This window comes from Littorina saxatilis, linkage group LG6 (genome assembly GCF_037325665.1).
Source record: "Littorina saxatilis isolate snail1 linkage group LG6, US_GU_Lsax_2.0, whole genome shotgun sequence".
Classification (NCBI taxonomy): Eukaryota; Metazoa; Mollusca; class Gastropoda; order Littorinimorpha; family Littorinidae; genus Littorina; species Littorina saxatilis.
This window is the reverse complement of record NC_090250.1, coordinates 17,404,349-17,470,377: the sequence shown is the minus strand read 5'-3', so window position 1 is coordinate 17,470,377 and position 66,029 is coordinate 17,404,349. Positions and strand designations below refer to the sequence as shown.

General features: G+C 42.9%; 1 protein-coding gene across 1 annotated transcript; it reads left to right on the top strand.

Annotated features, from left to right (window-relative positions):
- The first annotated feature begins 6,320 nt into the window (after positions 1-6,320).
- Positions 6,321-25,920, top strand: LOC138968651 (serine-rich adhesin for platelets-like). The gene is made up of 6 exons (XM_070341242.1): positions 6,321-6,574; positions 9,047-11,695; positions 12,946-14,424; positions 18,512-18,825; positions 21,625-22,281; positions 24,918-25,920. Exons 2-6 carry the CDS (start codon positions 9,077-9,079, stop codon positions 24,979-24,981), a joined length of 5,133 nt encoding a protein of 1,710 aa, XP_070197343.1. The 5' UTR covers positions 6,321-6,574; positions 9,047-9,076; the 3' UTR covers positions 24,982-25,920.
- Positions 25,921-66,029: the final 40,109 nt, after the last annotated feature.

Below are 66,029 nucleotides of genomic sequence, written 5' to 3'. Positions count from 1 at the left end.
TCGGAAATTGACGGTGTTAAAGTCGTCCACTCCCTGGGGTTGGTCGATAGTCGAGCTGGAGTCTCTCCTCCAAAGTCCGTCCATCACCGGGTCGTTCCAGGTTGGTGACGGGTGGTTCCAGGTTGGTGACGGGTGGTTCCAGGTTGGTGACGGGTGGTTCCAGGTTGATGACGGGTGGTTCCAGGTTGGTGACGGGTGGTTCCAGGTTGGTGACGGGTGGGATAGCGTGTATACCTAAACTACTACTACTGTACTACTTTCTATTCTCAAAATATGTGTCCACTTATCTATCCTGTCGGCGACGCCAAAATGTGGTGGAGCGCATGCGGGTGTTGCAATTACAAAAAAGCGAGAGGGAGAGAGTACACAAACAATAAAAAGTTTGAATACATTGAATGATGTTCTCTGTCCTCTTTATTGCATAACACTCACGCACACAATCACCAAGCATTTAAAATAAAAGTTAAACATAAGGTTCGTCAGACTAATGCTACTTTTCAATAAACATTTTCAACACTTAGTCTGAAAAAGGTGGAAACACATACTCGCACTCAACTCAGAAGTAGCTTGAGGCAAATTTCTACTACGAAAAAAGTTCTGTTGCCACAACACTATAAAGTCACTGGTGTAACGTGTGCTCTAAAACACGCTATTAAACACGGTAGTAAAACACTACCTAGAACTAACACGCTATCCCACCAAGAGTCCGCTCGGCTGGGAAAACAAAAAGTAAAAGCAAAGTCAGTAATTACCGAAGCGACAATTCATATCAAAGTATCATCTCACACAGTCATCAACACCACAATTACAATCATTCAAGTTCCAGTATTACATCATGCATGTTTGGTTTTCTCAATCTTATCGTTGGCCTTCTCTTCTGTTGTTAGTTACACATCATTTTATTACAGCTGTCAATTTCCAGACAAAACAACAGACCATTTAGCCAAATCCAATATTGGTCCGAGAGGGGACCAACTTTCTGTGCTTGCTGAGATCTAATTCCACACATTCACATGACTAAAGAACAATCAAATTATTGTGCCAATTCCAAAGAAGATGTACTGATAACAAAAGGTCTATTCTCACCTGGTCTACATCATCTCTGGACACGAAACACTCCCTGGTTCACAACAGCATTCGGTTCCAGGACATACAGCCAACACACACTCCATCACTCCAATTGGTACACACCAACACACACTTTTTCACTTCACAAATGCATCACAAATGCATAATTCATCCAAAGGCCGGCAAGGCTTGACATGTTCTTTCTCTGCCAGTCCAGGCCACAAGTGCGCGTTTGTTTCAACCTTGGCCGAGTTCATTACAACTTTTACTCATTTTAGTCGGGAAAAGGGGAAGGGGGGAGAGGGTCCTACATGACGCTGCTTGATTATGCGTCGCCACCCCAAACATTCTTTTATCAATACGATCTAAACTAATTTAACTTATTACGAACAAAACTAAGCATTCCCCATTCAGGAATATTCAAACAAATGCATAGTCTGTGTGTTTTCATTCAAACCGAACACGCAGACATAACCAATATACACAAGCTAACACCCCTGTCTGTGAAATGACGAAACCCTAAAACCTACGTCATACCTACGATAACAGCCTACGACGAAATACAGGCGCTAGAAATTATAATTCTATTGACACAGTCACACAATGTCAATACAAATTTCTCTCACTCACCACATCTTCAACATATTATGCAATTCATTAGAAAGTTGCGGTGGCGAATAACATCCAAGACGTGAAATTGCGGTGGCGAATTACACCAAGCATCGGTGGCGTATAACATGAAGTCTAATTGTTTGTGTTTTCTTTTGCCGCGTGCGTCACCCAAAGACAAAATTGTGCAACAGCATTCATCAAGAATACAAAGGACATGTTTAGCTCACAGGATATCATCACGGGAATGCATCAACTAGTGCTGTTTCGTTGAAGTTACGAAGGAAGGGACAAATCGTGCAATTTCAGCTACAATTCCAGCAGAAATCGGACTTCTGAACTGCCGAAACCTGACATTTCGACTAAAAAAGCACGTACCTTAGACCTTGAGTATATACTTCTTTAAAATGTACTAATGAAGAATCTAGATGATGCCTGAAAATCCTACAAATTTTCATTTTCTGTGAGAGACCTACCTTGCAGCTTGCCTCTTCGTCGGCGTGAAGCGATAAAAAGTTGCGGTGGCGCAAATGCAGAGTTACACGATCCACGGCGTGCTACTAGACTGCAGTTTGCATTGGCTGTTGCTGACCATATTTCCCGTGACGTCATGGAATCTCCCACGAACGCTCTAAGTAGGTCGACATCGTCGTGTAAATAAGAATTTTTTCTTCTTCTTCTACACTTGCTCTGTAAAATTTAACTTGATGCGGTTTGAAGGTCACACGGTAACCGATGTTAGTGTAGCATCACTCATTTAGAGTCATAATTATATTACTTTTAGTTTTACTGATGTAAACGATTGTGATGGAGCATAGGTATGGCAATCCGAATGGTGCAAAAGTCCCTTTTAGCTCTTGATGTCTAAATAACACATTATTTAGCTAAATAACGCGTTATTTAGCTAAACAATGCTTTATTTAGCTATATCATGCATTATTTAGCTAAATAATGCATTGTTTAAATTAAACAATGCATTATTTACAGATACAGAAAAAAGAGAGCCCAGAGCACTAAATAATGCATTGTTTAGCATAAATAAGAGATTGTGTTTGTAAATAACTCATTATTTATAAATAATTACGCGTTTTCTCTAAACAATATATTATATGTAAATAAAGTGTTATTTAAATAAATAAAATATTATTTAGATAAATAAAATATTATTTATCTAAATAAAATATTATTTAGATAAATAAAATATTATATGTAAATAAAATATTATTTATCTAAATAAAATATTATTTATCTAAATAAAATATTATTTAGATAAATAATTTATTATTTAGATAAATAATTTATTATTTAGATAAATAATTTATTATTTACTGTTTTTGCCTTGAAATAGTATTATTACACTAAATAATGCTTTATATAGCTATATAATAGGTTTCCGCTATATAATTCATGATTTGGTAAATAATACATTATATACCGTAAATAAAATATTATATACCGTAAACAATTCATTGTTTAGCGCATCGCGAAGCCGTTTTTTCTCTTGTTGTTTTTTTCCACGTGTTTCCGTGGATCCACGAGAGCTCTGTTGATTCTCAAACTGACCAATCAGACAGCTAGCATCTGTACACTAATTAAAGTCCCATTGTTGAGTGTGACGAAAACTCGTGGTGACGATTTTAAAACATGTTGGGTCACGCATGGTCCAATCTTACATGGTCCAACCTTACATGGTCCAACCTTACATGGTCCAATCTTACATGGTCCAATCTTACATGGTCCAACCTTACATGGTTCAACCTTACATGGTCCAATCTTACATGGTCCAATCTTGCATGGTCCAATCTTACATGGTCCAACCTTGCATGGTCCAACCTTGCATGGTCCAATCTTACATGGTCCAATCTTACATGGTCCAACCTTACATGGTCCAACCTTACATGGTCCAACCTTACATGGTCCAATCTTACATGGTCCAATCTTGCATGGTCCAATCTTACATGGTCCAACCTTGCATGGTCCAACCTTGCATGGTCCAATCTTACATGGTCCAACCTTACATGGTCCAATCTTACATGGTCCAACCTTACATGGTCCAACCTTACATGGTCCAATCTTACATGGTCCAACCTTACATGGTCCAATCTTACATGGTCCAATCTTACATGGTCCAACCTTACATGGTCCAACCTTACATGGTCCAACCTTACATGGTCCAATCTTACATGGTCCAATCTTACATGGTCCAATCTTGCATGGTCCAATCTTACATGGTCCAACCTTGCATGGTCCAACCTTGCATGGTCCAATCTTACATGGTCCATATATATTATTGGACCATGTAAGATTGGACCATGCAAGGTTGGACCATGTAAGGTTGGACCATGTAAGATTGGACCATGTAAGGTTGGACCATGTAAGGTTGGACCATGTAAGGTTGGACCATGTAAGATTGGACCATGCAAGATTGGACCATGCAAGATTGGACCATGCAAGATTGGACCATGTAAGATTGGACCATGTAAGGTTGGACCATGTAAGGTTGGACCATGTAAGATTGGACCATGTAAGGTTGGACCATGTAAGGTTGGACCATGTAAGGTTGGACCATGTAAGATTGGACCATGCAAGGTTGGACCATGCAAGGTTGGACCATGTAAGATTGGACCATGCAAGATTGGACCATGTAAGATTGGACCATGTAAGGTTGAACCATGTAAGGTTGGACCATGTAAGATTGGACCATGTAAGATTGGACCATGTAAGGTTGGACCATGTAAGGTTGGACCATGTAAGGTTGGACCATGCAAGGTTGGACCATGTAAGATTGGACCATGCAAGATTGGACCATGCAAGATTGGACCATGTAAGATTGGACCATGTAAGGTTGGACCATGTAAGGTTGGACCATGTAAGGTTGGACCATGTAAGGTTGGACCATGTAAGGTTGGACCATGCAAGGTTGGACCATGTAAGGTTGGACCATGTAAGATTGGACCATGTAAGGTTGGACCATGTAAGGTTGGACCATGTAAGATTGGACCATGTAAGATTGGACCATGCAAGGTTGGACCATGCAAGGTTGGACCATGTAAGATTGGACCATGCAAGATTGGACCATGTAAGGTTGGACCATGTAAGGTTGGACCATGTAAGGTTGGACCATGTAAGATTGGACCATGCAAGGTTGGACCATGCAAGATTGGACCATGCAAGATTGGACCATGTAAGATTGGACCATGTAAGGTTGGACCATGTAAGGTTGGACCATGTAAGGTTGGACCATGTAAGATTGGACCATGTAAGGTTGGACCATGTAAGGTTGGACCATGTAAGGTTGGACCATGCAAGGTTGGACCATGCAAGGTTTGACCATGTAAGATTGGACCATGCAAGATTGGACCATGTAAGATTGGACCATGTAAGGTTGAACCATGTAAGGTTGGACCATGTAAGATTGGACCATGTAAGATTGGACCATGTAAGGTTGGACCATGTAAGGTTGGACCATGTAAGATTGGACCATGTAAGGTTGGACCATGCAAGATTGGACCATGCAAGATTGGACCATGTAAGATTGGACCATGTAAGGTTGGACCATGTAAGGTTGGACCATGTAAGATTGGACCATGTAAGGTTGGACCATGTAAGGTTGGACCATGTAAGGTTGGACCATGTAAGATTGGACCATGTAAGATTGGACCATGCGTGACCCAACATGTTTTAAAATCGTCACCACGAGTTTTCGTCACACTCAACAATGGGACTTTAATTAGTGTACAGATGCTAGTTGTCTGATTGGTCAGTTTGAGAATCAACAGAGCTCTCGTGGATCCACGGAAACACGTGGAAAAAAACAACAAGAGAAAAAACGGCTTCGCGATGCGCTAAACAATGAATTGTTTACGGTATATAATATTTTATTTACGGTATATAATGTATTATTTACCAAATCATGAATTATATAGCGGAAACCTATTATATAGCTATATAAAGCATTATTTAGTGTAATAATACTATTTCAAGGCAAAAACAGTAAATAATAAATTATTTATCTAAATAATAAATTATTTATCTAAATAATAAATTATTTATCTAAATAATAAATTATTTATCTAAATAATATTTTATTTAGATAAATAATATTTTATTTAGATAAATAATATTTTATTTACATATAATATTTTATTTATCTAAATAATATTTTATTTAGATAAATAATATTTTATTTATCTAAATAATATTTTATTTATTTAAATAACACTTTATTTACATATAATATATTGTTTAGAGAAAACGCGTAATTATTTATAAATAATGAGTTATTTACAAACACAATCTCTTATTTATGCTAAACAATGCATTATTTAGTGCTCTGGGCTCTCTTTTTTCTGTATCTGTAAATAATGCATTGTTTAATTTAAACAATGCATTATTTAGCTAAATAATGCATGATATAGCTAAATAAAGCATTGTTTAGCTAAATAACGCGTTATTTAGCTAAATAATGTGTTATTTAGACATCAAGAGCTAAAAGGGACTTTTGCACCATTCGGATTGCCATACATAGGGGCCTACTGATTTTACACCCTTTCAGTCTTTGACTTTAAACTCAGTTTTTCATCATGGCCGAAGTTATGGGTTCTCCGACTCATCATCATTTCGCGTAAACAGTTCCCGCACTTATGACGCTTTCAAGTCAAAACTGATGAAGTCATCAAACTGTTGCTTATCTCATTTGCATATCAAGCAGAGACAGTTTCCAAATCGATTTATTCTGGAACCGTGTCGGATAAAAATCACGTCAGCTTGTGACAACATTTTGTAAAAGTGGCCAGAAACAGCATCACAAGTGCATCACAACTGAGTGCGCGCGGCCGTTGCGCTGGTCAAAAGGTTTATACTTCCTCGGTGAAGTCGGACTTGTTCCCTTTGAAAGGTAAGAACTGGACTTGTGCACATGTCATGCAATTCGTATCTTTCACGTGACGACGAAGTGTGGTGTCATTTTCGTAAAACTAAAAGATTAATAGAATATGATAGATCTATACACATCTCTACATGAATAAATCATAAGCTTACAGATCTCACTTTGTCTCCCAAACCTGTGTTTGCGGCCACCAGTGCACCATGAATTTAACACATTAAACATGTACGCAAAACAGAAACGAAACAAAGTTTACCACCCATAGTTAATGTCACTGCAAACTGATGCAAAGCTTACATTTTTAAAGAGGCTCTTACTAAAACTTGTCTTAGCTGGGAAAAATCACTGTGAGAAACATGTTTTACATGCATTGGAATATATATATATTAGCCTATGTATTGTATTTGTACATGATGTTTTGCAAACACACTTTTTTCTATCCTCTTTAAATTGCCCAACTTATTCAGTGAAATATCTTATTTGGGTTATCTTGAACTTTAGCGTGTTAAATTCATAGCTCAGAATCCAGAGGCATTTAAGTCTCCAAATTTGTAGAACCTGCACTTGTAATCATAACAAGTCATTTTAGATCCCTTTGAAGTTACGGAATGAACTCCGATGAACTGTACGAATGCATTTTGTTTACATGGGTCAAAGAAGGAATTATCCATATGATCAGACAAGGGAGACAACTCTTTCGTGTAAATGATGTCCCATGGTTGACAACGTACGCCATTTTCGGTGCATTTTCGTCGATTGAACAACCAAATTAATTAATTATGCTTAAGTTTGAAGCTCAATCCATCAATTAATTTCACGACAAATGTTCTTTGGCTTGCTTACATGGACTTGTATCAAATATAAGTAAAGAATGTCACTGGATTCTGAGCTATGAATTAATCACGCTAAAGTTCAAGATTACCCTTATTTGCATGTCTTATAATATATATATCTATCTTTATTTGTTTTTACTTTTAGCCAGGTATTCTTCTTGATAATAATTTTAAAAGAGCCAGAAGACTAATTTTTCTTTCTTTATTTTTTTCTATTATTATTTTGTTGTTGTTGTTGTTTTAGCACAATAATATATGGCACAAAAATAGTGATGGTTAAATGTGACCAGTTGAGACAAGTATATAGTAAGCCTGCGGCCAGTTTCTTCTTTAGTGTCTGATGGTGTGGGTTTTCTTTGTTTTACTACTTTTAGGTGGGTTTTTGTGTGTTTTTTACATTTAGTCAAGTTTTGACTAAATGTTTTAACATGGAGGGGGAGTCGAGACGAGGGTCGTGGTGTGTGTGTGTGTCTGTGTCTGTCTGTCTGTCTGTGCGTGTGTGTGTGTAGAGCGATTCAGACTAAACTACTGGACCAATCTTTATGAAATTTTACATGAGAGTTCCTGGGAATGATATCCCCAGACATTTTTTTCATTTTTTTGATAAATGTCTTTGATGACGTCATATCCGGCTTTTTGTAAAAGTTGAGGCGGCACTGTCACACCCTCATTTTTCAACCAAATTGATTGAAATTTTGGCCAAGCAATCTTCGACGAAGGCCGGACTTCGGTATTGCATCTCAGCTTGGTGGCTTAAAAATTAATTAATGACTTTGGTCATTAAAAATCTGAAAATTGTTAAAAAAAAATAAAAAAATTATAAAACGATCCAAATTTACGTTCATCTTATTCTTCATCATTTCCTGATTCCAAAAACATATAAATATGTTATATTTGGATTAAAAACAAGCTCTGAAAATTAAAAATATAAAAATTATGATCAAAATAAAATTTTCGAAATCAATTTAAAAACACTTTCATCTTATTCCTTGTCGGTTCCTGATTCCAAAAACATAGATATGATATGTTTGGATGAAAAACACGCTCAGAAAGTTAAAACAAAGAGAGGTACAGTAAAGCGTGCTATGAAGCACAGCGCAACCGCTACCGCGCCAAACAGGCTCGTCACTTTCACTGCCTTTTGCACTAGCGGCGGACAACGTTCAGTTTCATTCTGTGAGTTCCACAGCTTGACTAAATGTAGTAATTTTGCCTTACGCGACTTGTTTCTTTATGTCTACAGGAAAAAATGTTTAAGGGTCAAGAGAGAAAAAAGTAGGGTAGTTCAGGTTATTGTAATGTAATCACACACGATTCTTTTCTTTTTTTTCCTGGGGGGAGAGGGGGCTTATACAGTCAAACTTGCCCTGGCAACCGTGCACCTCTTGATAACAACCACCTGCCATTACTTGATAACAACCACCTGCCATTACTTGATAACAACCACCTGCCATTACCACCACCCCAAAGGGTCCTGATGAGGTTATTTTGTATGAGTTCACCTTTCCATAATGACCACTTTTGATTGGTCCCAGGGGTGGTTGACAGGTTTGACAGTATTGTTGTTTATAGTATAATGAAAAGCAGCAATTTTGTTCTTCAATATTAGACAGTCTATTGTGATAATTGTGCTGCATTTGATCTTTTTCAGAGAACTTGCACAGAAACTTGATCCGTAAACATGTCAGACTGTCAGCATGAAATGCCGGACAACCCCAAAGTGTCTGGTGCCAAAGATGAAGCCCCACCGCCTCTTAACTGTGCAAGAGCTAATAGCGTCATGGTTTTCAACCTCCAACCTCCTCCCCCAGCCTCAGGAGATGCTCGCAGTGTGCATGAGCTGATGAACAGTTGGCACAAGCAGAACCGCATTTCTCAGTCACTCGCAGACGTCCGTCACCCAGCTCAGCTTAGCAGCAGGCGTGTCATTGGCAGACCAGAATATCCAGACCAGCCAGAAATGCCTCTTCACCCCAGAGAGCTGCTTTGTGAACCCCGCGCGAGAGAGTTGCTCTTCCAAAGGCGAGCGTTGGAGTCTGGTTTAGAAATTGGGTGGATTCAGGGACAAGGTTTTCGTCGCAATCGATACAGTGAATCTCATTTTTATGCTGCAGGGGATGTCATAGCTCCACCTTCAGGAAGACAGTTTGATCATGAGCATCAACATCACCAGGTAGGTCGACCCCCTCCCGAAAGGGATATGCCGTCTCACTTTGCACTAAACTACTGCGCTAGGCCTCATCCTCCTCCTCCTCCGCCCTCTCAGTCCAGAAAGTCCTACCAAGATTCTGCCACTTTGAACAAGACGGGAAGAAGTCAAGGTGTGGCGTCCAACAACAGCTCAGAGTCGGCATGGAAGATGCCGACCCCCATACCAGTGCGGATGGCACCCATAAAGGCACTGGAGAAGCTGGTCAGACCCAAAGGAAATGTACGAAAGTTACAAGAACCTCTTGGTGAAGCAGAAGAGCAAGGCGGCGCCGAGGCTCTGGCGCAGAGTCGGAGACCATCATGTGTCACAAAGGGAAAAGCGGTGAGTGTCCAGTATTTTGTGCCCATCAATATGAGGGGTGATCAGAATGTCCAGTACATCATGCCCATGAAATCCCAATCACAGGCCACAACATCTGCTGGGCCTGCAGTCTCCACGGTGCCGGAACAGTCAGGGCTTCCATCAGATGCTGCTGTTACGCATATGAATGCAGAAACTTCCGCGCAGTGCCTTTCGTCTTTTCAGGCTGAGTCAAGGTCCGCCGGGGCTGCACTGCAAGCCAAAGCAAAGACACCTGATGAAGAAGAGAAAGAGAATACAAAGTCCAGTGGTACTCAACAACAGCTACAGCTGTGTAAGACTGAGATTGAAACTGAAAGCAGCATTGTTCCCCTTGAATCAAGTGGGGAAATGACCATTGCAGGCTTAGATCCTTTGCAGGATGGAAGGTCTCCTCGACGTACTGTTTATATTGAGTATTATATTGAACCCATTGAAGCAGGTGCAACAGACAACCCAATAACCCAAACACCCCCCACGGAAAAGCCCTATAACTGCGCCTCTTCGGAAAAACAGTCCAACGGTTGCAGTGATCAGGCTTCCCAAATATCTGAGCCTTTATCCCAAGTATCCAAGAAAAATCAGAAGACCAAACAACTCACCCAGCGCATAGAAAGTGCTCCGGTGACAAGTGCAGACTCTACTTTACAGAACAGATCAAATTTCGTTCCTGTCATGGTAAAAGCTGAAAAGGCCATGGACAGTGAAAAATTCAGTGCAGGAAAGGGGGGCTACTCCTCCAGCACTGATTCTGTGGACTCGGACGCTTATGTAAAAGAGGCGGATGGAAAAACTGTTATGATGGAAGCACAGCCTGCCTGTCCCGGTGAGAATGGTGAAAATTACATCGTTATGCGTGTGGGCCTACCTAACGATGTTCTATACCAGAACGAGGTATCACAAGCGAGACATCAGTCATCAAATCATGATGCCCAAAGATCCCCTGTGAAAGTTGAGTCCGAGAACGGGCTTCAAAATGTGACTGGAAACGTTATGATGGAAACACAGCCAGCCTCTCACTCTCAGCTTGCAGATAGCGATGATGACGTTCTCATCATTGACGTGGAAGAACCTGACGATAGTGAAACACAGACTGATAGTGATACTATTGAAACACAGAATGATATCCAAACACAGAATGATACATTTATCATTATCGAAACACAGAATGATACTTGTATTGAAACACAGAACGCGGAAGTTGAGGAAGCAGAAGTCACACAGTCTCATCACTCAATAAACTCAGGTTTCGCTCAAAGAAGACCAGAAAGAGTCACGTCGAACGAGGAATGTACTTTAGGCTTCAGGATTTTGGAAACAGTCTCCTTAGCAGGTCTGCAGCCAAGCTCCCAAACTGCTTGCCCAAAACATCTTTCTCCCGAGGGCTTTTACCGCTGTGGTTGTCAGAGAGGACAGTGCCCCTTCGCATCTCAGTTTCAGGCGCAGTTTGAATCGCACCTGTTGCAAGCCCACCCCGCAGAGACCGAGTACCCGTGCATTCACTGTGGCAGCATGGAGAGGAGCGGCCATGACCTTCTGTTCCACCTGGACCAGCATCTGGACTTCCAGCGCTTCATCCTGTACTGCACGGAGCCCGCTTGTGACTTCCACTCCTTCAGCCCTGACAGTGTGCTGAGTCACATGGGTGTCAGCCATCCCGACCTGGCCACGCACACGTGCTGGCACTGCGGCTGGCTGTCGGGCTCGCTGCGGGATTTCAGCGCCCATGTCAAGAGCAGCCTCCTACAGGTATAGTCCTGTGTGCGATGTCTTTGTTGGTTTGTCAGTGTAAATCTTAATGTCTGTCTAAGTCTCTCTCTCTCTCTCTCTCTCTCTCTCTCTCTCTCTCTCTCTCTCTCTCTCTCTCTCTCTAGAGCTAGTCTCTCTCTCTCTAGTCTCTCTCTCTCTCTCTCTCTCTCTCTCTAAAGTCTCTCTCTCTCTAAATTCTCTGTCTCTTTCTCTCTCTCTCGCTGGGTATCTGTCTCTCTCTTTCTCTCTCTCTCTCTGTCTTTCTCTTTCTCTTTGCCTTTCTCCTTCTCTCTCCGCCTGCAGTCTCTCTCTCTTCCTCTCTCACTGTTTCTTTGAGTTCAAATGAAGAATGTTTGACACCTGACAATTGTTTCTTTTATAAATTTGTAAATACGTGACAGTTTTGATTTTATTGTCTGCCAAATTATGATGGCAGCTGCATGAGCACATTTTGTAATGTAATGATAATTATAGAGCTCTACAGAACCTGTTCATATTATTATTAGTCAAAATATAGGCATTTCTGCAGGTTAATATTATTCAGTATCTTTTTTGTGTAACGGTAGCTTGAAGTTGAAGTAAGTGATTAAATACGGTCGAACTCTCTTTTAAGACAACATCCCCCCCCCCCCCTCCCTCCCAACACACACACACACACACACCCATCCCTTTAAAAAAAACGTTTTCTCAGACTTTCAGTTTATAAGTATAACCCTGTAAATGTACCCCACCACTTTAGGAATCCCTCCTTTTTAGGACCTGATTTACCCCCCGCGGATTAGGGGGAGTCCCAATTATTGGTTGGGACAAGAAAGAATTTACCCGATGCTCCCCAGCATGTCGTACGAGGCGACTAACGAATTCTGTTTCTCCTTTTAGTTTTACCCTTGTTAAGTGTTTCTTGTATAGAATAGAGTCAATTTTTGTAAAGATTTTAGTCAAGCAGTATGTAAGAAATGTTAAGTCCTTCGTACTGGAAACTTGCATTCTCCCAGTAAGGTCATATATTGTACTACGCTGCAAGCCCCTGGAGCAAATTTTTGATTAGTCATAGTGCTTTTGTGAACAAGAAACAATTGACAAGTGGCTCTATCCCATCTCCCCCCCCCTTCCCCCGTCGCGATATAACCTTCGTGGTTGAAAACAACGTTAAACACCAAATAAATAAAGAAAGAAAGGACCTGATTTTCTCAGATTTTTGGAAGTCTTAAGAGGGGTGTTAATTTACAGTCTATACCTGTTAAAACCAGGTGGCGCTGTGTCCCCACTGTGATGCCAAGGACACAGACGGACACCGCATTGTTCAACACATTGCGGCCCAGCACCCAAGACAGGTACGCATGATCGCATTCCACAAGCTGCTGGTCTGTCGCGAGAGAAAGATGTCCGGTTGGAACCCAGAGTCGCCATGCAGTAACGCCGCTGTGGAGGGGGCTGATGTTAGTGGAACAAATGTTCATGAATCAGGAATTATAACCAACGGAATAGGATCTGGCGCCACAACAGGACATGTGGCTCTGCGTGGAGCTGCCAGTAGATTGGCCTCAGGCATTTGCATAGTGTCAGGCGAGGACAAAGAAACTGCTGGCAGGATGACACCAGATAAGATAACACCAAACAGGAAAACACAAGACAAAATGACACAAAACAGGATAACACAAGACAAGATGACACCAAACTGGATGACACAAGACAAGATGACACCAAACTGGATGACACCAGACAAGATAACACCAGGCAGGATGACACCAAAGAGGATGACACAAGACAGTCAACCGGGTACAACTACAAGCAGCAGTGACACATCTGTCACCTGTGGCAGTGGCAGAGCTGACAGTAACACAGTTGCTGGCTCTGTAGCCGAGTCTGGCTGGGCAACATTTGCTACAACTACAACTAACAGTAACACAGAAGTGAGAGAAACTGGTGAAGGTCAAGTAGAAAGTACAGTCGACTCAGCGACCGTGGCAACACACAGCCTTGAAAGCCCAGCCCAAGGTTCCAACAGTGATGTAGACAAGGCACCGGACAGCACAATAGTCAGCTGCACACCGCCCAAGAACTCGGCCCTCCCGGATTTGGGTAAACTGAAACTGCTCCTGCGGCTGCACAAGACGGGTCCGGAAGTGGTGCAGAGTACGAGCGGTGAGGCTCACGGGCATGCTGGGATGTGCACCAAGATGGATCTGGAGCCCATGGATTATGAAATCACGGCCGACACCTCGGCTGACTGCAGCATGGAGGTGTCACTGTCAGACGGGGAAGAGACGGCTTCGGCCTCAGGCAGCTCAGTCTCTGTGACCCAGAGCGCGTCCTCCTCCAGCCTGGGCCCGGAACAGCGAGGAAAGAGCTACAGCTGCACGGTGACTGCCGCCGGAAAGGCCATCAAGATCGTGTCCAGTGCAGCTGCTAAAGCTCCCTGTCGCCCCGCTCTCCCCAGGAAGACTGCTCAGCGAACGAGGATGATGAGAAAAGCTAAGGAGAGTAGCCAAGACGAGGCGAGACAGCAGAGCAAGTCAGCGGCAAGTAAGTGCAAATTGTTCAGATGCCTTCTGTGCCCGTACAGCTCGCGCTTCTCGCCGGGCATCTACCAGCACATGTACAGCAAGCACAAGGAGATCCTGGAGTGTCCGCTGTGCTGTGAGCAGAGCCAGACCCGCACCGAGTTCTTCAACCACCTGATGACCCTGCACCCCGAGGAGGCCAAGGACATCTACAAGCAGCGCAAGGTCAGAGAAATTCTGTTTGATAAGGCCAACAAAAAATTAAAAAAAGAGTTTCTTGTTTCCGATTCCCTGACTTTTATTGAAAAGGACAAAATTCAAATTTGCAGACTTTGCAAGTAAAGTTCGTCAGGCACAGTTTGCCCAATTTTCCGGCCAATAAAAAGACACATTTGCAAGTGTAAATGAAAAACAAACTTCAATCAAAAACAAATTTTAAAAAATAACCGGCCTACCGACCCTTTTTTGCTTGTTTTTTTGCCTTGTCATTCTAAACAATCATACAATCAATGCGTTTTGTTGGATGCTTGTATCATGGGCAGTGTTTAATAATGCTGTTGTTAGTGTTTGTTGGATGTTTTTATGGGCAAGGTCTATGTGTCTGAAAAGTGAGAGAGAGAATTTGTTTGTGTGTCGGTGTATTTTTTAAAATGTCCAAATCTAATGAGTTTTATATCAATATATAATGTGATTTTCTTTTTAGCATTCTGTGTTGTTACTGTGTAATGTGTTGTAGACATTATACGTTATTTGCGTGTTTGACCAAAATATGACATTTTACACAGATCGAGACAGTCATTGTTCTCCGAGACCGCGCTAGCGGTCGAGGTGAACAATGACTGTCGAGATCTGTGTAAAATGTCATATTTTGGTCAAACACGCAAATAACATTTATGTATCGATCGAATTCTTTTCAGGTACTATGACTTTGTTGTTGTTTTGACGATTGAACAAGCACACAAACACATGCATGCAATCCACATGCAATCAAACACATAAGCTTCATATTTGGGCGTTTCAGGTTGACCGAAACTTCAAAGGAACTACAAAACACACGTCATGTACTGACTTTGTTGTTGTTTTGACATTGAACAGCACACACACATGCAATCAAACACATGACGTTTTGTTTTTTTTAGTTCCTTTGAAGTTTCGGTCAACCTAAAAAGCCAAATTATAAAGTTTTGTCGGCCTCTGACGTCACATGACTCAAAGAAGGGAAATCCAATCTCCAATCGATACATTGTAATTTGTATGGTAAGTTGCACTGCACCGTCTTGTACTGTGTTACAAGGTCACCAACTGAATCTTCATCAGTACACGTAAAAACCCACTCATGTAAAAAAACAACTTCAGTTTCAGTCCATGAACGCAGAAGAAGAAGAAAAAGTAAGGTCAGGCATGGGAATTGTCCGCCGAAAAGCTACTCTTACACTGTGACGAATTGCCCTTGCGAATAGCATTTTCCAATAATTTGCAATGATCGGGACATGGTCGCAAGACATTCGTAAATGTTCTTAACCATACGCTACCATTCGTCTCTTGTTTCGAACATAGCAACATGTTTCTAATATTCACAAGGAAGTCATATTTATAACTTTTTGCCCAACGTACTCGTAAGTATTCGCAAGACATTTGTAATCATCGCAATGTATTCATCACGCTCGCAAAGCATTCGCAACCATTCGTTATGCCTGTCTTACTCTGTGCCGAATATTATTGCAAACATTCGTAAACATCGCAATGCATTCATAACGCTCGCAAGGCATTTTGCAAATATTCGTTATGCCTGTCTTACACTGTGCCGAATATCCTTGGGAATATGGATTCGTATGCATTCGCAATGAGCGGTAGACATTCGCAAGCACTCGCAACCATTTGTAAGACATTCGCAAGGATTCGTAAGGCTTCGAATGGCCAATATTGTTCCTGTCCATTCGTCTCTTTTTTGGGCCTAATACAACATGTATACTGAGTTGTTCTTCAGTACTGGTGACAGAAAGGGGGAAAAGTGGTCAAAATTCAAATCTCTAGACCTAGTTTTGTTTTTGAAATATTGCTTTTCATAAAGCAGAAATACTGTAGTATCTGTTGTATAAGAAAAAATCACTGGTTCACATGGTTCCTACATAATCTAACTTTTAAAGCTGGTTCTTGTGTGTCTGTGTGTATGTTTGTATGAGGACGATAGGACCCGAAACGGCTGCACGGACTGAGACAGGAATTGCAGAGAATGTTCTTTGCCACTCGAGTCGTGTCATAAGGTACTTTTGGAATAGCAAATTTGAAAGGATTCTTCAAAAAACGGCGGAAAACATTATATACCCTGTGAGCTATCGAGGATCCTCCCCGTCTGGGCTGTCGAAACATGGTCTTGTTAAAAGACGTTTTCAAATGCGGTTAACGGAGAGATATATACACTCGAACATTTAGCGAAGTTATGTTGCCAAATCATCAAAGATCAACATTTCACTACACGGATCGATGTGCACAGTCGAAATAGATGTGACTTTCACACGACCGAAGACTACTTACTAGCAGACTAGCAGACGACAAGATCTAAATATTTAGATCAGTCAGAGCAATCCGTTGAAGAACAGTTACTCCGCTTATTCGTCTTCAGTTAAGCTTAATTCCCCTGCCATAAGTTTCCTTGCAGATCTGCAGTCGCGTAGTGAAATGAACTAGTGTCATCGGAAGATTCTTCTCAGTCAATGATCAAAGCACAGTAAGTTCTATGCTGACAAAAGTCACTTTCGGACAACTCGACGATTGACTTAATTTATGAGCCCAAAGGTAACAATATCGACAAGAATGTACGCATTTGACATTAAATGAAACATTCATAGACAGTTTCCAACTCACCAGATCTGCCAAAGAGCCGTCATTCGTGAAAAAAACGATGATTTTAATCAGACAGGTATCGGAAACAAGCCTTAGTCACCTGCGTTATTCCTTCCAAGGCGACGTGACGGCGCCACATTTGTTTGTTTATGGCTGTTTATCGCGAAACAACACAGTTGAAATTTGTGTGTAAAATACCACAAATTTGTGGTGAATCAGTTCGTCATCTGCGTTTCGATTGTAATTAAGTCAGATTGGAGTTACTTTGAATCGAAGGCGAGGGTAACCTGCGTTATTTGTGGGACATCGTGAACAAATTTGATTGCAATATTTTATACAGAAAGTAAATTTCAATGATTCTGGCTCAGACTTGTAGATCTGTTATGCAGTGTGTTGGTAGTGTATCTGCTTTTCTGCTATGAAGCTCATTTGGAGTGATACGCTGATCGAAGTGGGGTACCCTATGTGGGACATCAGCCGTATGCAGATTACGCCTCAGAACACTCTCGCATTTCACAAAGACAACAATAATTTGCAACATTTCAAGAACTGCATCAGTTTTATTAGATACTATTTCAACAACAACAGCACAAACACGACTATTATCAACAACACAGAACGGGAGGTAAGTCTTCAAAGACGCACCAAGTGTGCGTTCCCGTTTTTGGACGCCATTTTTGCTGGCATTTTCACAGTAAATCTTAATATTTCCATATCTATTGAATGATTTTGGTATTTTCTTTGATTGTGCCGATTCTCCTATCTCTCTGGCATGTACTGGGTGCTTTGTGACCAGTTTCTCCCCTAGACTGTATTGAAAAATGCGTCCGTGTGAGCTGACCCCCACTTGTGACCAGTAGCAAAGAACAACTCATATATATATAAATATATATATATGTATATACCCCCCAATTTGAGACTCCCTCCCTTTTAAGACCCTCTTTTCTGAGACTTTCTGTACCCCCCGCGGGTTAGGGGGAAGAATTTACCCGATGCTCCCCAGCATGTCGTAAGAGGCGACTAACGGATTCTGTTTCTCCTTTTACCCTTGTTACGTGTTTCTTGTATAGAATATAGTCAATGTTTGTAAAGATTTTAGTCAAGCAGTATGTAAGAAATGTTAAGTCCTTTGTACTGGAAACTTGCATTCTCCCAGTAAGGTCATATATTGTACTACCTTGCAGGCCCCTGGAGCAATTTTTTGATTAGTGCTTTTGTGAACAAGAAACAATTAACAAGTGGCTCTATCCCATCTCCCCCCTTTCCCCGTCGCGATATAACCTTGAACGGTTGAAAACGACCTTAAACACCAAATAAAGAAAGAAAAGACTTTCTGTTCATAGGCTTTGTAAATGTACCCCCCCCCCCCCCCCCCCCCATTTTAAGACTACCCTTTTTTTTAAGACCTGATAATTTCTCAGATTTGTTGAGGTCTTAAAAGGGGGGTTCCACTGTACTGTGTTACAAGGTCACCAACTGGATCTCCATCACCACCCCAAGCAGCAGCAACGACAACACGTCCAGCGCCGGTCAGTCCAGTCCACCCAGGCTCCCCAACCCAGTGAGGCGGCTGGACCTCCCAGAATTGCCCGTCAAGGATTACTACGTTCTGTCGGGACAGGGAAAGGAGCGGCGTTTCCACTGCGTCTTCTGCGACTACTCCTTCAAGAAGAGTCAGCGGAGCAACGTGAATGTGTGCCGCAGCATGTACAAGCACATGTTCCTCATGCATACGCCCTGTCTCTTCCAGTGCTCCCACTGCTCCTATACTGACTGTGTGCAGTGAGTATTATTATTATTATACCAGCCTTTGTTTTATTGTACAACTGGGGATGGTGTTAACAGCCAAGTTGACATATTTTACAGGTAAATGTCAATGCGGTGTTAACACATTCTTGTGTGGCTCAGTCCTTGCGGACAGTATTACCCTTCCTTCTTTCCTTCCCCTTTCTTCCTTCCTTCCATCCATCTGTTCCTTCTTTCTTTCATTCCGTCTAGCCATCTTTTTTTCCCCTTTTTTCCATTCTTCCTTCCTTCCTCTTTCTTCCTTCTTTCCTTCCTCCCTTCCTTTTCCTTCGTCCACCCTTCCTTCCTACCATTCTTCTTTCCTTCCTTCCTTCGTTCCTTCCTTCCACCTTTCCTTCTCCTTCTTTCTCCTTCCTTCCTTCCTTCCTTCCTTCCTTCCTTCCATCTTTCCTTCTCCTTCTTTCTCCTTCCTTCCTTCCTTCCTTCCTTCCTTCCTTCCTTCCATCTTTCCTTCTCCTTCTTTCTCCCTCCTTCCTTCCTTCCTTCCTTCCTTCCTTCCTTCCATCTTTCCTTCTCCTTCTTTCTCCTTCCTTCCTTCCTTCCTTCGTTCCTTCCTTCCACCTTTCCTTCTTTCTCCCTCCTTCCTTCCTTCCTTCCTTCCTTCCTTCCACCTTTCCTTCTCCTTCTTTCTCCCTCCTTCCTTCCTTCCTTCCTTCCTTCCTTCCACCATTTCTTCTCCTTCTTTCTCCCTCCTTCCTTCCTTCCTTCCACCTTTCCTTCTCCTTCTTTCTCCCTCCTTCCTTCCTTCCTTCCTTCCTCCCTTCCTTCCTAAATCCTTCCTTCCTTCCCTCCTTCCTTCCACTTTTCCTTCTCCTTCTTTCTCCCTCCTTCCATCCTTCCTTCCTTCCTAGATCCTTCCTTCCTTCCTTCCATCCTTCCTTCCTTCCACCTTTCCTTCTCCTTCTTTCTCCCTCCTTCCTTCCTTCCACCTTTCCTTCTCCTTCTTTCTCCCTCCTTCCCTCCTTCCTTCCTTCCTTCCTTCCTTCCTTCTCCTTCTTTCTCCCTCCTTCCTTCCATCCTTCCTTCCTTCCACCTTTCCTTCTCCTTCTTTCTCCTTCCTTCCTTCCTTCCTAGATCCTTCCTTCCTTCCACCTTTCCTTCTCCTTCTTTATCCCTCCTTCCTTCCTTCCTTCCTTCCTTCCTTCCTAGATCCTTCCTTCCTTCCACCTTTCCTTCTCCTTCTTTCTCCCTCCTTCCTTCCTTCCTTCCTTCCTTCCACCTTTCCTTCTCCTTCTTTCTCCTTCCTTCCTTCCTTCCTTCCATCCTTCCTTCGTTCCTTCCTTCCACCTTTCCTTCTCCTTCTTTCTCCCTCGTTCCTTCCTTCCTTCCATCCTTCCTTCCTTCCTTCCACCTTTCCTTCTCCTTCTTTCTCCCTCCTTCCTTCTTTCTCCCTCCATCCTTCCTTCCTTCCTTCCTTCCTTCCTTCCTTCCTTCCTTCCTTCCTTCCTTCCATCCTTCCTTCTTTCCTTCCTCCTTTCCTTCTTCTTTCTTCCTCCTTCCTTCGTTCCTTCCATCCTTCCTTCGTTCCTTCCTTCCACCTTTCCGTCTCCTTCTTTCTCCCTCCTTCCATCCTTCCTTCCTTCCTTCCTTCCTTCCACCTTTCCTTCTTTCTCCCTCCATCCTTCCTTATTTCCTTCCTCCCTTCCACCTTTTCTTCTCCTTCTTTCTCCCTCGTTCCTTCCTTCCTTCCATCCTTCCTTCCTTCCTTCCACCTTTCCTTCTCCTTCTTTCTCCCTCCTTCCTTCCTTCCTTCCTTCCACCTTTCCTTCTCCTTCTTTCTCCCTCCTTCCATCCTTCCTTCCTTCCTTCCTTCCACCTTTCCTTCTCCTTCTTTCTCCCTCCTTCCATCCTTCCTGGCCTTCCTTCCTTCCACCTTTCCTTCTCCTTCTTTCTCCCTCCTTCCTTCCTTCCTTCCTTCCACCTTTCCTTCTCCTTCTTTCTCCCTCCTTCCCTCCTTCCTTCCTTCCATCCTTCCTTCCTTCCACCTTTCCTTCTTTCTCCCTCCTTCCTTCCTTCCTTCCTTCTATCCTTCCTTCCTTCCTTCCTTCCTCCCTTCCTTCTCCTTTCTCCCTCCTTCCATCCTTCCTTCCTTCCACCTTTCCTTCTCCTTCTTTCTCCATCCCTCCTTCCTTCCTTCCTTCCTTCCACCTTTCCTTCTCCTTCTTTCTCCCTCCTTCTTTCCTTCCTTCCTTCCTTCCACCTTTCCTTCTCCTTCTTTCTCCCTCCTTCCTTCCTTCCTTCCTTCCTTCCTTCCACCTTTCCTTCTTCTTTCTCCCTCCTTCCTTCCTTCCTTCCTTCCACCTTTCCTTCTCCTTCTTTCTCCCTCCTTCCTTCCTAGATCCTTCCTTCCTTCCATCCTTCCTTCCTTCCACCATTCCTTCCTTCCTTCTTTCTCCCTCCTTCCTTCCTTCCTTCCTTCCACCATTCCTTCCTTCCTTCTTTCTCCCTCCTTCCTTCCTTCCTTCCTTCCTTCCACCATTCCTTCTCCTTCTTTCTCCCTCCTTCCTTCCTTCTCCTTCGTTCATTCCTTCCTTCCCCTTCTTTCCTTTTCCTTCCTTACTTTCATCTGTTTCTTTTCTTCCCCTTCTTTCCACCTTTCCTTCCTTCTCCTCCCTCAGTCCCTTTCATCCTTCCTTCATTCCTTCATTCCTTTCTTTCCTGACTAGTAAATATATATCTGTCATTGTGTTGATAGAATGTAATGCTACTAAAAGTGCAGTATACATTTGGTGCACATGGAAACAGATGGGTAATCACTGACACCTTATTTTGCAGAGATAAGGTGAAGAAACACATTGACGAGGATCACCGCCACGCAACCCAAACCCACGAACCAAAGATGCTGCTGCTGCCCAAATCAGGCAAAGAACGCTTAGACTTCTACCAAAAGTACGTCAACCCTAACGACAACCTCAGGGAAGACATGTCTGCTTCAGAGTCAGGGTCCCCTGCTTCACAGAAAGCCAAAGACACACAGTCAGTCATACGATTTGACGTGGAGCAGTTGTCTCCAGAACACAGTACTACGTCCATCGATGATCCCTACACTTCCCACCAGTACAACCCACCAGCCTTGTCTCAAAGTGTGTTTCCCGAGCGGATGAGGGTTTCGTCTTCCACCGAGAGTTCCTCCTCCAACCTAAGACCTGAAATACGGAGACACATGACGGCTTCTTACCCAGCATGCAGCGAGGAGCCCACCAGAGAGGAGGGCGTACAAAGGTCAGAGTTGCAGAGGCCCAGAGACTTCTACGACGTGAAAAACACTGGCAGTCAGCAGGTGTTCAGCTGTCTGCACTGCAACTACACGATCACGGGCACCAGGGGCAAGGTCAGCGCCCGAGCATCCACCATCTTCCACGTCCGACGCAAACATATGGATGGGCGGCAGTTCTGGAGGTGTAGTGTGTGCACCTTCAGGCGGTCCACGGAGTGAGTATAATGTTTGATTGCATCTCCTTTGTTTCTGCATTTTCGTATCGCACAACAGGGTTTCATTTACCAGTGCGCCCTGCGCCATTGGCGCATTAAATCTGAAAATGTCCCATCACAATTCCTTTCAGTGCGTCAAAGGGCGCATCGAGATTACGTACCACTGCGTCACCAAATGTACACTTTGCATCGGATTACACACACACACACACACATACAGAGATAAAACGATATATAGGTATGGGAATTGTCCACTGAAAGGCAAATTTCCACCGAAATGTTTTTTTGTTCCGCAGACCTGTGCACATCTACGGTTTCTCCGTAATTTCTCCGATTTTTATATGCAGAATACGGTGCTACGGATTTGTAATTAAAATTCCGAAATTCCGATGTTTTACTCACACAAAAAAATGTACTTTTTGTTCTGTTTCAAGATGTTTTGACCAATTATTTGGCCGTTGCGCTGAAAAGACGTTTTCCGATTTACCGGAAGCACGCGAGTTCTCAGCATTGAGTCTTTGTTCTTAGACTTAGTTCGTCCAGCGTCTGCGTGGCAACTTGTGATTGAAGTGAAACATAGAAAAGAACAAGTCGCGTAAGGCGAAATTACAACATTTAGTCAAGCTGTCGAACTAACAGAATGAAACTGAACTCACTGCATTTTTACAGCAAGAGCGTATACTCGTAGCATCGTCAGTCCACCGCTCGATGCAAAGGCAGTGAAATTGACAAGAAGAGCGGGGTAGTAGTTGCGCTGAGAAGGATAGCACGCTTTTCTTTATTTCTATTCTTTTTAACTTTTTGAGCGTGTTTTCAATCCAAACATATCACATCTATATGTTTTTGGAATCAGGAACCCACAAGGAATGAGATGAAATTGTTTTTAAATCGATTTCGGAAATTTTATTTTAATAATAATTTTCATATTTTTAATTTTCAGAGCTTGTTTTTAATCCGAATATAACATATTTATATGTTTTTGGAATCAGAAAATGATGAAGAATAAGATGAACGTAAATTTGGATCGTTTTAAAAACAAATTATTTTTTTTACAATTTTCTGATTTTTAATGACCAAAGTCATTAATTAATTTTTAAGCCACCAAGCTGAAATGCAATACCGAAGTCCGGCCTTCGTCGAAGATTGCTTTACAAAAATTTCAATCAATTTGATTGAAAAATGAGGGTGTGACAGTGCCGCCTCAACTTTTACAAAAAGCCGGATATGACGTCATCAAAGGTATTTATCGAAAAAAAGAAAAAAATGTCCGGGGATATCATTCCCAGGAACTCTCATGTCAAATTTCATAAAGATCGGTCCGGTAGATTGAATCGCTCTACACACACACACGCACAGACAGACAGACAGACACACACACACACACCACGACCCTCGTCTCGATTCCCCCTCTACGTTAAAACATTTAGTCAAAACTTGACTAAATGTAAAAAAAGAGTGCGAGATTCAGATAGTGAAGAGGAGACACCAGCTCTGTCACCAAAGAAGACAACAGTGTTGATGTTTCACCTTGGCTTGTTAATAAATCGTCATTCCCATTCTACTGCGTCATAGTGTTTCAGTTTGTGTGCTTTGTGAGCAGAATTATGTCTTGAACTGTCGTTACAGCTTACTACTGAAACATTTTAAAAACTACTGAAATTTGGTTTGTTTACTACTGATGAGCGTTTTGAGTGTGCACAGGTCTGGTTCCGCCGAAAAAGTAAAAGTGTCCCCCGAAAAAATAAATGGGAGAGGCAAAAATGGTTCTGAAAACTGAATTTAATGGCAAATTTGGAGCTCAGATGACACGTAATTGCACAATTTGGGTTCTTTGGAGAAAAAAATGTCCGGGGGGGGGGGGGGGGGGGGGGGGGGGGGCATGCCCCCGGACCCCCCTAGTAAGGCTAAGCGCTTCGCGCCGTCGACTTTGTTATTACTTACAAATTTTCAGCCGTTTTTACTTTTTTCAATTCCCATGCCTGGATATAGCGGCTAATTCTCAGATGGCACCATATTGCACCATTTTGCATCTTTGGTCAAAACGCGTACAGGCCTCTGGCGCTTCTTGCCTTCCACTATGTCCCATCAGAATTTGGTTGAGGGGGACAAATGTCCAATTACCTTTTTCTCCCAGGCTAAACCCTGCACAAAAAGAGATGGCTTGATGCAGAAGATAGCAATTAACTTACTTTATTTCAAAGACACCCATCACTTCTTGAAAATCCTGGTACTCGATCATTTCTAATACTCATTCCTTGTAGCAGTCAGAATTTGTGTCATAAAACATTGTCCATACTGTAAAGTGGCACTGCAGACACTCTCTTTTGGTCATTATGTTGTGTGTTTTTTTCTAAATAAACTTGTTAAAACTGTATATATATATATATAATACTTGCGCAAAATGTGAATGTGCGAATGAATTTTAGACAATTTTGCTACATTAAAACACTACGCTGTTAACAGCTACGCTGAAAATTCCAAAAATATGTAAATTGCTACACTTGAGGTGTCACCAGGGTTGGCAGATCTGTGTGACCCAAGGTATAATTTATTTAGTGATAAAAAAAACAATTAAAATCAAGACTTTGGTAGCGACAGATAACATGATGCTGACGACCCATCTGTTGGTGTTGCAGAGCCCGAGTGAAGAATCATTGTCTGAGACAGCACAGAGGAAAAGCGGCAGTCATCAAGGAGTAAGCAATGTAGTGCAAACAGGAGTTCAGTGCTTTGTCGTACAGCTGTGATGTGAGGCCCCTCCGAGAAGAGGACACCTTCCAGTAAAGGACAGCCGTCCGTTATCCTTAAGAGGATAAAATGATTTGATGCAGTACTGTCAATTCTCTTTCCCCGAGTAGATTGAGCCTTTGTTATTGTATGCTACAGTGGTACCTGTGCCATGAGGCCCCTCCCATGAGAGGACACCTTCCAGTAAAGGACTGTCATCAGTACTCTTTTGGAGGATAACATGATTTGATGCAGAATTGTCAATTCTATTCCTGAGTAGAGCCTTTGTTATTGTGTGCTACAGTTGTACCCGAGATGTGAGACCCCTCCCAAGAGAGGACACCTGCAACCAGTAGATGACAGCCGTCCATTTTCCTTTGGAGAATAAAATGATTTGATGCAGTGCTATTGTTACTTTTTTTCATGAGTATAGAGCCTAAATTGTATGTTACATTGGTACCTGTGATGTGAGGCCCCCTCCCAAGAGCGGACACCTTCCAGTAAAGGACAGGCATCAGTTCCCTGGAGAATAATATGATTTGATTCTTTTTTCCTGACTAGAGTCTCTTTTTTTTTGTATGGGTACCAACCAGGAAATGCTATCATGCAGTTCAAAGGATCTGCTCGGTTCTGTTGGATGGTAACATTATTTGTTTGCAACACTGTTGTACTCTTTCCGGAGTAGAGAGAACATTTGTTATTGTATATTATTGTTGCTGATTTCTTTGAAATTGGTATTTGGATTTTTTTGATTTTGGATTTTCTCTTAGGATTTTAATCAGTCTGGAACTACAGAATTTTAGTATAGGCCAGAAGAAAAGATAAAACAAGATAGTCTAGTTTAATTTAATTTAAATTATTAACAAAAGAAAACATTTGCACAAGAAAAAGGTGTACAGATATATGAAGGGGGGGGGGGGGGGGGGGGCAGAATTAGGGTGTGCATGTATAAATGGGGTACAATATTATTCAAGGTAGACACAGAGTTAGGCAAGGTCAAAGGAATAAAGAGATAAAATATTGACTAAATAAATCTGGCTCTATTATCGTTGGTATTAATGTTACATGTAGTAGTGTGTATCCAAGATGGGTGGGGGAGGGAGCAGGTCTGACTATTATATATATGTTTGTATGTGTGTGTGGGGGGGGGGGGGTGTTAGAGCAGTGTGAGAGCTACCAGGAAGAGTTGTATTTCCTGAACAGATCCAGGACGAAGAGTACTTTAGATTTTTGACTCACATGCGAAGCAAAAGTGAGTCTATGTACTCACCCGAGTCGTCCGTCCGTCCGGCCGGCCGGCCGTCCGGAAAACTTTAACGTTGGATATTTCTTAGACACTATTCAGTCTATCAGTACCAAATTTGGCAAGATGGTGTATGATGACAAGGCCCCAAAAAACATACATAGCATCTTGACCTTGCTTCAAGGTCAAGGTCGCAGGGGCCATAAATGTTGTCTTAAAAACAGGTATTTTTCACATTTTTCCCATTTTCTCTGAAGTTTTTGAGATTGAATACCTCACCTATATATGATATATAGGGCAAAGTAAGCCCCATCTTTTGATACCAGTTTGGTTTACCTTGCTTCAAGGTCAAGGTCACAGGAGCTCTTCAAAGTTGGATTGTATACATATTTTGAAGTGACCTTGACCCTGAACTATGGAAGATAACTGTTTCAAACTTAAAAATTATGTGGGGCACATGTTATGCTTTCATCATGAGACACATTTGGTCATATATGATCAAGGTCAAGGTCACTTTGACCCTTATGAAATGTGACCAAAATAAGGTAGTGAACCACTAAAAGTGACCATATCTGATGGTAGAAAGGGCCAATAAGCACCATTCAGGGTTCCTGCAGGGCAGAGCTGATACAATTCAATGAGTTTTCAAGGACATTTCCAGGACCAAAAAATGCTTTTCAAGGACATGATTTTCCCCAAATTAATGCAAAGCACCAAGCTTACCTTCAGTTTTTTAAGTCTGCAAACTATTAGTCATTCCGTAGTTGTTTCCCTTGCGCAACTACGGGTGACTAGTAATAGTTAGTTCGTCTGCTTTCGTTTTCACTCGATCTTTTATTCTCCCAAAATGTGTGTAGCCTACTGTATTTGACAAAAAAAAGGGGGTTGCATTTTTTTTAAACAAGACAAGCTGCTGACAAAATGTATAGGCAACATTTTGGAAAAATCAAGTACTTTTCAATGACTATTTCACAAAACTATTTTCAAGCACTTTTCAAGGCCTGGAAAAGGTTTTCCAATTTTCAAGGAGTTTTCCAGGGTTCAAGGACTCTGTACAAACCCTGACCATTGTACTTCCTATGTCTTGAATTAACAGCTTTGTGTTGCATGACCTTGGATGACCTTGACCTTGGGTCAAGGTCACATGTATTTTGGTAGGAAAAATGTGTAAAGCAGTTCTTAGTGTAAAGGTCAAGGTCAAGCATGTGAGTCATATGGGCTTTGCCCTTCTTGTTATTCACTTCAGTGTTAACAAGGCTCATTGATGTTATCATAAATTTGAATTTTTAGAGTGTCTTTTTTTTCTTACAGTTACACTTCTCCCAGTTTATAGTACATCACTAACAACATGAATGTTTTTGTGTAGTGTTTAAAAAGATTTGCTTCATGATACATGTAATACAGACTTTTATTTTCTTCTTTTGATTTGCTTTATGTCAGGGCTTGGGTTGTCAGCTTGCCGGTGATGATTTTAAAATATTGTATGTAACGTCACTTTGTACGAATGTAGATAGCATTTGTGTTCAGCTTGTTGCTTACTGCTTCCAAATTTAGGAATTGGTGATTTATTTGTGTTACATACCGTCTGGTTCTAGCTCACTATACATGTTGAAAAGTCTTCATTCATAATGCTGTTTTCTTTGCAGAAAATTCAAAACTTAGTTGATTTGTTAATTCTTGTAATCGTTCTAGTTACAATGTTAAATTTAACAAACTGTTGTGAAGAATACATGTATTATTATTCTCAGTTGCATTGGGTTCCTGGAAATTCAAGGCATTTTATTTCCCCCCGCGGGTTAGGGGGACTCACATATTGGTTGGGACGAGAAAGAATTTACCCGATGCTCCCCAGCATGTCGTAAGAGGCGACTAACGGATTCTGTTTCTCCTTTTACCCTTGTTAAGTGTTTCTTGTATAGAATATAGTCAATTTTTGTAAAGATTTTAGTCAAGCAGTATGTAAGAAATGTGAAGTCCTTTGTACTGGAAACTTGCATTCTCCCAGTAAGGTCATATATTGTACTACATTGCAAGCCCCTGGAGCAAATATTTGATTAGTGCTTTTGTGAACAAGAAACAATTGACAAGTGGCTCTATCCCATCTTCCCCCTTTCCCCGTCGCGATATAACCTTCGTGGTTGAAAACGACGTTTAACACCAAATAAAGAAAGAAAGCCATTTTATTTGTCACAAGTATGTTTCATGAAACTCTGTGGTAGTTGCTGCAAACGGTAAAGCAGTGCTTCGGAAGAGGTGAAGTACACATTTCATGATTTGGTTTAAATCCCATATGCTGACAAAGAGTGGAACGTAATCAAGTGCAGAATAAATCATGTTCGAAAATACCGATGTCTCTGAGTTTGTATACATGTGCAAAATGTGCAAGAGTTGTATTTCTTGAAGTTGTGGGGCAAGCTCATGTGTGTGCCAGTGTATCACTGATGCAGGGGTACGTGGGACTTTTCCGCGAATACGTGGATTTCCGCGGACACATTGTACTTACGAATTCCGCTTGAATAATCTATTTTTCCGCGTCCCATTTCATCACAGTATCTATAACTTGTTGACTGAATGATATGGAGAGAAGTGAAGATGGAACAGAACACTGGAAGCTTGAGAGTTGAATTGTGCTGACTGAAAACTCCTGATAACTAATAGTCATTTTGAGCTTCAATGCATTGGATCATACTATTGCCAGTATTGGAGTAAGTATGCACGGTTACAATGTTACCATTGTCGTGTGAAAGTGTGTTTTTTGTTTCAAGTGGTTGGTTTTGTTTTTTTTGTTTTTTTTTGGGGTGGGGGGTGAGGAGAATGTATTTTTTACCTGATCCAAACGAGTTAAATTTTAGTCTCAGAATGCACAAGATTGCACAGATTTTAATAGAAAATTTTAAAAGTAAATTTTTATTTGATTAATATACTTACCCGAATCACATATATAGCGATGTTGACACAGTCTGAGATGCTAAGGTCTGAAAACGCTTACCCGTCGAACATTTTTAAAGGGAAGCAACCCCATCACCAAAAGAGCTAAAAATAGCCATGGTAATGAGCACATACTCTGTGAGTTACCTCCCATTGGTGTGTACTACGTCACTACCTCTATCACCAGGTGGCTACAATCATACGGCTTTAAAGGAACTAAACAAGTCGCGTAAGGCGAAATTACTACATTTAGTCAAGCTGTGGAACTCACAGAATGAAACTGAACGCACTGCATTTTTTTTACAATGACCGTAGTCCGCCACTTGTGCAAATCGGAGTGAAACTGATGAGCCTGTTTAGAGCGGTAGTGGTTTCTCTGTGCTGCATAGCACACTTTTCTGTGCATCTCTTCGTTTTAACTTTCTGAGCGTGTTTTTAATCCAAACATATCATATCTACTAGATGATTACCCGCTTCGCCGGGAAGAAGTAGAGCCGAATACCCGGCCGTCGCCGGGGACCCGGGTGTACGCCGGCATCCCCGGCGCACGAAGGAAGGGAGATCTAAAAATAGTAACGTGCAGTGACCTTCTAAATATAGTAACGTACAAACGGGAATATGGATTGACGCCACACGAAGGAAGGGAGATAAACGCAAAACATTGGAGAAGATAAGGAAGAGTTACTGGGAATGGTGAAATAAACAGAAAAACGATAATCGGTTCAGCGCCGCGCGCTGAGAGCACGTGTTGAAATATCTCATCGATCAGGTTGTGTCCGGGGTCTCTGTGAATCAATAAGCCCACCAAATTTGAAGCAGATCCATCGAGAACTTTGGCCGTGCATCGCGAAGACACAGACACACAGACACAAGTCGTATATATATATATAGATATGGTTTTGGAATCAGGAACCGACAAGGAATAAGATGAAATTGTTTTTAAATCGATTTCGGAAATTTAATTTTGATCATAATTTTTATATTTTTAATTTTCAGAGCTTGTTTTTAATCCAAATATAACATATGTATATGTTTTTGGAATCAGAAAATGATGAAGAATAAGATGAAATTGTTTTTGGATCGTTTAATAAAAAAATAATTTTAATTACAAGTTTCCGATGTTTAATGACCAAACTCACTCATTAGTTTTTAAGCCACCAAGCTGAAATGCAATACCAAACCCCGGCCTTCGTCGAAGATTGCTTTCCCAAAATTTCAATCAATTTAATTGAAAAATGAGGGTGTGACAGTGCCGCTTCAACTTTTACAAAAAGCCGGATATGACGTCATCAAAAGTATTTATCGAAAAAAAGAAAAAAAGTCTGGGGATATCATACCTAGGAACTCTCATGTCAAATTTCATAAAGATCGGTCTAGTAGTTTGGTCTGAATCGCTCTACACACACACGCACAGACACACACACACATACACACACACACACACACATACACCATGAGATCGTCTCGATTCCCCCTCTATGTTAAAACATTTAGTCAAAACTTGACTAAATGTAAAAACCATACGCGGGGCAGGTGGGAGGGCATACACTATGTGATTCGGGTAAGTATATTAATCAAATGAAAATTTACTTTTAAAATGTTCGATTAAATTACATATTCTTACTCCGAATCACATATAGCAGATAGCTTCAACAAGGTGGTGGGAAAGAAAAAAAAAAAAATTTCAAACTCACTTTCAAATCCTTGCCAGAAACTGGCCAGCTGCAATCAATGCAGGAAGTCCACGAGAGCCATCCTGACGGACAGCCGAGACGTCCCGAAGATAATAGTTTATAAAAACATCTTCAGAGCGCCAAAATGCTGGCGTCTCCATTTTGAATCTTATCTCTCTCAGGAAAGTGTTGAGATGGGATAAATCCAAAACAGGACGCCATGCTCCCAAAGCCTTGGGAACGGCGAAAAGACGCCCGTAAAACCCCAGGGAGCTGTGATCTAGGACCCTCTCCACTGCGCCCTTCTGTATCAGGGAGGCAATTTCCGCCTGAAGAACGGACCTTGCTTCCTGTGAGAAGGGGGGCTTGAAGATCCGACCGGGAAAGAGGTGCCTTTTCCTCCTGCCAGAGCAGTCGGAAGCCAGACCTCACCACTCCCACAATCCATTGGCCAGACCTGTTTACCCCCATAAGTGTTTTGGAGTAATGCTCAGCCCCAAAAATAGTAATCCTGGCACAAAAATAGTAATCATCCAGCATTCGTCGCCAATTACAACGCACATGACAACTGTGTCTGCGAAACGCAATCATGCACATATATCCATCATTCACGAACAAAACACATCAGTCAGTTTTTGTAGTCATCATAATTTCAAAGAAGATCACATCAAAAGCACATGCATCACTGATTCTTTTTCTTTTGCTCGTAGTAGGCCTTTTTCAGTGTGTCAAGCGCTTCTCTACTGTACTTGCGCTTGCCGAATGAGTGAGGGCGAGACTTCACCACTAGAATAAGGCTCTCCAGCGTCTCATCAGACAGACATGATCTCAGGTCAGTCCTGTGCTTTTTCACCCCATTTTGCCATTGAAAAAAACAATGCCAAACATGTGAATTGATAAAAAAAAAAAAAAAATTATTTATGAAAATCGTAGTCTTGACACGGATAGCGGAATGGCGTATTTTTTGCAGAAAATCGTAATAAATTACGCCAAAATCGTAAGGGTGAACAGGTCTGATTGGCTGTCTACAGAGACCATCCAATGCGAAAGTGCCCGGGAGGGGCCTCCCGCCATCACCAAGGTGGAGGGTGGAAGGGGGGTGAGATCGGGAGCACTTCATTGGGGGTGGGGCTTGCTGCTAGAGCCACCCCGCCCCCTTCGCGAAGCAGTTCTTTTCTTCGAACCATGAGAAACCTGCTGAGCTGGCCGTTTGGATGCAGGTTTGGGATGAGTAGAGGACTGAGCCTGCTTTTGCTGAGTAGGCTTGCTCTGTTTGATTCCCTGCAGAGTAAAGTCAGAGAACTGTTGGTCCTTATTTGACTGGATCTCCTTGTGTCGAGCGTCAAGCGCCATATGACCAAAGAGAGACCCCTCTGCGACCGGAGACACTCTCAACGTGTCTCTGGTAACCTGATCCTTAAACTGCGAGTGCGAGAGGAACAAATCCCTCCTGCACACAACTGCGTGAGTATAGTGCAGGGAGGATAGTCGCATCTGCTCTTCATTCACCCTAGCCAGGGCTGCAAGAAGAGTAGAGACATCATTGGCATTCTGATCCTCACTGAATGTGAACGGATCAAGACTCTCGGTCAGCGACCGTGAAAGCACCCTGATGATCGTCTCAGAAATGGATACTAGTTCCAGGAGCTGACGTCCTATCTCCTCTGACGCGAGAAGGGTGTGTTCTGTTAGCGTCACACCCGAATCACGCTTCAATGGTTTGGCCAACAGAGGAAGCAATTCCTGCGACACCTGTAAAGTTGTGCGCGGAAGAGCGAAGGACGAAAGCAAGTTCCGGCCGGGTCTGTTCAAGTTGAGCTTGCCCCGAAGGAACAAAGGTAGAGGCTTGAGACTCCGAAGCCAGCCAAGGCTGAGCCTGTTCCGGAACTGGCCCAAGAGGAACCAGAAGAGGAACAGGGACAGAGGGAATACCACTTCCAGATTGTGATGGCTTAGCCAAAACATGTGCAAGGTGGTAAGCCACCGAAGGAGACTCTTCGAACCGGAAGCAGGAATCATCCTCCTTCGCGGGACGAAAGTCAGACATAGCTGAAGGGGCAACCGAACCGGAAGCCGACAAAGCTGATGCACCCTCCGGAAAATAACGGGATGTCACCTCCGCCGCAGCTTCAAGTACTGCCTTGAGCCTAGACGGGAATCCCGACCGTGTCTCCTCACTAGCAACAGACTGAACGTCAGAGTATTCGAGCGAAGGACACTGACCGAAGTCACAGTCGCCGGTGGCGGAAGGGTGTGCGGGATAACCGGAAACCCGTGTACCCGGAAATCCTCTTGACTAATTCCTTGACTGACATGAGAGAAAGGGTAAGTCGAGTGACCATCCGAAGCCACCGGAATTGGATAGGCGGAAGTCACCCCACCCACAGGGTGAAGCAACGACTGCCCCGGCCGAGGCACTGCATACCGGCTGCTGTTGTTCACTCACCGGCATCCGTCCGGAAGTGCCAGGAAGAGGAACAGCGTATCCGTCCGAAGCCGGAAATGCAACCGACGAAGCCGCACAATGCGGAAACGAGGGCTGCGTAGACTGAGGCAGGAAGCCATAAAGCCCGGAGGCCAGTCTCCGGTCAACCCCAGCACCGACCTCGGAGTGAACGTGTGGTGGGGGACCTATGCTTCCGGTGGGAACCGGAAGCGCAGCAGGCGAGAACGGCTGCCGCCCTTGTTCTGAAACGCCCGAGGAGAACATCGGGGGAGACAGAACAGAAGAATGCAAGTTGTGAAAGTGCCCCAGAGAACTGTCTCCCAAAAAGGAGTGTCCGGTCGCCTCACGAGGGCTGTTGGACCAGTTCAACTTACCGGCAGTGCCGCCCTCGGTGGCAGAAACCGAAAAGACAGGAAACTGCTCCCTGGAACCGGAAGCCGAAGGCGTCGACAAAGAAGCCAAGGACCGCACATCCCCCACGGACGGAGGAAGCATGACGCTGGTGGATGGCGTGGAACGCTGCATCTCCTCTTTAACCATGCTACGAATCTCTGGAACCAAAGATTTAAGAAGAGAAGACACCAGAGCACCCTGCTCCGATGCCAACACAGAGGGAGAGGCAGAAACAAAAGAAGTGTCCAGCTGAGAGCCAGACGCAAGTGCGCTAGGAACAGAAATAGACACAGTCATAAGCGTGTTGCGAGCTTCATCAGAAACAACAACTATCACTGGTGGTTTGAAAGAAGAAGACGACTTAGGCTTAACTTTGCCCTTAACGTCGGCTTTACCCCGCTTTTTTATCCGAGTCAGTCATGCTGACCAACAACAAAAATGGCGTCAAACCACACAAACTACTGAAAAACACAAGTCCAAAATGGACAGAAATTCAGCAACTACAAGGCAAAAATTCCTGTCAATAAAACGACAAAAGGAACGAGCTCACCAACTACAGAAGCCAGCAAGCAAAGTAGACGGGTAACGTGGCCGGCAGGTGTCAACCAACACAAGTCAGCCACGGGAGCGCCAAAATCAGACAACCTTCTCTCAAGAGGCTGAAAAAGTCGTATGATTGTAGCCACGTGGTGATAGAGGTAGTGACGTAGTACACACCAATGGGAGATAACTCACAGAGTATGTGCTCATTACCATGGCTATTTTTAGCTCTTTTGGTGATGGGGTTGCTTCCCTTTAAAAATGTTCGACGGGTAAGCGTTTTCAGACCTTAGCATCTCAGAATGTGTCAATGCTATATGTGATTCGGAGTAAGAATATGTAATTTAATGCACCATTTAAAAAAATTTCGGGCCCGAACCCCCGGAGAAAAAAAGGATTTCCTCTTTTTTCATCACAAGAGAGTCCCACCCCTGCTGATGGCAAACGACCATGGCCGAAATCACAGTAAATAATGTCCTACCATCTTCATGTTACTGCAATAAAGCATAAACGATGTTCACAAATAATTTTGTATGTGTTGTGGAAGAGCCGCTTTCCCTTACTCTTGCATAGCAACACTGTGGCAAGCTACACGTGACATTGTAGGCCATTCACTATAGCCAACGGCGTTACTCTGCACACGGCGGAGATCTGTGCAAGTGAAATCATGCGAGCAACTGACAGTGAGGATTATAGCTCTGTTCTGTGCTTTCTGCACTGTGCTAAATATAACGCTCTTTTCATTCAAAAAGTACACACATCGGAGCTGAAACCAAAATCTGCTCGTGTTAAGTCAAAACGGTTTTATTCCAGTTTAAATACAACTTTTATCAATCACTACAATCGTCAATGTCATAATACTTGATAAAATGCAATGGGAAGACATCATATTTTCAGATGACATTATTATATTGTGTAGTACTGAGACATGGATGTATGTGTCACAGTGGAAAGTGGAATCCAGAGGAATCTGAGATTCCCCTAGGGGAAAGTAGAATTCCAGTTTCCCCTAGAGGAAACTGGAATTCTACTTTCCTCTGGATTATTGCCAGATGAAACTGGAATTCCAGTTTCCTCTAGGGGAAACTGGAATTCAATCTCTAGGGGAAAGTAGAATTCTACTTTGCCCTAGTGGAAACTGGAATCAGACTTGAACAGTCACAGTGGAAAGTGGAATCCAGAGGAGAATCCTTTGCCCTAGTGGAAACTGGAGTCAGACTTGAAAATTGCTTAATTTTGTGCCAGATTTTACTGGACTTAGAACTTGTTTTATTACAACAAAAGGTATTGAGTGAATGTCAAATTATTTACCAGTTTTCCAGGTGTATTGTAATTGCCACGACTTAAGATCACGAATTCGTGAATACAACTCCATTAAGCTGTACTGGAGCAATAAAGTGCTCCTTGGTGAGAACAAATTGTGAGCACTGGTTCACACAAAAGGGGAAGTTGCTGCCACAGATCTCAGTTTGACAGCCAAGAGAGAAGCAGAGGACAGTATGGAGATTAACGGTGACAGTGGTGACCAGCAACAATAAGCAAACTTCTACCAGCAATTGGATGCGCACATACAAAAACTGAATATGAACAATAGAGAGACTTTTTGCCTGCCCCAAAACAAATATAACAAAGTTCTGCGGGTGCTCAGTTTGGACGAGAAGGAGGCATGTCCAGAGGGTCCAAAATTCAAACATTGGGCCAAAAAGCTGTACAAGCTCGGGATGGTCGGCTCGCAGAATATAATATTTTGCAAGAAGTCGGGTTGTCCGGTTGTCGCACGTGAGGAGATTTTCCAAACAATCTCCACATGCCACACTAACGTTGGCCATTCTGGCCAAGACAAGACCTGGGCAGAAGTCAAAAGCAACTACGCCGGAATCAAATGGGATGTAATTGACATTTTCCTCAAGACCTGCACTAGTTGCTGCCAAAGGCAAGCAGTGAAGAGTCTACCATCAGGCAAGGCGATGATCAACCTGTCGTTCCTTCTTCGAGTTCAGATCGACATAATTGACTTTAGAAGCCGACCAGACAATGAGTACAAGTGGATTCTGCACGCCCGAGATTGCTTCTCCAAGTACAGCTGGGCATACGCCTTGAAGTCTAAGAGGGCTGCTGAGGTTGCAAGTCATCTCTTCGACCAGTTCTGCAGTTTTGGACCTCCGAGAATTCTCCAGAGCGATAATGGGAGGTAAGTAGGCCTACTGTTTCATGTATTGTCATCCAGTGCACCTAAGCCTACCTTCAATGTTTTCTGAATAAAGGGATTTTGATAAGGCCTAAAAAAAAAGGTTTGTCTAGGTTAACCCGACGGTGTGTATGCAGGGGCGGATCAGTTGCTTTGTAAGGGAGGGTGCACGCCCAAATTTGCTAGGGGGTCCGGGGGCATGCCCCCCCGGAAATTTTTTTGGCCCAAAGAAGCAAAATGGTGCCATCTGGTGCCATTTGAACTTAGAAATGGTCATAGAATCAGCTTTCCATTTTTTTCGGGGGGGGGACGTGCCCCCGGTGCCCCCCTCGTCCGCCCCTGGTGTGTGTGTGTGTGTGTGTGTGTGTGTGTGTGTGTGTGTGTGTGTGTGTGTGTAAGTAAGGGGGGTTGGGGAAACGGTGGAGGTTCAAATCTAAAGAAAATAAAAGTTATATGCTTTAAAACAGCTTTGCAACTGCAATGGGCGAGGTAATTGCTGATCTATTGATTTATCTTTGCAGAGAATTTACTGCTGGGGTGATTCAGAAAGTCTGCAACATGTGGCCCAGTACTGTGATGATCCACGGTCGCGCCCGTCACCCGCAGACACAAGGTATGTAGTTAATTTTCATGTTTGTACGTCTGGCCTATTGATAGGCAGTTATTCTGACCACAGCTTGTTGGACGTAAGGAATGATGATAATGGAAGGGATGATGCTGATGAATGAATTGCTGCAAACGATCTTGTTGTTGTTGCTACTGATGATGATGGTGTGGAGAAGGATGATGATGATGATGTTGATGATGATGATGACGATGATGATGATGATGATGCTGATGACGCTAGTGCCTAAATGAACAATGTCTTTGTTCTGCAGTTTTAATGTATTATCACTGATACAAGCATTGTTTCAAATACAGGGAGCTTGAATTATCTCTCTTGACTTAGAGGAGGAGGATTGTGATGATGATATTGATTGTTGATGAAGATGTTACTCTCCGCTGCTGCTGCTCCTTTATGCGGTTTCTGATTACAGTAATTTCATAGTAATCATAATGGTGGTGGAAATTCAAAATTGTATGTATTTATGTACTATGTTGTTTGTTTGCAGGCTGTGTCGAGCGTGGGAATGGCGACCTTCAATTGAAACTTGGAAAGTGGATGGACGAGTATGGAACAGATTGGAGTAGGGGGTTGAAGTTTGTCGTGCACGCCATAAACACTTCTGTGTCCTCTACAACTGGGACGACCCCATTCGAGCTCGTCTTCGGCCAGAAACCCCGAGCAGATCAAGCCTTATGGGAGCAGCTAGCAGCTCAGGGTGTTGTTCATGAAGATGATCTGCCTGAAGACATCCGTGAACAGCTGCTGGAACCATCTCTGAGTCTGTCTGCAGTTGGTGAAGCCGAAGGTGGGTCTGAAGGTAGCCAGGTTGATGTTGTCGTGCAGTCTGGCGAAGATGGCGACGCTTCTGGCAGCCACAATCTCGAGCATGAAAGTTACAGCGATGCAGTTTTACAGTGTGAAAGTCAGGGAGGTACAGGCTTTGAGAGTCATGGTGAAAGTGGTAACCAGAGTCAAAGTAGTGAGGTATCACAGTTGGAGAGTCTTGCGGGTGAACTTTCCATGTCTGGGAGTCAGAGTGACGGGTTTTCCCAGCCTGGGAGTCAGAATGACGTGTTTTCGCAGCCTGGGAGTCAGAGTGACGGGTTTTCACAGCCTGGGAGTCAGAATGATGGGTTTTCACGGTCTGGGAGTCAGACTGATGGGTTTTTGCAGTCCGAGAGCGGCAGCCACAGTGGTGTGAGTTTGGAGCTGGAGAGTCAGAATGGGGCGGTTCCACAGCCTGGCAGTCATGACAGCGGTGCAGTTCATGCTGTTTCAGTCAACAATGATTCAACTGAGAACAGAAAGCGTGGAAGACAGTATCTCCTCTTGAGTGAAAACCACATTGTCGGTGCAGGAACAGAACACACGAACATTCCCTCAGTTAATGGTATGAAAGTAAATCCACGTGAGCATGCCGTGATGTCTGTTGATCAAGTGTTTGACCCTGCATGTGTGCCCACAGAGGGAAATCCCATGCAAGAGCCATTAGAGGTTGGACAGTTTGTTCTTTGGAGACGCAGTGCGGTGGTTGAAAATGAGGCCAGTGCAGTTCACAGAGACAAGCGGTTGGCTGCAAGAAGAAACTTCCTGACGGCTGCCAGGCGCCAAGAATCTCGGTACCAAAAGAAACTAAAAGATGTGACGAAGTCGTTTTCAGAGGGCAACACAGTGGGAGTTAAAATCCACAGTGCCGATAGAACCAACACAGATGTTAGGCTGCTCACTTGTAAAGTGCTCGAGTCCAAAACAGTGGGTGGTTGTGAGATGTACAAAGTGTACTGTCCTGCTGGTATTGTGAAAAATTGATTGCGTGGTGAGGAACTGGTTGACATGAACAGTGTGGTGTTTCCCCCTTTGAATGCAGTAGATCCTGCCAGACTGTCAGAGGTGACCTTGATTCACGCATCACGCGCATCCACCAGATGGCAAAATCAGGCCGTCGCGAGAACGGTATGTTCTTGCAAAGGCAGCTGCAAAACAAAGAAGTGCTGCTGCAAAGATGCAGGAATTCCCTGCAGCACCAAGTGCCATCCTCGCCCTGACAAAACAAACTGTCAAAATACAGACAAGTAAGAAACGAACCCTCAAGACTGACAGAACTGGAACAGTTGTTAGACCATTTCGTGTAATTAAAGATGTGAGTGTGTGTGCAATAAATTATGAATGAACGTTAAATTGGCATGGTTAACTCTTCCATCACAACAAAAAATAGTAACGACATCTGTCCACAACACTCTTCAATTCAGCATTGTCGAGTCCACTACATACACAAGGCAAAAACATATGTTTTGGGTAAAATGATGAGAAAAAAACTGAGTCGGTCAGCAGGACTACGTTCTAAAGTTCAGTAAAATCTGGCACAAAATGAAGCAATTTTCAAGTCTGATTCCAGTTTCCACTAGGGCAAAGTAGAATTCTACTTTCCCCTAGAGATTGAATTCCAGTTTCCCCTAGAGGAAACTGGAATTCCAGTTTCATCTGGCAATAATCCAGAGGAAAGTAGAATTCCAGTTTCCTCCAGGGGAAACTGGAATTCTACTTTCCCCTAGGGGAATCTCAGATTCCTCTGGATTCCACTTTCCACTGTGACATATGTACTCATAAAATTGAACAGTAAAGTATTAGAAAAATGCAAACAGTAAACAATGTGTTAAGAAATGTATAAAACACGCACAGACTGAAAAAGAGGAGTTCAACACAATCACAACAAATTTCAGCTATTCACAACAACTTAATTTAATAAAGTACTTACTGAGTTGGGCTATTATTTAAGCAGATACTGCCAAAACCGGAGGTAGAGATTTTGATATCACTGTCGAAACAGACCAATAGCAGAAGATATCATCACATAGTCAGTCAATGTTAGATATATTGCTAATTCTCTGGACATTTTGTATTTACTGTAAAGAAATTACAAAAGTATTTGTCTCAGTTTTGGCTGTTCCATATCCCTCCCTCTGATTATTTCTTTTTGTTCATTCTTGTACTTTTCAGTATTTCAAAATGTCTTTTCTGTCAAAAAGTCTTTAGTCACGTGCTCAAGTAAATTCTGGGATAATTACATTTTCATATATATATTTGTTTGTTTTTAAATGTAGGTGTTTTTGTTTTTGAAGTGGGGAAGCAATAAAGAGGTCGTCAATATCAAAACTGATATCGACGGAAATGTCGTCGATATCACTTTTGCACTGAGCTCAGTTTTGCCCAATTGACCAATGGAAATCCACGTAACATATGAAATAGCAATATTGAGGATTATAGCTCTGTTCTGTGCTTTCTGCACTATGCTAAATATAACGCTCTTTTCATTCAAAAAGTACACACATCGGAGCTGAAACCAAAATCTGCTCATGTTAAGTCAAAACGGTTTTATTCCAGTTTAAATACAACTTTCATCAATCACTACAATGTCATAATACTTGATAAAATGCAATGGGAAGACACCATATTTTTAGATGACATTATTATATTGTGTAGTACTGAGACATGGATGTATGTACTCATAAAATTGAACAGTAAAGTATTAGAAAAATGCAAACAGTAAACAATGTGTTAAGAAATGTATAAAACACGCACAGACTGAAAAAGAGCAGTTCAACACAATCACAACAAATTTCAGCTATTCACAACAACTTCATTTAATAAAGTACTTACTGAGTTGGGCTTTTATTTAAGCAGATGCTGCCAAAACCCAGTGAAACACCAACATAAGATAAATAGATAAGTACTTCTTTGCCTCGAGTTCAGCTGTTATTTTCCCCCTTTCAATTATCTTGGGGTTTTTTTCTTCAGATTTTCTGCTAATTTTATCCACAAACATTGAAACAACATGATCCGTACTTTAACCTCAATTTAAGGACTCCCTCCTTTTTATTAAGACATGATTATCTCAGAGTTTGGAAGGTCTTAAAAGGTGGTGTGTGTGTGTTTTTTTAAAGCAAGCAAATATTGTGACTGATAGTGGCCATGTATCACAACCATCTGCAGTTTACAACAACACAAGAACTTAATTTATGAAAACAAAAATATTGGTATATTATACATGTACATATATTACAAAATCCTGTAACAAATACAAATATTGTGCCTTCATTAATACTGAGAAAAGAAAATCATTTCCTGCCATCAAACATGCATAATAATTTTAAGTCTCACTTCCAGGAAATACACTGATAGTCTTTGACATACAAAAAACCCAAAGATTTCCTAGACTTACACATCTGACCAAAAAACTGAATATTTAGAGAATAGAAATTTCAGTTTTTGACGAAAGACATTCAAAAGTAATTTGACCGAATGGTATTTATAGTGGATTAAACAAACAAACAGTTATGAGGCGAATACAAAAAATAAATGTATAAATAAGATGAACAGTTTGTGAATGGGTTTTTTTGACAAAAATTAAACATTCACTAAATATTCTTTTTTTTGTTGTTGTCAGATGTGTAAGTCGTGGAAATCTAACATTCTTGGTTCTTTTATTCTGGATTTTAAAACAGTTGCAGTCTATAGACTATCTGTTTTTTGGATTTCTGAGCTCAGACATTTGCATTGTATCCGGTCATTATAAGTGAAAGTTTCCAAAACGAAAACATACATACTTATGGTAAAGCACTTCATCAAGGGTATTTTGAGGTAGTTGTAATGAGCAGGTGGTCTTTATCAAGAGGTGGCCGCCAGGGCAGGTTTGACTGTACCCATACTCCCGTGTGAAGGATCATAAACACAAACCACCACCTAGCTGCCTCGTCTTTTGCACGGAATAAGAGCAGAGCATCATCCCGTCAGGACACATACCTCAAATCAAAATCCTGGCAACTTTTCTGTGCACACCCGGCATTTTTTGCCAAATTAATTTCACAGATTGATAGGACAGTTTGCAATGAACTTAAAGGCACACTCCTTATCTTGAAAGCAGTTAAGCACACCATCTCAGATCTTTTTTTTTTTATTTGGTGTTTAACATCGTTTTCAACCGTTCAAGGTTATATCGCGACGGGGAAAGGGGGGGAGATGGGATAGAGCCACTTGTTAATTGTTTCTTGTTCACAAAAGCACTAATAAAAAAATTGCTCCAGAGGCTTGCAACGTAGAACAATATATGACCTTACTGGGAGAATGCAAGTTTCCAGTACAAAGGACTTAAGCATTTCTAACATACTGCTTGACTAAAATCTTTACAAACATTGACTATATTCTATACAAGAAACACTTAACAAGGGTAAAAGGAGAAACAGAATCCGTTAGTCGCCTCTTACGACATGCTGGGGAGCATCGGGTAAATTCTTCCCCCTAACCTGCGGGGGGTCCAGAACTTTACATGGGATAAGACCATCTCTCCACTTGGACACATTCTAAAAAGAAACACCCTGACAGGGATGTTGCTTCAAATTCATACCTATAGGACAAATGTCCTATAGCTCTTGAGCATCAAGCTCTTAAACAAATTAAATCTGGGTCGGCCCCTGGGGTTGATGGTATTACTGTAGAATTTTTGAAAGTGTTTTGGACCCGCATCAGAACATTGTTAATTGCGTCTTTTAATGCAAGTTTTGACGATGGAAAATTGTCCTCCACGCAGCGCAAAGCTGTCATTACCCTTATACACAAGGGAAAGGATTTGCCTAAAAATGAATTAAAGAACTGGAGACCCATCTCCCTTACAAACAGCGATTATAAACTGATAGCCAAGTGTTTGGCAAAAAGGTTAGGAAGCGTTATTGGTGATATTGTTCAGAAAGAGCAACAGATTCAGACAACCAACCGCAAGATCCACACGCTACAGAAATTCGTTCATTCCATCTGCAATTCACATCTTCAATTCTCAGGTGGGGCGGTAGATGCTGGTGTTGTCGCTCTGATGCACGGGGTCAGTGTTCTGTATTGTTTCAGTATTGTTGATTTTGTTTTGCATTCTACTCTCTTAATCTTAGACAATATGTGATAACCGGCAAGGTGCTGACTTTCTTTTGTGCATTGTTGATGGTGAATGCATGTTAATTTTTTTTTAATATACTTTCTTATGTGATAACCAATGTGCTATATTTTCTCAGGACAAAGAACAAATGTTTATTTTGAATGTTTTATGTATGTTATTATTACGGACACAAACGCTCAGCAATGTAATTTCTCTTTTAGAGATTAATAAAGTTATTGTATTGTATTGTATTGTATTGTATTGTAAGATCAAGTCGGTTACATTAAAGGCAGAAACGTATCTACAATATTAAGGCTAATTGATGATGTAATCGAACAGTCACACGAGTTAAATCAACCTGGTCTGTTGGTCGCAATTGACTGTGTTCAAGCGTACGATAGTATTTCAAAAGAGTTTATTATTAAAGCCTTTCAAAAATTCGGGTTTGGGCCAGAATTTGTTCAATGGGTGACTGTGTTAATGAACGACACGGTTAGCTCAGTGCAGTATTGTGGATGGTTGTCTGATTTTTTTTATGTGAAAGCCGGGATTCGTCAAGGGTGCCCGTTTTCATGTTTGGCCTTTGTACTAGCCATTGAATTGTTGGCATCAAAAATAAGACAGTGTAGACGTATTAAAGGAATTTCGTTATGGAATAATGCTGATATTGCAACCGTTATTAAAATTGCTCTGTATGCAGACGATATCACCCTTTTTTTAAAGGATGAGATTGATATGTATTATGCACTTGAAATAATGAATGACTTTTCTAGCTTTTCAGGCTTAAGGATACATAAGAGAAAGTCTGAGGCGATGTGGTTGGGTAGTAGGAAACATTGTGATGAAACATTTTATAATTTTGTTTGGAAGAAGAAGTTGAAGATTTTGGGTGTATATTTTTGTAATGATAAGAGTGCTTCTTTGGTAGAAGATAACTGGACTGGAAGAATAAGGAATATTAAGCGATTGATTTGTGCATGGGAGAAGCGAAATTTGAGCATTGTAGGGAAAATATGTATTGTGAAAACGTTTTTAATTTCACAATTTGTGTATATTATGCAAGCGTTTGTATTACCTGACTGTGTTTTGAATGAAGTCAATACCTTATTGTTTAGATTTTTGTGGCGAAAAAGAGATTGTAATCGGAAGGCCTTTCAAAAGGTGAAAAGAAGCGTTGTATGTTTTGAAATTGAAAAAGGTGGTTTAAAAATGATCGATATTAGGCAAATGCAAATCTCTTTTATATTACAATGGGTTTCACAACTTACTACATCAAATGAAAATGATAATTGGAGTTTCACTCCAAAGATGATGTATTTGCGTTTTGGAAAACATTTTGAATGTTTCTTATCGAATGTAAACAGTGCAAGATTTAAAGGGTTAGACCTAGTGAAATCACACTTTTGGAAAGCAGTATTGAAATATTGGCTGGATAATAACCACTACGATCGTGGGACAATCGGGCCGATTTTATTATGGAATAATGCATGCATAACGTATAGTGGCAAAGTTTTATTTTTTGAGAGTTGGATACAACGAGGTGTATTGGTATTAACTGACATTGTACGTTCGGGAGATATATTATCATATCAAGATATATGTGATTTGATTGGATATTCGCCAAACCGAATTCTTGAATATAATGTTGTAAAAGCTGCTGTGTCATTATTTATGAGGAAAAATGCTGTAAATATGACTGATGATGTTTGTATTACCTTACCACTGTTTAACGGCAAAAATGTGTTAAGTGCCAGCGAATACAGGAAAGAGATTATTAATATGAAAACAGATGTACCATGTTCCGGAGGATTTTGGAAGAGAAAGTTTAATGTAGAAATTGATGAACGATCCTGGATAGTTGCCTATCAGTCAACACAAGAGACTAGATTAAGAGTTTTACACTGGAAAATTATGCACAACATTTATCCGACCAACATTCTCCTGTGTAAAATGAAAGTAACGGAAACTAATAAATGTAATTACTGCTGTGATGTAACTGATTTCATTGAACACTTCTTTTTTGAATGCCCGGTTGTATACAAATTCTGGAAGTTTATTGAAGAATTTATTTTTCGTACTGTACTTTAGAAATTAAGATTATTTTGAATGTTAGTGATGTTTTATTTGGTATGCATTTTGTAATGGTGAGAAAGGCAACTATGTATAAATTGAACCACATTATCTTAATTGGAAAGATGTGCGTTAGTATATATAAAATTCGTTTTTACCGTTGGAAAGTATTTTTAATAGGCAGTTACAGATAAGAAGCATTTTTGTGTGAGTGTTCGAAGAACGAAACGTTAAAAAAGTTAGCTTGCTGTTCTCGATAAGTTGTATTTAATTCATTGTATGAGATATTGTTAATTGTTGTTATTTATGTGAATAAAATTGTTTGAAAAAAAAAAAAAAAAAAAAAAAAAAGGACATTTGACTGCTTTCAGAAATTTCAATAGGACGTCAGAATTTTTTCATTTTCAAGAATGACGCTCGCTGTACGCGAGAGTGCTTGGTCGCTTTTTGAAAATGTGTATCTTGAAAGGAACATTTAAACGAATATCGCGCTGTCCGAAGGAATTGAGTTCTTATCGGACAATGCCAGCGCTCAGCTCAAAACAATAGGACATCTGACCGCCATGCGGCAATGTGAATCGGACATTTGAGCCTCTTAATCGGTCAATGTCCGATGTCCGACACCGACATCCCTGCTTGGTGTGATGAGTTGAATTTTGTTATGAATTAAATTCTCACTGAATTATTAGTTTTCAAAAAAATTCCCACTGAGCACAGATAGCACACAGGCTGTTGAGTATTGGTATGTCAGCAAGTGGAGGGATGGTCCAATCCCATGTGAACGCTTGGCCAGATCTGAGATTTCTTTCTTTATTTGGTGTTTAACGTCGTTTTCAACCACGAAGGTTATATCGCGACGGGGAAAGGGGGGAGATGGGATAGAGCCACTTGTCAATTGTTTCTTGTTCACGAAAGCACTAATCAAAAATTTGCTCCAGGGGCTTGCAACGTAGTACAATATATTACCTTACTGGGAGAATGCAAGTTTCCAGTACAAAGGACTTAAAGGCACAGTAAGCCTCCCGTAAACCATCACAGAGCTCCCCGAGCGTCTACATACAGTACAAGCATACTTCCATTTGAACACTCACCGAACGGGAACATCATGGCTGCTTTCTGTCGAGCGTGAGAAATTTTCAAAGAATTTATTTTCGTGGACTTGCTCCTCAACAACAATGGCGCCTCGTTTTGGTGCTGGACGGCTGTTATTAATATTCAATACCGGAAATCACGCCCGGACAGTGAGCCTCCCGTAAACCATCACAGATACTGTCAGGCTTTTACACACAGTACAAACACACTTCCATTTGAACGCTCACCAAACGGGAACATCCTAGGTGCCCTACGTAAAGAGCGAGCAATTTCTAAAGAATTAATTTTGCAGATTGTCTCGAACACTTTTAGAACCCATCCTGAACTCAGGTCAAAAATGAGTTACTTCCCTTCGGATCTCATTCTATCGATAAAAACTGGTCATAGCCGTTTATCGATGATTATCAGAATGTTTTTGGACCGTGGTGCGTTTTTGCGCTAGACCTAACTTTTAAAATCTAAATAATAAATTGACAGCTTGTTACACAAACATTCTTTAATCATAAAAGAATTCTTTTTTCATCAAGACAAGGTCAGTACAATTCGAAGTTGTGAAAGTTTGAAAAAAGAAAAGCCCGGAAGCAGGGTCACGCAAGGGTTGTAGCAGACGACGGTTTATGCATATCGCCGTTCCTCTCAACAGTCAAAAGCCATCGCTAGAGTTCTTGTGAACCACAGCCGTTTGTTTCGTGCATAAAAACGTGCTATTGTAGATAAGCTCACATCGAGTCGCATTCAAATGACTAACCGTGACGACTACAGAATACATTGTGAAAAAGGGAAACTGGATCACACGGGTTCACGATGGCTCAGGGGTAAGATAAACCACGCAAAAATAAATTCTTTAAAAATTGTTCGCTCTTTACGGAGGGCACCTAGGATGTTCTCAATCGGTGAGTGTTTAAATGAAAGGGTGTTTGTACTGTGTGTAAAAGCCTGACCGTATCTGTGATGGTTTACGGGAGGCTTACTGTGCCTTTAACATTTCTTACATACTGCTTGACAAAAATCTTTACAAAAATTGACTATATTCTATACAAGAAACACTTAACAAGGGTAAAAAGAGAAACAGAATCCGCTAGTCGCCTCTTACGACATGCTTGGGATCATCGGGTAAATTCTTCCCCCTAACCCGTGGTACGGAAAGACCAGGAAGAGGAACAGTGTATCCGGACCAGGACGAAGCCGGAAATGCAACCGACGAAGCCGCAAAATGCGGAAACGAGGATTGCGTAGACTGAGGCCGGAAGCCATAAAGCCCAGAGGCCAGTCTCCGGTCAACCCCAGCACTGACCACGGAGTGAACAAGTGGTGGGGGACCTATGCTTCCGGTGGGAACCGGAAGCGCAGCAGCCAAAAACGGCTGCCGCCCTTGCTCTGAAACGCCCGTGAACGCGTAGAACATCGGGGGAGCCAGAGCAGAAGTTTTTGTGTATCCGGACAAAGCCGGAAATGCAATTGACGAAACCGCACAATGCGGAAACGAGGGCTGCGTAGACAGAGGCCGGAAGCCATAAAGCCCGGAGGCCAGTCTCCGGTCAACCCCAGCACCGGCCACGGGGTGTACGTGTGGTGGGGGACCTATGCTTCTGGTGGGAACCGGAAGCGCAGCAGCCGAGAACGGCTGCCGCCCCTGTTCTGAAACGCCCGAGCCCACGGGGGAGACAGAACAGTAGAATGCAAGTTGTGAAAGTGCCCCAGAGAACTGTCTCCCAAAAGGGAGTGTCCGGTCGCCTCACGAGGGCTGTTGGACCAGTTCAACTTACCGTCCATGCCGACCATGGCAGTAGACGACGAAAAACAGGAAGCTGATACCTGGAAAACGTCACAGACGGCAACGTCACAGAACGCCAAGGAACGACCTTCACCCATGGACGGGGGAAAAAAGACGCTGGAAAACGGAGTAGAATGCAATTCTTCTCTCCCAAACTGCGGAACTCTGGGAATAAAGAGCTAAGCAGTATAGACACCAGAGCGCCATGCTCCGATGCCAAAAAGAGGGAAAGCAAGAAGAAAAAGAAGACAAAAACATGCTTACCTGCCCCCCAAACAAGTGTTCGTATGGGGCAGAATAAGTCACGGACATAACGGCATTACATGCATAGTCCGAAACAACAACAATTACAAATGGTCTGGTAAATCCATGATCTAAGTCTTGACCAATGTCAGCCATGCTGGCCAACAAAAAGGGGGCCAGACAAAAAGTTACTGGAAAATTTACAAGTCCAAAACGGACGAAAACTCAGTTACTACAACGAAATTCCTGTCAAACTAATGACCAAAAAGGAAAGAGCTTACCAACTAACAAAGTAGAAGGTTTGTAAGAAGGTAACATTAAGTCTACCTCAACATTACATAGGCCTAGCCACATTAAATAATTGTCAGCTATGCCGACCAACGAAAAATGGAGGCCAAAACGTAAGTTACTGAAAAATTTACAAGTCCAAAAACGGACGAAAAAATCAGCAACTACAACAACATTCCTGTCAAACTAATGACTAAAAAGGAAAGAGCTTACCAACTAACCAAGCAGAAGGCAAGTAAGAAGGTAATATTAGGTTTACCTCACCATTACATGGGCCAAGCCACATTTTATCACTGTCAGCCATGCTGTCAGCGAAAATGGCAGCCAAACAATAAGTTACTGAAAAAAGTTTCAAGTCCAAAAACGAACGAAAAGTCAGCAACTACAACAAAATTCCTGTCAAAATAATGACCCAAAAAGGAAAGAGCTCACCAACTACGAAGCAGAAGGCAAGTAAGACGGGTAAGAGGCCAGTGGGTTTCCAAAAAACACCAAACCACACAGCCACGAGAGCGCCAAAAATCAACAACCTGCTCGTCAGTGCTGAAAAAGTCGCATGATCTTGGACACGTGGTGATAGAGGTAGTGACGTAGTACACACCAATGGGAGGTAACTCTCAGAGTATGTGCTCATTACCATGGCTATTTTTAGCTCTTTTGGTGATGGGGTTGCTTCCCTTTAAAAATGTTAGACGGGTAAGCCTTTTCAGACCTTAGCATCTCCGACTGTGTCAATGCTATATGTGATTCGGAGTAAGAATATGTAATTTAATAGTTTTTCACTACACAAATCACTGCAGTGTGAAAAAAAACCAAGTCTTCTGGACACGCAGAGCTGTAAACATAATTAAGCAGGCTTCTGAATACAGCACATTATGCACTGATTTCATTTATAATTTGTGATGCTGTGCTTCATTTTCACCCTGTATACCCACAAAAATTAGTTCTGACCAATGATTATTCAGATCAATTCACACAAAAGGCATTATTATTTGTACATGGCACACAATGCGAAATTGAAAAATAAAGTTCTGAACATATTTGATTATTTTGCACTGATTTATACTTTAGCCAGACCAATCAATAGACGATGTTTGGAAATAACTCTGTTGGGTTTGTATGGATTGTGAAAAAAGTGAATACTCTGGCTTTTATTGAGTCAAAACGTTCCCATGTGACATTCAATAAGCCAGTCACTAGCGAGGGGTGTGTCTGGAACATGCAGACACATGGGAAAAGCTTGCCTCACTAAAAGCAAGAGTATTCACTCTTTCACAACCCACACAAACCCGACAGTTATTTCCGGAGCTAATCCTCTATTCACAGAAAAAACAGTCTTAGGGCAATTGTCACACAAAGCGCAAAGCTGCAACATTTTGTCACAAGCAAAATGCATAATAATAAAACCTTAAAAAAGGGAAAATTCATAAAATAAAAATATCATTTGCTCAATTGCTATTAGATCTTCCACTTACAGTGTCATTTAATCAATTGCTGTTAGATTCTAAAGCTCTGTTTCCATATAGCGATGCGGCGGTGGCACGACGGCGACAAACACGCGCTGCCGCCAGCGAATATCGCCGTGAGTGTTTCCATTAAAAACGGCGCGGCAGGCGGATTTTTGTTCTTTCTGGTTTGACTTCTTATAAATCGGTCAAAAAATCACACAACGATGCCATTATCAAGAGAAACTATATTTGAAGCTACTTATGTTGGTTAGACGAGAAATGTAAGAAAAAAAACTTTTATTTCAACAACATGCTCAAAAAGCGGAACAACCTCGTCGCAACCATCGTGCCGCCGTTGCGTCGCTATATATGGAAACATAGCTTAACAGTGAGTATTTCTATATGTATGTAAACTGTGGAAAAAAACACAGTATTAATTCAAAACAATAATATATATAATCAGTACAATAATGCTGAACACAATTTTGTCAGATGAAGTGTTAGCTGGTTGCTTGATCACCACAAAAATGTTCATACATGAGACTTTCAGTTGGTTTTCATTTGAAGATTATTCAGCTTTTCCCTTCCAAGACACGGCCTCCACCCTCCAACTTTCAGGTGTGAAAATGGGGGGGGGGGGGGGCAGGCACAGGGAAATGAGGGGTGAGGTAGAGTTAAAAAAAATTGTGATTGGAAGGTAAGCTTGGTGTTTCCAATCACTCGCAAGAGCTTTTTGTCATCGAGGAATCAGGAACAGCCCTGAAGAACTGGTCTCGTCATCCGAACTGAGGTTAAAAAACCTGATTGGACTATACGCAAATCTTGGCTTGACCAACGCTAGCCATCATTAGCAATAGCTTTTAGCCATGCAAAACTCAGGAACAGGCCTGTAAAGAACTGGTCTTGTCATCCAAACTGCTACTGTCAGGATTGCGACCTGAGAATCCACTGCCAATTGTTGAAGTCGTGTCTGCAATTGGGATTCAGTCCTCTGAAACATACACGTACACACTCCGATTATTATAAATTAAAAAAATGCTACAAGTAATACAGAGATTATGCCACCTGGAAATGTCGGGCAGTTTAGCGGTAAAAATCTGAAATTAATATAAATGAAATCGGCAACCAGTTATACATGCCTGTTCATGTTTCCTTTGAGTTTAACTAGTTTTCTTCCTCAGATATATGTAAAGATTACATTTAGAGTCTCACTGGATTTTAAAACATTCACAAATAGTTCGCAGATCATAAAAAAATGCGAGCTTTTTGATGACCGTGAATTAAGTGTAATACGTTTAAATCCGATGAGACCAGCTGTGTGAGCTTTTCATTCCATATTTGTTTCATTTCAGGCTGTTTTTAGAACATGCAGGGTTCGTACAGGTTTTTTGTTCTAAAATTCAAGGACTTTTCAAGGACTTTCAAGACGTTCTGAAGAGAAAATCAAGCACCCTCTCACCTTCGAGGCTTCAAGGTTTGCCGTAATGGGTCACTCGCTGGTAATTATATAATTATATACCCCCGTCTTGCACACTGATTTTAAACACTGGATGTAAAAAAATTAATGATTTAATGAGCCGACAGACTCAAAAGGGACTGTGGGTTACTGTTCAACTTTTTCCTTGAGGTTATGAAAAAATTAAAACATTGCAATTGTTTATTTTGGTTGATTATTGTGTAATCAGTTTGCAGAATCAGAGTTTTCAAGGACTTTCAAGGATCTTGTCAATTTTTCTTCAATTCTTCCTTCAACGTGACTACCCATCCAGCCTCTTGAATGTGGCCTTACATAAAGTTCGCTGCATACCGAGACAAGTAGCTCTGCAGCCATCATCCACCTCAGACAGATCAGACAGACCTGTGGCAGTTCTGACCCACCATCCCCACAACCTACCTGTTCGCCACATTTTGAAAACCAATTGGTTCATCCTTAAGTCTAGCCCCTCTGTTGGTGAAACGTTCAGCCTGCCACCCTTGTTGGCCTCCCGACGGGACTGCAACCTTCGAGACTCCCTGGTTTGATCCTCTCTTCGTTCGCCAGTTCCCCTACAACCCGGCACACACGCATGCCAGAACCCTCGTTGCCACACCTGCCCCCACATTTGCCATTCTACCACTCTGACCGGCCCCCAAAAAGATTTCAACATTAAACGCACGTTCTCTTGCACTAGCCGCAATCTCATCTATGCCATATCCTGTCTCAAATGCCCCAAAGTACTCTACATTGGTGAGACCGAAAGAACCCTCTCTACCCGCTTCACCGAACATCTGGCAGATATTCGGCATCGCCGCTGTAGGTCTGTTGCCCAACATTTCAACAGCAGCAACCACACCTCCCTGGATGCACGTGTGAAAGGTGTCTGGCAAATGTACAGCACCTCCACAGACAGAAAACAAGTAGAGTCCGATTTTATATTATTCCTGGGCACATCCACACCTGATGGTTTGAATGCGAAAATGTGATGTACTTGTATTCCCCAAACATACTGTGGATTTACAGTACGTGTGTGTGTGTGTGTGTTTGAGTGTGAATGTGTGTGTGTGTTTATGTGTGATTTCATGTGTTTGGTTGTGTGTGTGTGTGTGTGTGTGTGTGTGTATGTGTGCGTGTGCGTGCGTACGTTTGTTTCCCCCCCCCCTACCCCCTTTGTTTATTTATTTATTTATTTATTTTTTTTTTTTATTTCCTCTGTCCCCACCCCCACCCCCCTTTTATGAATGTGTATCACTTTTAGTCTAGTATGCCTGTGCCCATGACATCATCCAACCACTTCTCTCCCCTTTCATTCATTTCCGTTCCTAGAGTTCCTTCCCTTTTTTGCGTGTTTCCCCTCCATTTTCTTTCAAACCTTGTTCGTTCCGTGTTGCGTCTGCTTTTTGTTGTCTTTTGTGTTCTTGTTTTTCCTGATGAAGCTTCTATAAGCGAAAATTCGTATCGTCTTGTCCCGTTCTTGTATTGGTGAGTACAGTATTCCTTTGTTTTTTAATTTTTTAAGCACTTTCAAGGCCCTTGAAACTGACCCCTCCAAATTCAAGCACTTTCCAGGATTTCAAGCACCTGTACGAACCCTGAACATGTCTTGAGTAAAAATCCTGATCACACAAGACCAGTCATGTGCCTATGCAACAGGGCATACAGGAAACATTTTCCTTCGTTGTTTTTAAACGATTCAGTCCCGCATCAAATTGGAATTATTATTCTTCTTGTTCGCAATTCTTCAAACACAATCTCTCTCTCTCTGTCTCTCAAACACACACACACACACACACACACACACACACAAACACACTCACACACACTTACACCCATCTCTCATTGAAGCAGAGAGAGAGAGGGCAAGACAGAAAGAGAAAGACAGAGAGATTGATTACAAATTTAGAACTCGGGAGAGCAAGAGAGATGGAGAGAGAGAGAGATGGAGAGAGAGAGAGACTGAGACCCCCGACCCCCTCCCCACCCAACATGTCCATAAAAATAAAAACTCACTCAGCGGTTAGAAGACTGTGGATGATCTGGAGGGAGCTCCTCACAAAACAGCAAGCCATCGGCATCCACAGAGGTAGGGACATCAGCATTGAACGCATCATTCCAATGCTGGGGACTTCCACAAGCTTCATCCACAACTCTCTCAGGGTCACTGCTGCTGTGTGCTGGAGGATCCTCAAACAAGAAGTTTGCAGGCATAATTTCATCTGGTGAAAAGCTGGCTACCTTCGCGCCGGTATCATGAGAAAGAGTTGCCCGTGCTCCAGCTTCTGAGTTGCTCGTGGATGGATTTGTTTCAAACTCTGAATACCTTGTAGCTGTATTCCCTGTTTCAGTCTCTGAATACCTAGTAGCTGTATTCCCTGTTCTAGTCTCTGAATACCTTGCAGCTGTATTCCCCGTTTCAGACTCTGAATACCTTGCAGCTGTATTTCCCGTTTCAGTCTCTGAATACATTGCATCTGTATTCCTCGTTGACTTGATGGTAAGAATAAGTCTAGCATCCACAGAAGTGGATGAAGACGGGAAAATGTTGGATGCGTTGTCTGATGACTGCTGAGCATCTTCCGGATAGCTTGTACGCCTTGTTTCAGAGTTGTCTGATGACTGGTGAGCATCTTCTGCATTCACTGTGGGATGACTCGCCAGGACGTGGGAAGATAAGGCCTCCCTGTGGCAAACAAACGCAACATGTCAGAAGTCTTTCTCCATAACTGTCAGCGATTAGATACATCTCTCTCTCTCTCTCTCTCTCTCTCTCTCTCTCTCTCTCTCTCTCTCTCATGATTGAAGTTTTATTTTGTTATGTCCGTCTGTCTTTATGTGTTGTATAAAGGACAGGTTGGAAGAATAGGCTTTGCCTAAAACCTTTATCCTTTTGTAATAAAGTTCTGAGTCTGAGTCTCTCTCTCTCTCTCTTTCTCTCTCTCAGCCTCTCTAAACCTCTTTGTAGCAGAAAAAAAGCATTAGACACTCAAACTTGTTAAGTCAAGATATCATATCACGGCTGACAGGATTACGGTCAGTAGGTCGGCTACTTTTTATTTTTTTAATGAAATTATTGAAGCTTATTTTATCTATCGACACAAGCGCATGTGGCTCTTTATTGGCCAGATATCATGTGAGCTGCGTCTTCTTGATGTTGGAGTAGGGGTAATTTTCTTTCTAAAGCCAGTGAAATCAAGTTATGTCTATTTCTTTTTCTTTCTTTTTGTTCCTTTGGGGGGGGGGGGGGGGGTCCAAACAATTCTAGTCAGGAGAAAAAAAATCAGTTTGGTGAAGGAATCTGAAACATTGACATATTTTTCCTCGGCCTTACCTGTCCGTTGTTCTAAAAGGGCAGCGGCTACAGCAGACTCTGTGCATCGTCCGCACATGCTGGGCCATCTTCTCCCGGATTATCACCTTGGCCCGCTTGTTTCCACGGAACCAAAAACTGTCACAGTGAGTGCAGCGGTGCACATCGCTTTTCCCGCCAGAATCCACGCCTTTCTGGTATTTCATCTTCACGTTCCCAGAATCCCCGCCTTTCCGATATTTCATCTTCACGTTCCCAGAATCCCCGTCTTTCCGATATTTCATCTTCACGTTCCCAGAATCCCCGCCTTTCCGATATTTCATCTTCACGTTCCCAGAATCCCCGTCTTTCCGATATTTCATCTTCACGTTCCCAGAATCCCCGCCTTTCCGATATTTCATCTTCACGTTCCCAGAATCCCTGCCTTTACTGTATTTCATCTTCACGTTCCCAGACACCTCTACTTTGACTGTCGATTGTGACAGGGCTACTGCTCTGGCCAAGAGCTCCTTGAGTCTCTCCTCTTTCCTCTCGATGCCTTCAAATCGGACTGTCACTGGTTCCCCAGGGTGGGCTTTGGGGATGTGGTTCTTGACGGACTTCTCTGAGCCGGTCGTGACTTCACAGTACGGACAGCAGAACGGTTTGTAATGGATGTGGTATCGAATCTCACCCTCGATGGCAGTCTGTGTCTTCCGTTCCCCTCTGCAGTAAGGACACATCAGCCACTTTCTTTCACCACTGCGGGAGATTTCAGAAGAGTTCTTCTTTTTCTTTGATGACAGGGATGCATCAGGTTTCTTTGTCTTTTTCAGAGATATTTTACCTGGGCTGCTTTTTCCTTTCTTTGGCACTTTGTTAAGCAGTTTCTGAGCTTTCTGCTGCTGTCGCTCGCTTTGCTTCAAAAGTTTTTTCTGCTTTGCTCTCTCCAGAGCAAGCAAACGCTTCTCGGTATACGGGTCCGAGACGGGCACATGGGCTTTCTCCGACACCAAGTGAATTCTGTTCTCCATCCTTTGCTTGATGTGATGGTGAACCTCTGGGGCCTGGCTGTGGGTTTTCTTGCTGTGGTTGACAACCGCCGACTCGCTGAACGCCTGGAACGAGCAGTGCGCACACTGGTAGCAGCGGTGGTGGTAGTGGTAGCACAGGTGCTCGTAAAATCTGTGTTTCGTCTTGTGGTTGGAAATGCAGTGCGGACACCGGTATTCCATCTCCTCTTTTGGTACCCTTGTCTCCAACTTCACCACAACACCATCAGCTGATGGGGTGGAAACTACAGCATCTTTTGCATCTCCCCCAGCAGAACTTGGGATTCTGATAGCGCTGCTCTGCAACTGTTGTGAGTTGCTTTCAGGCTCTTTGGGTGTCACCGTGTCCATTGCTTCACTGTCTGAAGACAGCGCTGCCACCTCAGACAGATTTGAACCCAGAGCACAAGGAGCGTTGTTGGTGCACTGTTTTTCAGGCTCGACTTTGTCCATTGTTGTGCCGTCCGAAAGGAATATCCCTCTCTCAGATGGATGTAGATCAAAAGCAATATTAGCGTCACCTGAATACTGTTCATCTGATGCGGCTGTATCCATCGCTACGCTGTCAGAAGAAAATTGCCCTATCTCTGATGGCATTGAATCAGAAGCAAGCTGAGCATTATTTGAACACCGCTCTGTAGGTCCGGCTCTGTTGTTAGTATTACTGTCAGTGAACGACAAGAAGAAGTTAGTATTACTGTCAAGTTCTGAGCCGTGAGAAGGATATACTTCTGTGTTATAACTGTCCAGTTCTGAGCCGTGAGTAGGAACATTTTCTGTGTTATAACTGTCGAGTTCTGGGCTGTTTGATTTTGAAGGAAACACATCTGCCTCCTGTGGATTTGAATCCTGAGCTAAACAAGTACCCTCTTGATTGGTAACACTAACAGCATCAAAAGCTGAAGTGGGCGCTTCAAAACTGCCACAGCCTTTGTCAATATCAGACAATTTGGAGACAGTAGACGCAGTCCATGCCTTTCTGATGCGCATCCTCATGGGGTTTTGGACCTTTTTGCTCAAAACCCACCTTCCTTTCTCTTTGCTCGATTTCAGGTCGTCAGGGAAACGCAGCCAGTTGGCAGGCTTGCTCTGCTCATACAGAGCCTTCACCTGCTCAGGGTGTTTCTCTTTCAGGTGTTTTTTTAACTCTGACGCGGTGCTCACCTGAGTGCTACAGGCACTGCACTGAACTTCTGGGTGTCTTGCGAACAGGTGCAGATACATCTTGTCCTGGGATCGGCAAACCTTTGAGCACAATTTGCAATGGATGATGCCACATTTGAACCCCTTGTTAGCTTCTGCGCCAGGTTTTTGGGTCGACGTTTTGAGTTTTTTTGCTGCCGATTGTTGTGAAATTTCTGACGCTTTTCTTTTGGGGGTTGATGTCTGAGCTGGTGAAGGTTTGACATTCTTGGATGTTGTCTGTGTTGGTGGTGCTTTCAGTTTCATGGCTGCTGACTCTGCTGAAGTTTTTGAGGCTTTGATTTTCTTTGCTGTTGCAGATAGAGAGGTCGCTGATGCTTTGAATTTCTTGGCTGCCGATTGAGCTAAAGTCTCTCCCTCTCCCGACACATTTTCACAGCTGTCATGTTTTCTTTTCTGGCTAGCAGAAGTGGAAGTTTTGGCTTTGTGTCCAGTATCGTGAGCACTGGGATAGACACTCATGAGCCAAGCAAGAGAGCGGTGCTGTTTGTAGAGGGCGTCTTTGTGAGCAGGATGCCTCACGGACAGGTGGTGGTACAATCCCCTGTCGTTGGTGGGATACGCGTTGCAACGTGGACATTTCATTACTTCCTTGTGCTGCAGGTAAACGTGTACACGCATCCATGTCAGACTGCGCCCGCTATGGCTGCACAGTTTGCAGGAATACACCGCAGACTCTAGGCTCCTCGATTTCTTCTTTGATGGTACAGGCTTCATCTTTGTTGTGAGCGCTTTTTCTTTACAAAGCTTTGAAGATGCGATCTTTGTCCCTTTCTGTGAGGGTTTTTCTTTGTAATGCTTTGATTTTGAAGATGCCAGCTTTGTTTGTTTCTTTGAGGGTTTTCCCTTGTCACAATTGGCAGATCCTGGTTTTATCCCATCCCCAGAGACCAGCACTTTGCAATTTTTTGAGGATACAAGTTGTGCATTTTCAGCCTTTGTTTTATCACAGTCGCTCTCACCCGCCTCAGCCGCAAGCTCAGTAATCCAGTTAAAAGCGCTGACCTGGCTCAAAATGGCGTCCTTCTCCTCAGCGTGTTTGTCCGAGAGGTGTCTGTAAAAGGTGTTGTCTCCTGCAGGGTACACACTGCACAGAGGACACTTCATGACGCTCTTGTGCGCTCTGTAGACGTGCTTACACATCTTCTCCACATTCCGCCTTGAAAACCTGCACAGCTTACAGTACAGCATCTGCTTCTTGGCTTCTTTGACAATAGCCATGTTTGATTTGGAATGCAAACCCGCAGTGGTTCTTTTCGAACGACTACCATCATCGTCAACAGTGCAGCCGCTAGCTAAACCAGACACGTTGAATCTTGCCCGAGCTTTTGCCAACGTTGACTTTAAGCCAGGCGAGTCAAGCTCCACAGTTCTTTGAGGAAGCGACATTTCACGCGGACCGGTAGCCGAGCTTCTTGTCATGGGCGTTGCTGGTGATGAACTCCGAGCAAAGATTTCTCCAGCATTGCATTGTTTTGTGGTAGATGTCTCAGCCCCATCCACCCCAAAACTGCTTGGTTTCACATGGGGTGTCCTCTCTGCCCCATCCAGCCCAGAACTGGTAGACCTTAACGCCCCATCCACCCAGGACCTCTCGGACCTTACATACACTCTCATTCTTGCCGAGGAACTGGGCAGTTTAGGCGAACGGTCTGAGGCAATCACAGTGGCAGTCTTCTTATTTCCTCGTGGTGAGGGGTCTTCTCCTGTCAAACCGGCTGCTGCCCGGGAGCGTAAGCGGCGGCATTTGTGAGCGCTCCGCAACTCGGGGTCTGCAGATACAAAGTCACAAACACGGCACGCAAAACCCTTGAAGCGTTCAGGGTGAAAGGCGTGAATGTGCTGCACGTGGTCTGCCACAGTCCTTGAGCCGTGGTCACAGAAGCGGCACAGAATTTCCAGGGCGTCGACAGAGTCGTCCAAATTCTGCTGGCTGTAGGTTAGGTTTATCCATGCTTCAGCGTCACAGTGTGGACTCTGTCTGCCTTCTGCAGGCTCCTCTTCACCTTGTGTAGTTGAAGCCTCCATGGGTTGCTCTGTACCAACTGTTTCTGGTCTTGTGCCAACAATTTCGGCCTTGACCTCGGTCATGGGCGCTATCACACAGACTTTACGTTCTGTGCTGGCATCGGGCACCCCAGACACACTGCTCAGGTCTCCATCCCTCTGGCTGCTACTCAACATGCTGCTGTGCTCTGCAGAAACTACCCCTTGTGGAAGGCCTTGAGATGAGGGCAGAGGTTCGATTCTTTCAAGAACAGGTGGCCCTTGGTCCCTGTCAGCCCCGCCGGACTCTATCTGCCCGCTCCAGTTGTTCAGCTTGCGCTCCTGACACACCAGCGCCTTCTGGATGCCGACCATGCGGCCGTGGTCGGGGTGGGAGGTGACGATGTGCGACAGAACGGACTTACGGTTAACGTCCTTGGCCGAGCAGTGCGGGCACTTGATGATGGTGACCAGGTTCCCCTTGACGTGGGCAGAGAACTCCCGCAGCGTGCCAAACTTGGTGCAGCACCTCCAGCAGATGTGGTTGTGGTAGTCCACGTGGCACACCCCCATGTGGGTGATGACCTCTTCTGGGGAGAAAGAGGAGAAGTCGCAGTCCAGATGGGAGCAGTAGAGGGCCAGCGACTGCAGGCCGAGGTGACCTTCCAGGTGCTGCAGCAGGTCGTCGTGACCCAGCTCCTGGCTCCCGCAGTGCACGCATGGGTACTTCTCGTCACGTGGGTGCACCTCTCTCAGGTGCAGTTTCAGCTTGGTGGGTATCAGGGTGTGAAAACTGCAACGCCCGTCGAACCCCCCGCAGCGATAGTAAGCCTCCGTGCTCAGAGCGTTCATCGGTTTGGCTCTCGCTGGCTGTGTTGACCAGTTACAGGACTGGCCTGATAGAGACACTGTATGACTGGCATCTTCCTGGATTGCTTCGTCATCATCGCTGAAGTCCTCCAGAATGATGAAATCGTCATCACTGTCTATCTCGGCATTGTCCAAAGTAACTGAGCCATCTTTGGCAGAAGGCTGGCTTTGTTGTTTGTCTGGGCCGGATGCAATAGGGTGAACATGTGCAGAAGGCTGGCTTTGCTGTTTGTCTGGGCTGGATGCAATAGGGTGAACATGTGCAGAAGGCTGGCTTTGCTGTTTGTCTGGGCTGGAAGCAACCCCTGTGTCGGGTTCTTGCTGTTCTGAGGCTACTGTGTGTGCGGAGTCCACTTTGTTCAAACTTGAGGTCGCGTCTGAAGAAGGACCAGTCACAGGAGCTGAGGAATCCTCCTGCATTTCCTCCAATTCCGAATCCAAAGCCTCCTCTCTGCTCAGGAGAACATACGCCACCTCCTTTTTCTTCGCCGCACCATTCACCCTAGGGCGTCTTTCCACACCCTGGAAGAGAATGTCGTCGTCCTCGTTAACATGTGCAGAAGGCTGGCTTTGCTGTTTGTCTGGGCTGGAAGCAACCCCTGTGTCGGGTTCTTGCTGTTCTGAGGCTACTGTGTGTGCAGAGTCCACTTTGTTCAAACTTGAGGTCGCGTCTGAAGAAGGACCAGTCGCAGGAGCTGAGGAATCCTCCTGCATTTCCTCCAATTCCGAATCCAAAGCCTCCTCTCTGCTCAGGAGAACATACGCCACCTCCTTTTTCTTCGCCGCACCATTCACCCTAGGGCGTCTTTCCACACCCTGGAAGAGAATGTCGTCGTCCTCGTTAACATGTGCAGAAGGCTGGCTTTGCTGTTTGTCTGGGCTGGAAGCAACCCCTGTGTCGGGTTCTTGCTGTTCTGAGGCTACTGTGTGTGCGGAGTCCACTTTGTTCAAACTTGAGGTCGCGTCTGAAGAAGGACCAGTCGCAGGAGCTGAGGAATCCTCCTGCATTTCCTCCAATTCCGAATCCAAAGCCTCCTCTCTGCTCAGGAGAACATACGCCACCTCCATTTTCTTTGCCGCACCATTCACCCTAGGGCGTCTTTCCACACCCTGGAAGAGAATGTCGTCGTCCTCGTTAACATGTGCAGAAGGCTGGCTTTGCTGTTTGTCTGGGCTGGAAGCAACCCCTGTGTCGGGTTCTTGCTGTTCTGAGGCTACTGTGTGTGCGGAGTCCACTTTGTTCAAACTTGAGGTCGCGTCTGAAGAAGGACCAGTCGCAGGAGCTGAGGAATCCTCCTGCATTTCCTCCAATTCCGAATCCAAAGCCTCCTCTCTGCTCAGGAGAACATACGCCACCTCCTTTTTCTTCGCCGCACCATTCACCCTAGGGCGTCTTTCCACACCCTGGAAGAGAATGTCGTCGTCCTCGTTAACGTCAGTCTCTTCCTGCATGATCTGTTCCGGCAGTGAAAAAATGGGCAAGTTTTCAGAACCCATAAAGATTACAGCATCTTCGTTGGCATCACTCTCTTGTTTCATGGCCTGTTCGGGCAAGTTTTCAGAAGCCACGAAGATGATGTCATCAACGTCAGCAACCTCCTGCCTCCTAGGTGGGTCTGGCACAGGCTCCTGTGACCTACTGAAGGGTGTTGAAAGAAAATCACAGTCACGTGCCCCGGTCACTGTGTGCTGATGTCTGGCCCCTTGTTCCAGTGATTGACTCAAGATCGTGGAAAGAGAATCGTCGCTTGCTGGGTTGACTGTCTGTTGATGTTCGAGCTGTTTGGACGTTGTGGTTGGGCCGGACCTCTCCACGCTGTGGGTCTCTGTTACACAAGGAGCGTGCGAGGACCTGCTGTTCTGGTCAGCTGATGAGGCCACACCTGAGGTCAGACATAAGATTAAGAAACAAGGTAATTATCGTTACGTTTAATCACAGACAAAACAAAACATTCCCTAGTACAGAGAGATCATCAACCCAGTCATCTTCAAAACAGACTGACATTGAGTGACAAATGAGACATTCAGACGGACAAACAAAATAATGAGACTTCTTCTTTTTCTTCAGTGTTCAAAGACAAATAATGAGACAATCAGAGTCAGACAGACAAACAAATAATGAGACAGTCGGACAGACCAACAAATAATGACTCAATGAGACAGTCGGACAGACCAACAACTAATGACTCAATGAGACAGTCGGACAGACCAACAAATAATGACTCAATGAGACAGTCAGACAGACCAACAACTAATGACTCAATGAGACAGTCGGACAGACCAACAAATAATGACTCAATGAGACAGTCAGACAGACCAACAAATAATGACTCAATGAGACAGTCAGACAGACCAACAACTAATGACTCAATGAGACAATCAGACAGACCAACAAATAATGACTCAATGAGACAGTCGGACAGACCAACAACTAATGACTCAATGAGACAGTCAGACAGACCAACAAATAATGACTCAATGAGACAGTCGGACAGACCAACAAATAATGACTCAATGAGACAGTCGGACAGACCAACAAATAATGACTCAATGAGACAGTCGGACAGACCAACAAATAATGACTCAATGAGACAGTCAGACAGACCAACAAATAATGACTCAATGAGACAGTCAGACAGACCAACAAATAATGACTCAATGAGACAGTCAGACAGACCAACAAATAATGACTCAATGAGACAGTCAGACAGACCAACAAATAATGACTCAATGAGACAGTCGGACAGACCAACAAATAATGACTCAATGAGACAGTCAGACAGACCAACAAATATTGACTCAATGAGACAGTCAGACAGACCAACATCTAATGACTCAATGAGACAATCAGACAGACCAACAAATAATGACTCAATGAGACAGTCAGACAGACCAACAAATAATGACTCAATGACACAGTCGGACAGACCAACAAATAATGACTCAATGAGACAGTCAGACAGACCAACAACTAATGACTCAATGAGACAATCAGACAGACCAACAAATAATGACTCAATGAGACAGTCGGACAGACCAACAACTAATGACTCAATGAGACAGTCAGACAGACCAACAAATAATGACTCAATGAGACAGTCGGACAGACCAACAAATAATGACTCAATGAGACAGTCGGACAGACCAACAAATAATGACTCAATGAGACAGTCGGACAGACCAACAAATATTGACTCAATGAGACAGTCAGACAGACCAACAAATAATGACTCAATGAGACAGTCAGACAGACCAACAAATAATGACTCAATGAGACAGTCAGACAGACCAACAAATAATGACTCAATGAGACAGTCAGACAGACCAACAAATAATGACTCAATGAGACAGTCGGACAGACCAACAAATAATGACTCAATGAGACAGTCAGACAGACCAACAAATATTGACTCAATGAGACAGTCAGACAGACCAACATCTAATGACTCAATGAGACAATCAGACAGACCAACAAATAATGACTCAATGAGACAGTCAGACAGACCAACAAATAATGACTCAATGAGACAGTCAGACAGACCAACAAATAATGACTCAATGACACAGTCGGACAGACCAACAAATAATGACTCAATGAGACAGTCAGACAGACCAACAAATAATGACTCAATGAGACAGTCAGACAGACCAACAAATAATGACTCAATATATAGAGCTTTCCAAGGGACACGTGGGGGAATTCGGGGGCTGTGATTGGATGGTCTCACACATCCCTTTTCCGATCATCTAAGCATAATGCTACGGAAGTCGGCCATTTTTGCCAATATCCAAAAGCATATTGGCAATATGAATAACAAAGACGCATGGTTCCGGTTTCTTCCACGGGTATAAAGTACACGCATACCTCGCCAGGTTTGTTTTTGTGACAAGTCGACAGACGATGCCATTTGCTTTGTGTGTGTTTTTGTTGTTGCTTAATGTACATTACATACATTATGTGTAAAATCCAGTTCTTCAACAGGCAACAAACCTTGCAAATTTCCAGAAGCTGCAATCTGAAGCGACCTATCTCTGATTCTAGCAGACAATCTCTCCAATGTTTAACACAAAATCAGCAAACTCTCCTGTCACTTAGAACATCTATTGTACAGTGCAATATTGAAATGAAGTTACTGGTCTGAAACATTTAGTTGTTTCTTCTGAGACAATCCTTGTTCTCTTATCATCTACAGATTTATCGCAGTCTTCACCACGCGAATTCCCAACAGAAGTCAGACTTTCGAACATACAATCTACGTAGGCAAGCAGGATACGTCATGACGTCATATGATTCCTAGCATATTGACGTAATGTTAAACATCCGGTTATCTCGCGTTTTCTCCGTAATACATGTCCATGGGTTTTTCAATGTTCGGTTATTTCCGTGGCTTCATGCGGAAAGGGAACCGCTGTCTGCAATCAACGACATGGACCATTCTGGTACTTGTTGCTGACAAAAACATGATTTTAACACAGAATTTAATGTCAGAATAGCTAAACGCTATTGTGTTTTCACCGTAGCAATAGGGTCCGATATTTAGACTCGAACAAGTATAATGCGACTCGTCTTCGACTCGTCGGCATTATACTTGTCTCGTCTAAATATTGGACCCTATTGCTACGCTGAAAACACAATAGCTGTTAATGAGACAGTCAGACAGACCAACAACTAATGACCCAATGAGACAGTCAGACAGACCAACAAATAATGACTCAATGAGACAGTCAGACAGACCAACAACTAATGACCCAATGAGACAGTCAGACAGACCAACAACTAATGACCCAATGAGACAGTCAGACAGACCAACAAATAATGACTCAATGAGACAGTCAGACAGACCAACAAATAATGACTCAATGAGACAGTCAGACAGACCAACAAATAATGACTCAATGAGACAGTCAGACAGACCAACAAATAATGACTCAATGAGACAGTCAGACAGACCAACAAATAATGACTCAATGAGACAGTCAGACAGACAAACAAATAATGACTCAATGAGACAGTCAGACAGACCAACAAATAATGACTCAATGAGACAGTCAGACGGCCAAACAAATAATGACTCAATGAGACAGTCAGACAGACCAACAAATAATGACTCAATGAGACAGACAGACCAACAACTAATGACTCAATGAGACAGTCAGACAGACCAACAAATAATGACTCAATGAGACAGTCAGACAGACCAACAAATAATGACTCAATGAGACAGTCAGACAGACCAACAAATAATGACTCAATGAGACAGTCAGACAGACCAACAACTAATGACTCAATGAGACAGTCAGACAGACCAACAACTAATGACTCAATGAGACAGTCAGACAGACCAACAAATAATGACTCAATGAGACAGTCAGACAGACCAACAACTAATGACTCAATGAGACAGTCAGACAGACCAACAAATAATGACTCAATGAGACAGTCAGACAGACCAACAAATAATGACTCAATGAGACAGTCAGACGGACAAACTACTAATGAAATAATGTCCAGAAAAATAACTGGGCTGAGCACTGTCCCTTTGAATTTGATCTCAAGATGAGGCGATAAAAGTCCACAAAATACAAACAGCCCATGTCATTAAAAACTGTGGCTTGACTGCTCTTATTTATACTAAGATAGATAGAGTTAGAACTATACAAGCAAACAATAAAAAAGTCGGACATGCTCAAGACCACCAGACACATGTATATATATATATATATATATAATGTGTCAGGGATCGCGTTAACGCATGTTTTTTGCCTATTTGACGCGTTTTAAAATCCGCCCACGCATTTTCCCGGCGCTTATATGCGTAACGCGTACGCAAAACAACTTCTATTCAAAACGGCATGCTCAGCAGCACATCCCAATACTGAATCAGACAATAGCACACGCGCGCGCGCGAGTTTAGAATCTTTAGTCTGTTCTGGATCAAACATAGCACAAGCGCGCGAGTTCAAATCTAAAGTCTGTTTTGGATAAAACAAAATGAGGTGACGTGCTCTCCGTCTTGGCATAAGAGTGTCGCAAGCGACGCAAAGCAACGCCAGTCGGTTTTCTGAAACAGAACATACACCCAAAATGCACTGGGCGTGTGGCGCCAAATCTAGGCCGATGCTTTCAGTTCAAGCCTGTCTTTGATTCATTCAAAACGGCATGCAGCGAAAGTTGTCCCCGTTTTTTCGCACATCGCCGCGAATTCCAGAGCCGATGTGAGCGCCAGAAATAGGTGAGTGAAATGCGTGCTTTTGACATGATTTAACTGTGTTATAGTGTGACGCAAAATCGGT

Coding starts and splice junctions, on each gene's coding strand:
- LOC138968651 (XM_070341242.1), top strand. CDS start 9,077: ATGTCAGACTGTCAGCATGAAATGCCGGACAACCCCAAAGTGTCTGGT. Junction 11,696..12,945: donor TCAAGAGCAGCCTCCTACAG/GTATAGTCCTGT, acceptor TGTTAAAACCAG/GTGGCGCTGTGTCCCCACTG. Junction 18,826..21,624: donor TCCTATACTGACTGTGTGCA/GTGAGTATTATT, acceptor CTTATTTTGCAG/AGATAAGGTGAAGAAACACA.